A 71175-nucleotide genomic window follows, 5' to 3' on the forward strand; every position below is an offset into this window, starting at 1 on the left:
ACGCGGGGGTCCTGGGGGAGAGCGTCGCTACCGGGGAGATGCCCCTTTCGTGGCGCAGGGCCGTCATTGCCCTGCTGCCCAAGAAGGGGGATCTCCACCTGCTCAAGAACTGGCGCCCGGTCTCCCTCCTCAGCACGGATTATAAAATCTTTGCCAGGGCTATGGCTTCACGCCTTGGATCCGTGCTGGACCACTTGATCCACCCTGACCAGTCCTACACGGTCCCGGGCCGTTGCATACATGACAATCTCCACCTGGTCCGGGACCTAATCCATCACACCCAGAGGGCTGGTCTGTCGGGCGCCTTCTTGTCATTAGATCAGGAGAAGGCGTTCGACAGGGTGGAGCACGAGTATTTACTCGGGACTCTGCGGGCATTCGGGTTCGGGACGCATTTTGTCGCCCGGATCCGATTACTGTACTCTGCCGCAGAGTGTCTGATTAAGGTTAGCGGGTCCCTGACGGCGCCCCTTCGCTTCGGGAGAGGAGTACGGCAGGGCTGCCCCTTGTCCGGCCAACTGTATTCCGTATGCGTGGAGCCATTCCTGCGCCTCTTGCGGAGGAGGTTGTCAGGTTTGGTCCTGCGCGGACCGGACGTAGGGGTGGTCCTGTCAGCTTACGCCGACGACGTGCTCCTCATGTTCACGGACCCGGCTGACCTGCGGAGGATGCGAGAATGCCAGGCGGTGTACTCCGCCGCGTCCTCCGCCAGGATCAACTGGGCCAAGTGCTCCGGACTCCTTGTCGGTCCTTGGGAGACGGACCCCCTTCCGGAGGAGCTCAGGCCTTTCACCTGGAGCAGGACCGACCTCCTCTACTTGGGGGCCCATCTCTGCCCAGCCGAGGAATCCTGGCCGGCGAACTGGCGGGAGCTGGAGGCCAAAGTCTCCGCCCGCCTGGGTCGCTGGACAGGACTGCTCCGAGTGCTGTCCTACGGGGCGCGAGCTCGCGTCATAAACCAGCTGGTCGCCTCCATGCTGTGGTACCGGCTGGTCCCTTTGACCCCTCCCCCTGGCTTTGTCACCGATATCCAGAGAACCCTCGTGCGGTTCTTCTGGGGCAATCGACTGCACTGGGTCCCTGCTGCGGTCCTGTATCTCCCGCTTGAGGAGGGCGGACAAGGTCTGGTGTGCCTCCGCACTCAGATAGCGACCTTCCGCCTCCAGGCCCTGCAGAGGTACCTTTACGTTGAGCCCCCTCCACAGTGGTGTGCCATGGCGACGTATTTCTTCCGCCAGTGGCACGGCCTGAATTATGACGTGCAGCTCCTGCATATCGAACTGGGGCGTGCTTCGACCGCCCTGCAGGAGTTGCCCGTCTTTTACCAGGACCTCCTCACTGTCTGGAACAAGGTCGCCTCGCGACGCAGCTCTCCCCCGTCAGGAGTAGCGGCTCTCGTGCGAGAGCCGCTGCTCAGGAATCCGTTCCTCCAGCCGTATAACTTCAGGTGGCTGGTGGAGAGGGGGGCTGTGGACGCCGGGGTGACCAGAATCGGGGACGTGCTCGATGGCGGAGGAGCGGGCTGGATGAGTCCCCGCGTGCTGGCTGAGCGCGCGGGGACGTCCGTCCGGCGCGCGGCCAAAGCCATCCTAGACCTTAGGACGGTCGTGCTCGGCCCCGAAACTGCACGCAAACTTGAGACGGCGCAGGCGTGCGGTGGGATCCCGCCCGAGCGTTCCCCTGTACGGGCGGAATTCCACATTGGCCCAAAGCCTCAGCCCCCTCCCCTGGGTGAGGTGCCCCACAGCCTGAGCCGCCTCGCGGAAATGCCCTCCGTGCCTTTTTCTACCGCGCGGAGGCGTTTCCTGTGCGGGCTGCTGCTGCACACCTTCCACTACCGCCTCCTCGCCTGTCGCCCGGATACACCTTGGCAGGCCTTGTTGCCGCCGGGCGGCGGAGGTCCCCACTGGAGGTCCCTCTACGGAGGGATCTCCCCCAATTACGTCGGGGACCTGGGGTGGAGGGTGATGCATGCAGCAGTTCCGCACAACCGTAGGATTCACTGGTTCACGGGCTCCGAAGACTGCCCTTTCTGTGGCCTTGTGGAGTCCGTGGACCATGTCTATGTTGAGTGTCTTAGGCTGCACTCCCTTTATGTTTTCCTGAAGAACCTTTTATTGATGTTTTGTTTGCACTTCAGTCCCACGCTCCTGATCTACGGACACCCGGTGCGGAGAGGGGAGGGTCGGGATGGCGACCTCCTCGTGAACCTGCTCCTGGGCCTGGCGAAACGCGCCATTTACCGGTCCAGGCAGCGGGCGATCGAGGGGGCCGTCCATTCTGACTGTCTTCCCCTCTACCGCGGCTACGTTCGCAGCCAGGTGTCCCTGGAGAGGGAGCATGCGGTGTCCACGGGCGAGGTTGACGCTTTCCGCGCCCGCTGGGCACCGCAGGGGTTGGGGTGCATTATTGACCCTAATAATCACATTTTAATTTGATGTTTTTAAGTTTCCTTTGCATTTTGATTTCTGTTCGGGCTGTTCCCCCTCCTTTTTGGGGAGCTGCCCCTTTTACTTTGTCCTGATTTAATTTGAGTTTGTTTACTTGGTTTGACCTAAAAAGAGGTCTGCAGTGAAGTGGTTTTCACATTCCCCTGGGCACGCGGAAGTCCCCGGATCGGAACCGGGCAGAAACGTTGCTTCATTCATTCGTTCTGTCTTTAGCAACTGTGAGTAACACTTTTTGTTTACAGAGTTTGCTCACTGGAGACGCCCGTTTTGTTTTGTTATTGGCTTCCTGCAGGAGGGGAGGAGGGAGGCGAGGTGAGTTGTTTCCTGCCTGCCTGCCCAACGTCTGGCCTGCCTGCCTGCCCGCCCAACGTCTGGCCTGCCTGCCTGCCCGCCCAACGTCTGGCCTGCCTGCCTGTCTGCCCAACGTCTGGCCTGCCTGCCTGCCCAACGCCTGGCCTGCCCGCCTGCCCAACGCCTGGCCTGCCCGCCTGCCCAACGTCTGGCCTGCCTGCCTGCCCAACGTCTGGCCTGCCTGCTGTCTGGCTTGCCTGCCATCCGGCCTGCCTGCCTGCCGTCCGGCCTCTGGAGGGTGCGCTCTCCCTGGAGGGAGAGAGGAAGAGAGGACGAGGAGTGACTGGAGGGGAGGCGGGGGAGAGAGAGGTCGATTCAGACTGCTAGTTCCATCTGCAGTGGGTGGGTGTGGGTGGGTGGGTGGGGGTGTGGGTGGGTGGGTGGGGGTGTGGGTGGGGGTGTGGGTGGGTGGGTGGGGGTGTGGGTGGGTGGGTGGGGGTGTGGGTGGGTGGGTGGGGGTGTGGGTGGGTGGGTGGGTGGGGGTGTGGGTGGGTGGGGGTGTGGGTGGGTGGGGGTGTGGGTGGGTGGGGGTGTGGGGAGGTGGGGGGTGGGGGGTGGGGGGGGGCCAGGGTGAAGACATCGTGGACTTTTTGAATTGTTTGCGCATGAACGGGCTGGAGGAGTAAAGTCCCCCATCCACTGCTGCTGCCCCCAACACTGGCACCCCCTCCCCTCTTTCCTCCTGACTGGGGCACCGGCCCCCCCTCCGTGCCTTGTCCCTCGTCCTCCCTCCTGCTCCTCCGACCTCCTCTCTCCCTCTCTCACTCTGGGGAGAGAGCACCTAGACCCACCATCCACCTACCCCACCCTCCCTTATTTTTCCCTCCTCATATACGCCCTACTGTACATTTGGGCAGTCTCGGGGTGGGCGTAGCACTCCCTTGATTACTATGGTGACCTCGCCAGCGTCGCCGGTGGAAGGGCCTTCTCGGCCCACCTATGCGGGCGTGGCGGCTGCCAGAGCCCCTGCCGCTCCCAAGGCCCTGCCGTCATTTTCATTGATCACGCGGCAGCTCGGGGTGAAGTGCTACGCCCACCCCGACATGTCCATCGAGGCCTGCGTCAAGGAAATGGCTGGGGTTGTCGGCCCCTCAGCCATTGTCGCGGCCTCGAAGATGTACGGCCGGGCCGTATTCTTTTTGAAGGCCAAGCGGGCAGTCCACCTCGCCCTGGAGAGGGGGCTCACGGTGGGCGGGATGTTCCTGGCGGTGGACCCTTTGGAGGCCACCGCCCATAAGATCGTAATATCAAACGTCCCGCCCTTCCTACCGAGTGAGCTCCTCCTCCCCCACCTCCATCTACTGGGGCAGGTTCGGTCCAGGGTGCAGCCGATCCCGCTCGGCCTTCGGGACCCCTCCCTCCGCCACATTTACTCCTTCCGGCGCCAGGTTTTTGTCCGCCTGGCCCGGGAGGAGGAACTGGAGGGAGGGTTCAATGTCCCCCACGAGGGGACCACGTACCGGGTCTTTTGGTCCGCGGACGGTGTGCGGTGCCATGCCTGTAAGGAGGCGGGGCACGTGAGGAAAAACTGCCCGTCTCCAAGGCCGCCGACCGCCAACCCAAGGCGGCCGCAGCTGGCACCGCAGCCCCCTCTCCCCCCAAGCGAGTACCATCTGCCCCCCCGCGAGGGGAGGCCACGCCGGCAGCAGCTGCCACCTCAGCTGCCGGCGGGGGGAGAGCGGAGCCTCCGCGTGGCCAGAAGGCCCAGCCTGGCACGACAAAAAAGAAGGGGGGTACCGGGACCCCGGCCCCCAAGAAGGACACCCCAACCACCCCGGCAGCCGGCTCGGGGACCACCTCAGTCTCCACCTGCGCCCCCCCACCACCACCACCATCTGCTGGGCCCGTGGGCTCTCCGGGGCCTAGTGCTGGGCCCGGCGCCGCGGATGCCCGGGATCCCGGGTCCGAGTTTGGGGGGGTTAGCGACCCCGAGCCGGCAAAACTGGCTAAACCAATGCCTCGGGGGGTCGTGACGGGGGGGCGGGGGGGGGTGCGGCAAGGCGAAGAGGGGCGGAGCGCGAGGGGCCTCGCCTGCCCGAGGGCAGGTTAACAAAAAGAGGCGGGGCCCCCCAGGCGCCATTGAGTTTGAGGTCTGCGTGCCCCTCCCCCCTTGTGAGTCATTTCCTGCCGTGCCCCCACCTGTCTTTGTGTGTTGTCCCCAGAAGAAAGGGGGCAAGGCACCCTGTAAATCCAAGCATGTGCTGCCTCAGTCCCCCGGCGAGGAGTCTCCGGGGCCGGGTGGCAGCGGGGCCCCCACGGTTCCGTTCCACCCGGCCGGTTACAACCCGGAGTTCTTCTTCAGTCTGTCGGGGGACTGGGGACACTCCAATGTTCATGTCCTCGTGCGACGGTGGCGAGGAGACGATCCACTCGTCCTCTCCGTCCCGGCCTTGGACGCTGGACATCCCCAACCTCAGTCCGAAGGATACACCGGACCTGGGGGGTGTCCAAGCGTCTGGGGCGGGGGGGGCGGCTGGGCCGCCGTCGCACGGGGGCCCGCAATCCGGGAAAGGTGAGCCCGGGGGGAACCCCTCCTCCACCGATCCTGGGGGTGGGATCGGGGAGGGGCTAGGGCTAGTTGGTGGCTCCGTGCCGCCCGCCGTACGTCCTGCGGCGGGGGACTCGGAGTCGAGGGGCGACCGCCCTGAGGAGGTCAGCGGCTCGGTGGAGGGCACGGGGACACTTTCGGAGTCTGCCCAGAGCGAGGCGGGGGACTCCCTCGTGCCCCCCACCGAGTCGTCCCTCATCCCCTCCAAGGACCTCAGGGTCTTTATCCGCAGTCATTCCGGTCGCCCTGACATCATCCGGCTAGCCCTCGGCCACTGGCTGGACCTGGCGCAGCTCATCCGGTCCGTGAGGGCATGCTCGCATGCCTCCGCGGGCCTGGGGAAAATAGAGCGGCGCTGGGTACTGCGGTTCCTCCAAGGGCTCGAAACGGGGGGGAGCGGACTGGTGAGAATTGCGCCAGCGCCCCCCCACACACCTAGTTAAGTGGTGACGGTGGCACAAAGCTGCTGACATGAAGGTGACCATAGCCAGCCTCAACATCAACGGCAGCAGTGGGCCACACCGCAGGTTCCAGAACTTCTCGGTCCTCCGTGACGGGAAGTATGCGGTGTGTTTCCTGCAGGAATCCCACACCGTTCCGGGAGACGAAGCCCAATGGCTCCTGGAGTGGCGAGGGGGGGTCTACATGAGCCACCTCACGCTCGCTTCCAGCGGGGTGGCTATCTTGTTGGCCCCACATTATCAGCCGGAGATCTTGGGGGTCAAGGAGCCGGTGCCAGGCCGGTTGCTGCACTTGACGGTCCGTGAGGGGGGCGTGGTCATTCACTTGAACGGCCTCAACCGGGATCTTGGGTTCATGTCACACTGTCTGTAACTCCCACAACTTGCCTGGGCTTGCAAAGTCTCACTGGCTGTCCTGTCTGGAGACAATACACATCTCTTTAACCTGGGCTCATGCTTCCTCCACTCAGTGTCTGTACCTTTAAGACTTGATGAGCTGTAAAGACTCGCATTCCAATCATTATTCATTGTTCTGTAAATTGAATTTGTGTCTTTATATGCCCTGTTTGCTGTGTATGAACAGATCTCCCACTCACCTGATGAAGGAGCAGCGCTCCGAAAGCTAGTTGCGTTTGCTACCAAATAAACCTGTTGGACTTTAACCTGGTGTTGTTAGACTCCTTACAATAAATGTTAGCCAGCCAGTGACACCATGTCCCACAAATGAATGAAAAAGATGTCTGTCTGATCTACAAACTATCGTCGACATATTCACTGAGGCAGATGAGAGAATGGGCCTCTGACTAAACATCCGGGAAACAAAGGTTCTCTAGCAGCTCACTACAGCTCCCCTCCTGACCATCAAGATCCACGGTGAGCCCTACACCTCGGGAGCCTCCTGTCGGCATAGGCAGACATCAACGATGAAATCCAGCATCGACTCCAATGGGCCAGTTCAGGCTTCGGACGCCTGAGGAACAGAGTTCAAAGCTCGAGACCCCAAATCCAGCACCAAGCATGGTTTGTAGAGCAGCCGTGGTCCCTGCCCTCCTGTATCCATCAGAAACATGGACAATGTACAGCACACACCTCAAATCCCTGGAGACATGTCACCAACGTTGCCTCCACAAAATCCTGCAAATCCACTGGCAGGATAGGCTTACCACCGTGAGTGTCCTCTCCCAGGCCAATATCCCCAGTATCGAGGCACTGGTCACACTTGACCAGCTGCGATGGGCGGGCCACATTGTACACAAGCCCCACACGAGACTCCTGAAACAAGTGCTGTACTCCGAGCTCCGCAATGACAAACTGTTGGAGAAAATTTCTAATAGATTCGAGAAATTTTAAACCATTCGGCATTTCGGACACTAACAGAACTACCAGCATTGAGTTAAATGACTAAATCAGACACAGAAGCTAACAAGGGACCAGTCTACACACATGAACGTAGTAAAAGATTTAAACAATTAATTCTGATTTAAACATGAATTTTCTGATTTTAAAATGTATGTGAGCTGTATTTTTAAAAGCAATTGTAAACTTTAGCCAAAGGCAGGCTGCTGCAAGGCATGATGGTACTGGGACACTTACAGACAGGCTACATTCTTCGGAACAATGAAGCCACAGAATGTGACAACCTTTATCAGCGAAGTTTATAATAGAAAGGTTCTCAAGGCAGCTTCATGAATAGGATTGATTCACACTGTTCAGATAAGACAGTGTCTTCTCAGACATGAGAACGTGCATTTGTCTGGTTTGGCCAGTGGCGGAGTAAGAGCCGGTGGGAACATTAACTTTGACCTTTGCAGCTAAGCGTCTGGGGTTGCTAAGCAATACGGGGACGAAGTGTCTGGATTCTACTGACCATTAAATCCCATTGTGTCAGAGGATAAAATGCAATTGGCTAAAGTATATGACATGTAATTAAGGATTTATTTGTATAGAAAATGATTTGTTCACACCTAATGAAAGGCAGGAGAATTTCTGTTGAAGAATGTATAATTGATCCAGCCGAAGCATTGTACGTCAGAGTTATTGGAGAGATAAGGATGCTTCTCTTCTAGAGAGGCATTACACTGTCCAATAATTTCTCCCTTTGATTGTTGGTCAGATAAAAGATGTGTCTTTAAACTGGGACACTGGCTTTCTTGAGTCTTTGTATTGTCTGAAGTTTTTGGCGATACCTGGTCTCCAGCGGTAATGTACCCAGTGTGTTTTGGGGAATGAACTCAGAAGAATCATTCAACACTCAAACCTGATTCTATCGACAAACAGTTTATTGAGCTAGGCCAGCGGGGAGAAGCCACAGGGACTGACCATGTGTAACTCCACCCAACAAAGAAAATCATCAATTCTTATCCAGTTACTCAACGCATCCCAGCTGGACACAATCCAATCAGAATGGTGATAGATTACATACATTATATATAGGTCCAATGAAATTAGTATCTGGGCATCATGGGGCTTTGTGATCAGCTCATGAACAGATTGGTGCCCCCATCATGATGTTTTCCAGACCCCCTTAGCTTGGGCTTTCTTTGTACATAGAATCCCTTAGTTTGAAAAGGGGTGGACTAAAAGTTCTCAAATGGACGTCAGCACCCTTCCTTTGTTCTAATCGAATGACCACACGGTCTGGGAAACATTTCTATTGAATAAGCTCTCCTTTTAAACTCTCTTGTTCAGTATCCAATTCCGGAATTTCCCTTTTCATTGCGTCAGGAATAAATCTTTCGACCTCACATAAGAACTAGGAGCAGGAGTGGGCCATCTGGCCCCTCACGTTCTCTGCGCCATTCAATAAGATCATGGCTGATCATTTTGTGGACTCAGCTTCATTTACCCGCCCGCTCACCATAACCCTTAATTCCTTTACTGTTGAAGAATTTATCTATCCTTGCCTTAAAAACATTCAACAAGCACTGGCAGGGAATGTCACAGAAGGCGCCGGAGTGTGGCAACTAGGGGAATTTCACAGTAACTTCACTGTAGTGTTAATGTAAGCCTTATTTTTGTGATTAGTAAATAATAAATAAACAAACTTTGGATGAAGAAGTTCCTCCTCAATTCAGTCCTAAATCTGCTCCCCCTTATTCTGAGGCAATGCCCCCCCAGTTTGAGTTTCACCTGCCAGTGGAAACAACCTCCCTGTTTCAAATCTATTCCCATAATTTCATATGTACTATATTTCATAATTTTATATGTTTCTACAAGAGCTCCTCTCATTCTTCTGAATTCTAGTGAGTATAGTCCCAGTCCACTCAGTCTCTCCTCATAAGCCAACCCTCTCAACTCTGACAGGAAGTTTAACCAAAGATCAATCCAGTACAGGATTGGTCAGAATCATTTCACATGTCTCAAATTGTAACTAAGCATGACAAATTAAAACTCTCATTCTTAAATGTGTGAATTGTATCCGGATTAAAATTCCTGCATGTTTAGCAAAATATCCTGGAATCAGGCCTCTGGCCAGTAAATATGGCTCCATGGTCATAGAGTTTGAAAAAAAATCTTTATTAATTACACTTCGTTTTTAAAATCTGTTTGATTTAAATCACAGACAGAAATCCTCAAGGCTTGAAGCATTCAACCCACAAATATCATCCACACACAAGCAGAGAAACATAGCATGTGCTTTACAACAATGACCAAATGAATTCCCAAAGCGTTCTTGTGGTTCTGTTTTTAAACTTCCAGAAATACCTTTAATTAAAGACTCAAAATAAGATTAAATCCCCAGAAAGATAAACCTTAACAAATGTAGCCCAAAACAATGATAAAACACATCTACAAACATCCACATAAAACAAACAAAACACACAGATTCTCACAACTTGTAAATTTCAAACAATGAATCCTCAGCATTCTCTCTCGCAGCGATAGCTTCTTAAAGCAACAGAGCACTACAAACTCACAACTCCTTGATTAAAATAAGATACAAGATGCTTAATTCTCCTCTATTATCACTCAAACTTTTTTTTGTTCCATTGAATGGTAGGATTAGAACCATTAGAATCTACTCTCAGAGATCCGCTTTTCAGTCCAGTGCTACTTAGAGTATACCGTCACTTCACCAACTATCAGGTTACAAGTCCCTCACAAATTTATGATAAAATAATTGATACGATGCCTGAGAACGCTTCTTAACTTCTGAACCAACTACCTACTGCCGTTTGATGATTGGTCAGACCCCCTTTTTACAGATTCAGGAATCTCAGCCACTGAACACCAGCCGGTCCTGGAATAAGTTTAATTCTAACTCATTCTGAGTAAATATTCTCGCCAGGTCCTCTGTTGGGGCCCTGCTGAGCAGCTTTAATGGTCCGTGATTGCAGAAACTGAGCAGTCACAGGAATGTGGTCAAGATAGTCCAGTCCCATAATGCCTCACATTCCATCTGCAGTCCTTCAATTATAACAGAATATGTGGCTGTGTGTAGCTGCCTCGGCCATGGTCAACCCCAACACTGCCTTCCTGAACTGTTACAATGCCTGAGGTGTAGGTACACCCACAGTGCTGTCAGAGAGGTATTTCCAGCTACACATTCCAGACTTCCTCTAGACTGTGGGTGGATACCAGATTGATAATTTCATTCAACTGCACCCAAGCTGAGTTATTCAAATCCCTTTTTTATACGGAACAATATATTCACAATATCTTTAAAACAGAATTTAAACATTCCTATTTAATTTCAGGTATTAACATATTCTGTTAGTTTGTTCTTTATTGTCAATGTCAGACTGGGGTTGTTCTCCTTGGAGCAAAGGAGGTTGAGGAGAGATTTGATAGAGGTGGACAAGATTCTGACAGGTTTAGATAAGGTGGACAAAGAAAAGCTGTTCCCATTAGCAAATGGGACAAGGACGAGGGGGGTCACAGATTTGACGTTTTGGATCAGAGATGCAGGGGGGGGGAATGTGAGGAAGAATATTTTGATGCAGCGAATGGTAATGACCTGGAACTCGCTGCCTAGGAGGGTTGAGGAAGTGGAGACAATAAATAATTTCAAAGGAAATTGGATGGGCATTTGAGGAGTTTCAAACAGAAATGCTGACTAAATATCTCTTAACTTCATATCACCTGTCACTCTGTGATCCGTGTGAAATCTGAAACCAGGTATTCACAACAAGGCTCAAAGAGCATCAGCCCACTGGACGCAAAGTTGTGAGACTGGTCAGTCCAGCAGAAAGAAACCCCCCGACCCTCCCCATTGACTAACTGTGAGAATGAACAAAATGTAGTCCTGGATGTAATTGAGAGCAGAAACAATAACAGCAGAATCCAACCTCTGGAATCACTCGTGAACTTGCTGGTGTCTGTGCAGGGTGGATAAAACACTGAATCCCTTCCCACACTGAGAGCAGGTGAACGGCCTCTCGCCAGTGTGAACTCGCTGGTGTGACTGCAGGGCAGATAACTGAGTGAATCCCTTCTCACATACAGAGCAGGTGAATGGTCTCTCCCAAGTGTGAACTCGTTGGTGTGACTGCAGGGTGGATAACTGAGTGAATCCCTTCCCACACACAGAGCAAGTGAACGGCCTCTCTCCAGTGTGAACTCGCTGGTGTGTCCGCAGGTTCGAAGACAGAGTGAATCCTTTCCCACAATGAAAGCAGATGAACGGTTTCTCCCCAGTGTGAACTTGCTTGTGTCTCTGCAGGTTGGATGACTGACTGAATCCCTTCCCACAAACAAAGCAGGTGAATGGCCTCTCCCTGGTGTGAACTCGCTGGTGGGTCTGTAGGGTGGATAACTGAGTAAATCCCTTGCCACACTGAGAGCAGGTGAATGGCCTCTCCCCAGTATGAATGTGCTGGTGTTTCAGCAGAGTAGATGAAACACGAAATCCCTTCCCACATACTGAGCAGGTAAATGGCCTCTCCCCAGTGTGAACTCGCTGGTGTCTCCGCAGAGTGCTGGAATCACTGAATCCTGTTCCACACACAGAGCAGGTGAACGGTCTCTCCCCAGTGTGAACTTGCTGGTGTGTCTGCAGGCTGGATAACTGAGTGAATCTCTGTCCACACACAGAGCAGGTGAATGGTCTCTCCCCAGTGTGAACTCGCTGGTGCCTCTGCAGACTGGATGAATGAGTGAATCCCTTCCCACACTGAGAGCAGGTGAATGGTCTTTCCCTGGTGTGAACTCGCTGGTGGGTCTGCAGGTTCGATAACTGAGTAAATCCCTTCCCACACTGAACGCAGGTGAACGGCCTCTCCCCCGTGTGGCTGCGCCGATGGGCTTCCAGCTCTGATGGTGACCTCCATCCCTTTCCACAGTCCCCACATTTCCATGGTTTTTCCATCTTTTGGGTCTCCTTGAATCTCTGCAGGTCAGACAACCAGTTGAAGCCTTTTCAACACACACAACACAGTCGCTCCTCACTGTGAATGCTGCAATGTATTTTCAGGCTGTGTAACTGGTTAAAGCTCTTTCCAGTCAGTGCACTGGAACACTCTCACTTGGGGGTCAGTGTGTCAGTGCTTTTCCAGTCGCACTGATGTTCAAAATCTTCAGAAGCTGATAAATATTTCTCCCCTTAGTTTCAAAGGCTGACGATATTCAGGTCCCAAGGAATCAAGTGATTCTGTCAGATCTAGACGTGACACAGTCGAGAGTTCTCTCTGATATCCTGTGAAACATTTTTGTAAAAACATCACAGTCAGTACAGGATAGAAATTCAGAAGTGACAATTCTAGTTTCTATGGAACATTCTTTCCTCTCTCATTCCTCAAAAGCTGTGAATCTCCATCCCATTCATTCTGCCCTTATTCTCACTCTGCTGTATCTAATATTTACCCTCCCATTTCTCCTGAAGGTGCTGATTCAGACTGATGGACAGATCCATGCTCACTGCTTCCTGTCCTGGACAGTAATAAGTCTCACAACACCAGGTTAAAGTCCAACAGGTTTATCTAGTAGCACAAGCCACAAGCTTCCAGAGCGCTGCCCCTTCATCAGTTGAGTGCACTGGAACACTCACCTGATGAAGGGGCAGCGCTCCGAAAGCTTGTGGCTCGTGCTACCAAATAAACCCGCTGGACTTTAACCTGGTGTTGTGAGACTTCTTACTGTGTTCACCCCAGTCCAACGCCGGCATCTCCACATCCTGTCCTGGACACAGAGAGCTGAAAATTTCCATGCAGGCTCCCAGACTAAAAATGCTGAAATAAACAGACTGGATTCAAGACCTTACCCTTCAGTTGCTGCGAGTCCCCAATTTCCCCCAGAATGAGAAAAGAAATGGAAAGGGGGAAACATTGATTTCCTCCCAGAGGAGGGAGTTTCACTGTGAAGCTCATTGGACCACTTCCGTGTTGTGACGTCACAACGGAGCGCTCCCTGAATCAGCCAATAGGAATCGCTGCGCTCCGCGGTGACGTCTCCGGGTTCCAGTGCGCAGGCCCGGGCGCGCGGACCCGGGAGCCCCGCCCCCACCCATTGTTCCCCTCCTCCGGCACCTCCTCCAGCCAAGATTTCCAGGCAACCGGCTGAGAGCGAGAAGCAGCTCGGTGATCTCCCCCTTCCCCCCGGCCTGGGACTGCGCATGTCCAAGGACGAAGGGAAGCTGCGCATGTGCGAAGGAGAGCCCACCCCCTGAACTGCATGCTGAAGTCTTGACCAATGGGGAGACTTGGAGGACCGGAAGGACTCTGGTCCTCCAGCCAATCAGAGCGCCGGCTTTGTGTGAATGAAGATTGAGCTTCAGACTCAAACTTCCTCCTGTCTCTGTGAGTAAAACACCTTTTGTCCCCTTTCCATTTCTTATTATTTCTAGTTTTGTAATATATTACTGTGGGTATATTATATATTTCCAGTCATAAAGTCATTGCAGCACAGAAGGAGTCTGTTGGGTAACTCGAGTCCAGTGCAGAAGGAGGCCTTTTGTTCCATCAAGTCTTTGATCAATTTCCAGAAGGCGTTCGATAAGATGCCTCACAAAAGGTTGCTGCAGAAGATTGGGGTACACGGAGTTAGGGGTAAGGTGTTGCCGTGGATTGGGGATTGGCTATCTAACAGGAAGCAGAGAGTTGGGATAAATGGGTGCTTTTCTGGTTGGCAGTTGGTGACCAGTGGCGTGCCGCAGGGATCGGTGCTGGGGCCTCAATTGTTGACCATTTACATAGATGATCTGGAGGAGGGGACTGAATGTAGGGTATTCAAGTTTGCTGATGACACCAAGGTGAGTGGGAAAGCGAATTGTGTGGAGGACGCAGAAAGTCTGCAGAGAGATTTGGATCGGCTGAGCGAGTGGGCAAGGATCTGGCAGATGGAATATAACGTCAGCAAATGTGAGGTTATCCACTGTGGAAGAAATAATAGTAAATTGGAATATTATTTAAATGGAGAAAAATTACATCATGCGACTGTGCAGAGGGACCTGGGGGTCCTTGTGCACGAATCGCAAAAACTCAGTCTGCAGGTGCAGCAGGTGATCAAGAAGGCGAATGGAATGTTGGCCTTTATCGCGAGGGGGATAGAATATAAGAACATAAGAAATAGGAGCAGGAGTAGGCCATCCAGCCCCTCGAGCCTGCCCCGCCATTCAATAAGATCATGGCTGATCTGACGTGGATCAGTACCACTTACCCGCCTGATCCCCATAACCCTTAATACCCTTACCGATCAGGAATCCATCCATCCGCACTTTAAACATATTCAGCGAGGTAGCCTCCACCACCTCAGTGGGCAGAGAATTCCAGAGATTCAACACCCTCTGGGAGAAGAAGTTCCTCCTCAACTCTGTCTTAAACCGACCCCCCTTTATTTTGAGGCTGTGTCCTCTAGTTTTAACTTCCTTACTAAGTGGAAAGAATCTCTCCGCCTCCACCCTATCCAGCCCCCGCATTATCTTATAAGTCTCCATAAGATCCCCCCTCATCCTTCTAAACTCCAACGAGTACAAACCCAATCTCCTCAGCCTCTCCTCATAATCCAAACCCCTCATCTCCGGTATCAACCTGGTGAACCTTCTCTGCACTCCCTCCAATGCCAATATATCCGTCCTCATATAAGGGGACCAATACTGCACATAGTATTCCAGCTGCGGCCTCACCAATGCCCTGTACAGGTGCATCAAGACATCCCTGCTTTTATACTCTATCCCCCTCGCAATATAGGCCAACATCCCATTTGCCTTCTTGATCACCTGTTGTACCTGCAGACTGGGCTTTTGCGTCTCATGCACAAGGACCCCCAGGTCCCTTTGCATGGTAGCATGTTTTAATTTGTTTCCATTGAGATAGTAATCCCATTTGTTATTATTTCCTCCAAAGTGTATAACCTCGCATTTATCAACGTTATACTCCATTTGCCATATCCTCGCCCACTCACTCAGCCTGTCCAAATCTCTCTGCAGATCTTCTCCGTCCTCCACACGATTCACTTTTCCACTTATCTTTGTGTCGTCTGCAAACTTCGTTACCCTATACTCCGTCCCCTCCTCCAGATCATCTATATAAATGGTAAACAGTTGCGGCCCGAGTACCGATCACTGCGGCACGCCACTAGTTACCTTCCTCCAACCGGAAAAACACCCATTTATTCCGACTCTTTGCTTCCTGTCGGATAGCCAGTCCCCAATCCACTTTAACACACTACCCCCAACTCCGTGTGCCCTAATCTTCTTCAGCAGCCTTTTATGGGGCACCTTATCAAACGCCTTTTGGAAATCCAAAAACACCGCATCCACCGGTTTTCCCCATCAACCGCCCTAGTCACATCTTCATAAAAATCCAACATGTTCGTCAAGCATGACTTTCCCCTCATGAATCCATGCTGCGTCTGATTGATCGAACCATTTCTATCCAGATGCCCTGCTATCTCCTCTTTAATAATGGATTCCAGCATTTTCCCTACTACAGACGTTAAGCTGACCGGCCTATAGTTACCCGCCTTTTGTCTCCTTCCTTTTTTAAACAGCGGCGTAACATTAGCCGTTTTCCAATCAACCGGCACTACCCCAGAATGCAACGAGTTTTGATAAATAATCACTAACGCATCCACTATTACCTCTGACATTTCTTTCAATACCCTGGGATGCATTCCATCCGGACCCGGGGACTTGTCCACCTTCAGTCCCATTAGTCTACCCAGCACTGCCTCTCTGGTAACATTAATTGTATTAAGTATTTCTCCTGCTGCCAACCCTCTATCGTTAATATTTGGCAAACTATTTGTGTCCTCCACCGTGAAGACCGACACAAAAAACTTATTTAAAGACTCAGCCATATCCTCATTTCCCACTATTAACTCCCCCCTCTCAGGGAGGGACGTGGATCAGTACCACTTACTTAAGCAGGGAGGTCTTGCTGCAACTGTACAAGGCACTGGTGAGGCCGCAACTGGAGTACTGTGTGCAGTTTTGGTCCCCTTATTTGCGAAAGGATATATTGGCCTTAGAGGGAGTGCAGAGAAGGTTCACCAGGTTGATACCGGAGATGAGGGGTGTAGCTTATGAGGAGAGATTAAACAGATTGGGTCTGTACTTGTTGGAGTTTAGAAGGATGAGGGGTGATCTTATAGAGATATATAAGATAATGAAGGGGCTGGATAGGGTAGAGGTGGAGAGATTCTTTCCACTTAGAAGGGAAACCAGAACTAGAGGGCACAGCCTCAAAATAAGGGGGGGGGGGCCGGTTCAGAACAGAGTTGAGGGGGAACTTCTTCTCTCAGAGAGTAGTGAATCTCTGGAATTCTCTGCCCATTGAAGTGGTGGAGGCTACCTCGTTGAATATGTTTAAATCACGGGTAGATAGATTTCTGATCGATAAGGGAATTAAGGGATATGGGGAGCAGGCGGGTAAGTGGAACTGATTCGCTTCAGATCAGCCATGATCTTGTTGAATGGCGGGGCAGGCTCGAAGGGCCAGATGGCCTACTCCTGCTCCTATTTCTTATGTTCTTATGTTCTTAAGTCTGCACCGACTCTCCAACAGAGCATTCTTCCCAGGCCCTTATCCCTGTTACCCCACGGATTTACCCCACAACTCCCCCGCAACCCACACATCCTGGGACACCAAGTGGCAATTTAGCATAGCTAATCAACCTAACCTGCACATCTTGTCGAACTATCCGATCAGTCCCATTCAATCTCTATATCAACATTTCCTGCAAGTTTTATTTCCTTCAAATGCCCGCCCAATTTCATTTTGGAATTATTGATCATCTGCTGTTCCACCATCCTCATAGGCACAAGTTCCAGATCATGCTCTCCCTGCCTAAGTATGAATCTTCCTCAAATCCTTGCTCTACCTACTCAAGTGATAATGTCCTGGACATAACACTTAGTGCAGGAATTCTGACATGGTATATGCCTGGCAACCTATGTGGAGATTTTCAGCTCTCTGTGTCCAGGGCTGAAAGCAGTGAGCATGGATCTGTCAATCAGCCTCAATCAGCACCTTCAGGAGAATTGGGAGGGTGAATATTAGACACAGCACAGTGAGAATGCAGGGAGTGTGTGTGGGATGGAGATTTACAGCTTTTGGGAATGAGAGAGGAAAGAATGTTGCATAGCAACTAGAATTGTCTGTTTTGAATTTCTATCCTGTACTGACAGTGATGGCTTTTGTAACTTGTTTGCACAGGATATTAGAAGAGGAGGAATCTCGGACAGAAATCTCAATCGTCACATTTAGATCTGACAGAGTTATTCGATTCCTTGGGACTTGAATATCATCAGCTTAGATTCCAGAAGGAGAAATGTTTCTCTGTTCTGTCAGCTTCAAAAGACTTTAAACATCAGTATGACTGGAAAAGCACCGAGACACACACACACACACACACACACACACCCTAATGAATGTTCCAGTGAACTGACTGCAGAAAAAAGTTGAATCAGTTGCACAGCCAGAAAAAAACATCACATTGTTCACAGCAGGGAGATTGTACATGTGTTTTGGTTGTGAACAAATGATTAACTGATTGTCTGACCTGGAGAGATAGAAGGAGACCTAAAACATGAAGAAACCATGGAACTGTGAGGATTGTGGGAAGAGATACAGATCCCCATCAGACCTGGAAGCTCATCGGCGCAGCCACACTGGGGAGAGGCCATTCACCTGCTCTGTGTGTGGGAAGGGATTCGGTCGTTCATCTACCTTAAAGACACACCAGCGAGTTCACACTGGGGAGAAACAGTTCATATGTTCTCAGTGTGGGAAGGGATTCATTCTGTCATCCCACCTTCAGACACACCAGCGAGTTCACACCGGGGAGAGACCATTCACCTGCTCTCAGTGTGGGAAGGGATTCACTCAGTTAGCCCACTTGCAGTCTCACCAGCGAATTCACACTGGGGAGAGGCCATTCACCTGCTCTTGGTGTGGGATGGGATTCAGTGATTCATCCACCCTGCAGAGACACCAGCGAGTTCACACTGGGGAGAAGCCATTCACCTGCTTGCAGTGTGGAAAGGGATTCACTCTTTTGTGCAACTTGTTGAGACACAGGCGAGTTCACACTGGAGAGAGGCCATTCATCTGCTCTCAGTGTGGAAAAGGATTCAATGATTCATCCACCCTGCAGACACACCAGCGAGTTCACACCGGGGAGAGACCATTCACCTGCTCTCAGTGTGGGAAGGGATTCACTTTGTCACACCAGCTGTTGAGACACCAGCAGTTTCACACTGGGGATAGGCCCTTCACCTGCTCAGAGTGCGGGAAGCGATTCACTTTGTTAACCCCCCTGTTGCGACACCAGCGAGTTCACACTGGGGAGAGACCATTCACCTGCTCTGAGTGTGGGAAGGGATTCACTCTTTCATGCAACCTGTTGAGACACCAGCGAGTTCACACTGGGGAAAAGCCATTCATCTGCTCTCAGTGTGGGAAGGGATTCAGTGATTCATCTAACCTACAGACTCACCAGCGAGTTCATGCTGGGGAGAGGCCATTCACTTGCTCTCAATGTAGGAAGGGATTCAGTGATGCCTCTCGTCTGCGAAGGCACCAAAAAATTCACAAGTGATTCCAGGGGTTAGATTCTGCTGTTATTGTTCATGCTCTGAGTTACATCTAGAGCTGCATTTTGTTCATTCTCACAGTTGGTCAATGGGGAGGGTCGGAGGGTTTTTTTCTGCTGGACTGGCCGGTCTCACGACTTTGCCTCCAGTGGGCTGATTCTCTTTGAGCCTTGTTGCGAACACCTGGTTTCCACTTTCACAAGGATCACAGAGTGACAGGATGTTCAGAACTTAGAAAATATTTAGTTCCCATTTCTGTTTGGAATCCCCCAAAACATGCCACATTGCCATGGAGATGGGCTGTGTTGGTTGCATGGTTCTTTTGTTTGATCCATCTGGGTGTTTCTCACAGAAGAAAACCATCAAGCTAGGAGGGGTACATTGGCTGTGACAGCTGGAAAATAACATTAAAATGTATTTATTTATTAGTGTCACAAGTCGGCTTAAATTCACACTGCAATGAAGTTACTGTGAAAATCCCCGAGTCAACGCATTCCAGCACCTGTTCAGGTACACTGAGGGAGAATTTAGCATGGCCAATGCACCTAACAGAACGTCCTATGGGAAGAAACCGGAGCACCCGGAGGAAACCCATGCAGACACGGGAAGAATGTGCAGAATCTGCACAGACAGTGACCCAAGCCGGGAATCGAACCCGGGTGCCTGGCGCTGTGAAGCAGCAGTGCTAATCACTGTGCCACTGTGATGGTAGACAGTTAATCTCTCAAATATAAATAATTATTACATATTGGCATCAAATATAGATTCCTTCATTGAACAAAAATCCAACAGAAAAGTGCAGCAACCGTGGCTAACAAGAAAAGATAAAGATTCAATTAGATCAAAGGAAGAGACTCATAAAGTGGCCAAAATAGTTGTCAGCCTGAGGATTGGGAACTTTTTTTAGAATTCAGCAAAGGAGAACCATGAAACTGACAAAGAGAAAATAGAATATGAGAGCAAACTGGTGAGAAAGATAAAAACCAACTGGAAATGCTCCTAACGGTATGTGAAAAGGAAAAGCTTAACAAAGACAAATGTGGGTCCATTCCAGGCGGAGACAGGAGAGTTTATAATGGGGAATGGGGAAATGGCAGAGAAACTAAACAATGTGTGTCTGTCTTCTCGGAAGAAGATACAGAAATCATCCCAAAACATGAGAGAACCAAGGGAGTGGTGAGCATGAGGAACTGGAAGAGATTATTATTAGTGAGAGAGTGGTACTGGAGAAATTAATGGGATTGAAATTGAATAAATCCCCAAAAGTTGATGATCTACATCCCAGAGTGTTGAAAGAGGTGGCTGTAGAGATAGTGGATACATTGGTGGTCATCTTTCCAAATTCTATAGATTCTGGAATGGTTGCTGCAGATTGGTAAATGTAACCCCACTATTTAAGGAGGGAGATAGCCATGATGTGGAGATGCCGGCGTTGGACAGGGGTAAGCACAGTAAGAAGTCTCACAACACCATGTTAAAGTCCAACAGGTTTATTTGGTAGCACGAGCTGTCGGAGCGCTACTCCTTCATCAGGTAATTCCTAAAAGCTCGTACAACCAAATAAACCTTTTGGACTTTAACCTGGTGTTCTGAGACTTCTTACTGTAAGGAGGGAGAGAGAAAATGGGGAACCACAGACCCATCAGCCTGACGTCAGTAGGATGGAAAATGCTACGATCTATTATAAAGGATGTGATCACATATGAATTAGGAGCAGGAGTAGCTACTCGGCCTCTCGAGCCTGCTCTACCATTCAGTACAATCGTGTCTGATCTGATTGTAACCTCAACTCCACATTTCCATTATCTCTCTCATCTCCAGATGTCTGATTTCATGAATTCTCTCAGGCTAAGAGGCTTTGTTAGATAAACCTATATTCTGGGGTTGTCTCTCTTGTAACCAGGCCTTGCCGCTTATCTGGGTTCTGCTTCAATAAAGATCTGTGGTTTGTCCCATTGCCGCTTATGTGATTTTGAAACTTGTGTGATTATTAACCCTTTCAGACCCCCCTTTACCTATTAGGTGACCACTCAAAAAAGCCAATATAATGTTGAGAACACCTCTCCAAATCCTTCAGCTGGCCAGTCTTCCAGATGTCAGGAGACAGCCTAAACTATCCTGCTGTAAAGTTCAGCTTCTAGCTTCCCCCTTCTTTGAACAGGGTGATGCTGGTGCATGGTGAGGGACTGCCAGAACTGGCAATTTAATAGATCCTCCATGATAACAGCACCTCATGGTGTCCCATAATAACATCCCCCCCGTCCCGATGGTCATCCCTATCCTGATTATTTCCCACCACTTAGTTTCCTGCTGTTCCTGGAACAAATCCGTCCCACCCATGGTGTCTGCTGATAGTTTCAGTCTGGTGGCAGTCTGGGTAGTGAGGTTCACCTGTGTTCCTCCCTTATGGGTCTTGTTCTTCGGAGTGCCTGACCTACTCATGGGCAATTTCCATAGGCTCCTGCATGGCCTGTCAGACCACTTTCCCCAGTGTTTCGTCAACGTACGCTTCATCCCACCAGGCACCAAACAAATATTCCAATGTTTTTCCAGATGTGTGGAACTCTCCCACAGTCAGTGAGTCTGTCACTTACAGACAAAACACTGTGATAGCTTTCACAGAGTAAAGCTGCTGAGATTATCTCTGTCTCTGGGGTGATTATGTATCGTAAGAAGTCTCACAACACCATGTTAAAGTCCAACAGGTTTATTTGGTAGCAAATACCATAAGCTTTCGGAGCTTGCTGCTCCTTCGTCAGATGGAGTGGTCTCTGTTCTCCAACAGTGCACAGACACAGAAATCAAGTTACAGAATACTAATTAGAATGCAAATCTCTACAGCCAGCCAGGTCTTAAAAGGTACAGATAATGTGGTTGGACGGAACATTAAACACAGGTTAAAGGGATGTGTATTGTCTCCAGACAGAACAGCAGTGTATAATTGCAAGTACTTCCAAACCCATGAATGGGTCTATTTTGGACTGGTTTCCTTTCTGTTAATTACTTCAGACGTAACTCATCTGCATACTTATGCAGTATGTATAGGGCGGCACCGTGGTTGGCACTGCTGCCTTACAGTGCCAGGGACCCGGATTCAATCCCCAGCTTGGGTCACTGTCTGTGCGGAGTCTGCATGTTTTCCCTGCGTGGATTTCCTTTGGGTGCTCTGGTTTCCTCCCACAGTCTGGAAGATGTGTTGGTTAGATGCATGGGCCATGCTAAATACTCCCTCAGTGTACCCGAACAGGCACTGGAGTGTGGCGGCTAGGGGATTTCCATAGTAACTCCATTGCAGTGTTAATGTAAGCCTATTTGTGACACTAATAAATAAACTTTAAAACTAAAAACTTTCAATATCATGCCAATACCATTTTGATTCTCAGGCGATCTTATCCAAAGATCTTGAAGTCTTTGCTTATCTCTCCATAGATGGCCCCCCAATGCCTAGAGCGGCAGTTAGAGTACTAAATTTTGTTCTCTTAAAAAACAGAACAAATAATACAGCACAGGAACAGGCCCTTCGGCCCTCCAAGCCTGCACCAATCATGCTGCCGACTGAACTAAAACTCCCGACCCTTCCGAGGACCATACCCCTCTATTCCCATCCTATTCACGTTTTTGTCAAGATGCCCCTTAAAGTCACTATCATATCTGCTTCCTCTACCTCCCCCGGCAGCGAGTTCCAGGCACACACCACCCTCTGTGTAAAAAACTTGCCTTGTACTTTTCCTTTAAACCTTGTCCCTCGCACCTTAAACCTGTGTCCCCCAGTAATTGACTCTTCCATCCTGGAAAAAAGCTTCTGATTATCCACTCTGTCCATGTGCCTCACGATCTTGTAGACTTCTATCACGTCACCCCTCAATCTTCGTCGTCCCAGTGAGAACAACCAAGTTTCTCCAACCTCTCCTCATAGCTAATGCCTTCCATACCAGGTAAATTTTCCTGGTAAATCTTCTCTGTACGCTCTCCAAAGCCTCCACATCCTTCTGGTAGTGTTGTGACCAGAATTGAACACTATATCCCAAGTGTGGCCTAATTAAGGGTCTATAAAGCTGCAATTTGACTTGCCAAAACATAGAAAAGGACACAAATATCACCAATTTACTAGACCCGTCGATACTATACATCAATGCCAGATTGAAATATTCCATTGAATTAAATTGTGTCCAATATCCCAGTTCCTATTTGCTGTTTAATTTCAGGTCTCTATCTTCTACCCTCAATTACATAATCCTATCTAGTTGGCTTTAGAAAATCTTTAAAACAGGAATCAATCATTTCTATTTGATTCCAGACAGGAACATATTTTGATTGCTTGTTCCTTATCTGAAATAGCATCATTTTTTTCAAGGTAACTTGCTCACAGCACCTTTTCCTATGTCAGAATTGTCCCATATTTGAACAACAGATTTGTTGGCTTTCAAATGTCCATTAATGCCTGTTAGGGGGAATGAACTCAGAAGAATCGTTCCACACGCAAGCCTCATTCAATCAACAAATATTGAGTTATTGAGTTACGCCAGCGGGGAGAAGCCACAGTGCCTGACCGTGTGCCAGTCATCTCAACAAAGAAAATCATTGAGAGAGAAATTTCAAATAATCAGCGATTTAAGACGAATAATAAAAATATAATAATAATAAAACTATGAGCACTGAGAGAATTAACTTAAGATCAGACTTCCAGACTAACAGAGATACTGTCTGCATAAAGACGCACATACCCACAGTAAGAGATTTAAACAAGAGAGAGATTTGAACAAGTATTCCTGATTGAAACATGTATTTTGGATTTTGAAATGTATTTCAGATGTATTTTTAAAATGATCTGTACACTTTAGCCAAAAGCAGGCTGCTGCAGAGCATGATGGGATGAAGGCTGAGTGAGATGAACCACATTCTTTGGAACAATGAAACCACAGAATGTGTATATTTTTATCAGCAGAAGTTACGGATAGTGTGGGTTCCCAAAGCCACAGTATGAACAGAGCTGTTCAATTTGTACTGATAGGAAACTGCTTCTCAAACATGGGAATATCAACTGTCTAACTCGACCATTGATGTCATTGGGAGTTGGTGGGAACAGCACCTTTGAACCCTGTAGCTTAGCGTCAGAGGGAAGAAGCATCCAGATTCTATGGACCAATGAAATCCCATGACGTCAGAGGGGAGAATGCAATTGGCTAAGGTATATGACAGCTGTTAACAGTTATTGATTTGTAACAATAATGACTGGTTTGTAACTAATGGAAGGCGGGAAAAGCAAACTCAGAAATGTATAATTGTCCTGAAGGATGTATTGCAACTTCAGAGAGGTATTGGAATGCTCAGGGCCTTCTCATCAGAGAGACTGCCCAATGCCATCTCTCCCAGCATGCATTGGTCAAATAAACATACGTCTTTAGCCAGGATACTGACTTTGCGAGTCTTTGCATTAGCTGAAGTTTTGGCAATACTTAGTCTCTGAAAAAACCCCGCAGCAATCATCAGTATTGAATGGTGGAATAGGCTCAAGGGCCGAGTGGCTACTCCCGTTCCTAATTCGGGTGTGTTCACATCCTTTATCATAAATTGTAGCATTTTCCCTCCTACTGATGTCAGGCTAATGGGTCTGCGGTTCCCCGTTTTCTCTCTCTCTGCTTACAGTAAGTCTCAGAAAACCAGGTTACAGTTCAACAGCTTTATTTGGTAGCACGAGCTTTTGGAGCGCTGCCCCTTCATCAGCTGAGGGGCGCTGCCCCTTCATCGGGACTCACCTGATGAAGGGGCAGCGCTCCAAAAGCTCGTGCTACCAAATGAACCTTTTGGACTTTAACCTGGTGTTCTGAGACTTCTTACTGTGTCTACCCCAGTCCAACGCCGGCATCTCCACATCATGGCTATCCTCCTCCTTAAACAGTGGGGTTACATTTACCACCTTTCAATCTGCAGCAACCATTCCAGAATCTATAGAATTTGGAAAGATGATCACCAATGTATCCACTATCTCTACAGCCACCTTTTGCAATACTCTAGGATGTAGATCATCAACTTTTGGGGATTTATTCACTTTCAACCTCCATTAATTTCTCCAGTACCACTTTCTCACTAATACTAATCTCTTCCAGTTCCTCATGCTCACTACTCCCTTGGTTCTCCAGTGTTTTTGGATGATTTCTGTATCTTCCTCCATGAAGACAGACACACATTGTTTAGTTTCTCTGCCATTTCCTCATTCCCCATTATAAACTCTCCTGTCTCTGCCTGGAATGGACCCACATTTATCTTTGCTCATCTTTTCTTTTTCACAGACCGATAGGAGCTTTTCCAGTCGGTTTTTATGTTTCTTTCCAGTTTGTTCTCATATTCTATTTTCTCTTTCTCAGTTTCTTGGTCCTCCTTTGCTGAATTCTAAAACAAGTTCCCAATCCTCAGGCTTGCTATTGTTTTGGCCACTTTATGAATTTCTTCTTTTGATCTAATGGGATCTTTAACTTTACTTGTTAGCCACAGTTACATCAATTTTCCTGTTGGATTTTTGTTCCTTAAAGGAATCTCGATTGTAAATATGTAACGATTCCTTAAATTCTCGTGATTGCCTGTCTCCCACCATACCTTTTGATGTAGTTTCCCAATCTAACACGGCCAACTTACCCCTTATACCTCGATAGTTTCCCTCTGTGTGAAACACCCAGATAAATTATACAAAAGAACCATGTAACCACCACAACCCATCTCCATGGCAATGTGGCATGCTTCAGAGGGTTGGAAACAGAAATGCAAACTAAATATTTATAAACTTACAAACACACTTCCATTCAGTAATCCTCGAGTAATATGACACTAAATATTCACAAAAAGTCTCCAAGAACATCAGCCCTTTGGAAGCAAAGTCATGAGTCCGGCAAGTCCAATAGAAACTTTCTGATCTTCCCACTTCACCAAATGAACAAGATTCAGTCCTGGATGTGGTTAGGAGCAATAACAGCAAAATCCAACCCCTATAATTACTTGTGAACTCGTTGGTGTCTCTGCAGGTCAGATAATTGAGTGAATCCCTTCCCACACAGAGAGCAAGTGAACGACCTCTCCCCGGTGTGAATTCGCTGGTGTCTCAGCAGGCTGGATTTCTCAGTAAATGCTTTCCCACATCCTGAGCAGGTGAATGGCCTCTCCCCGGTGTGAATTCGCTGGTGACTCAGCAAGTTGGCTAACTGAGTGAATCCCTTCCCACACTGAGAGCAGGTGAATGGTCTCTGCCCAGTGTGAACTCGCTGGTGACTCAGCAGGATAGATGATGTAGTGAACCCCTTCCCACACTCAGAGCAGGCGAATGACCTCTCCCCTGTGTGCACTTGCTGGTGTATTTGCAATTTTGATAACTGAGCGAATCCCTTCCCACACTCAGAGCAGAGGAACGGCCTCTCTCCGGTGTGTATTCGCTTGTGCTTTTGCAGGTGGGGTAACTGAGTGAATCCCTTCCCACAGACCGAGCAGGTGAAGGGTCTCTCCCCAGTGTGAACTCGTTGATGTGTCTGCAGATGGGATAACTGAGTGAATCCCTTCCCACATTCACAGCAGGAGATCAACCTTTCCCCAGTGTGAAGCCGCTGGTGTGTCTGCGGATGAGGAAACTGAGTGAATCCCTTCCCACATTCAGGGCAGGTGAATGGCCTCTCCCCAGTGTGAAGTCGCTGGTGTGACTGCAGTCTGCAAAACCGACTGAATCCTTTCCCACACACAGGGCAGGTGAATGGTTTCTGCCCGGTATGAACTCGCTGGTGTGTCAGCAAAGTGGAGGAGTTCCTGTATCCCTTCCCACACTCAGAGCAGGTGAATGGCTTCTCCCCAGTGTGAAGTTGCTGGTGCTTGTGCAGGTTCGATGAATCCCTTCCCACACTGGGAGCAGGCGAATGGTCTCTCCCCGGTGTGAACTCGCTCGTGTGTCTCCAGATGGTATAACCGAGCGAATCCCTTCCCACACACATAGCAGGTGAACGGTCTCTCCCCAGTGTGACTGTGGCGATGAGTTTCCAGCTCAGACGGGGCTTTGAATCCCTTCCCACAGTCCCCACATTTCCATGGTTTCTCCATGGTGCGGGTGCCCTTCTGACTCTCCATGTTGGGTAAAAAGTTGAAGCTGTGTCTAAGAAGAGAACACGTGTAATGTTTCCATTCACTGGGAATTGTGCAATGTTTCTTCAAGCTGTTTAACTGTTTAAAGCTCTGTCCACAGGCAGTGCACTGGAACACTCTCACTCAGGTGTGTGTATGTCACACAGATATTTAAAATCTTTAAGAGTAGACAGAACTGAAAAACATTTCTCCTTCTGGATTCAAAGGCTGATGATATTCAGGTCCTGATGATTTGAGTGACTCTTTGGGTCTGAAGTTCTGTCTGCAATTTTTCCCCTTCTAATATCCTGCAAATCAAACTCACAACAGACATCACAGTCAGTACAGGATAGAAATTCAGAACAGACAATTCTAGTTTCTATGGAACATTCTTTCCTCTCTCATTCCCCAAAAGCTGTAAATCTCCATCCCACACACTCTCCCTCCATTCTCACTCTGCTGTATCTAATATTCACCCTCCCAATTCTCCTGAAGGTGCTGAATGAGGCTGATTGACCTTTCCTAACTGACGATTTCCCATCCAGGACACCGAGATCAGAAGAAATCCAAAGATTAAACAATTCTCTGAGGAAGTGATGACTGGAAAAATATAACCTTGCTACAGTACCACATTACAAGTCTATTTAAAAATCAAACTGGATGGGCACTTGAAGGAAATAAACTTTCAGGGAAAGGGAGACTGAAGGAGGGAATGGGACTGGATTGTTTGACAGAGAGTCAGCATGGATTTGAGTTACCGAATGGAACACTTGTGCGCTATAATGACTCTATGACTGGAAATGTATAACATAGTTACAGCATTATATTACATGAAGAGAAATAATATGTTTTATTACAGAACCATAAATAATATATCTAATCTGTACCATATAACAACATTAGACATGTCTCTGTCCGATATTATTTTACTGTCCCCTTAAATGTCTGCCATCTCTGGGGAAAACCAGCTCTTTAATTGTGAACAAGAGGAAAGAGACCATCCTTTTAGCCAGACAAATAAATATCAATCTGAGGGAACAAAGGATTTCAATGTCTTTGAGAGAGAGACCTGGGCCAACCTTTCCAGAGTCTGCACCCTCCCTGGATTCCTTGCCCTTCAGTTGCTGCAAATTCCCAATTTCCCCCCAGAATGAAAAGAAATGGAAAGGGTGAGAAAAGAAAGTGTTTTACTCACAGAGACTGGAGGAAGTTTGAGTCTGTCTGAAGCTCAATCTTCATTCACACAGAGCCCGCGCTCTGATTGGCTGGAGGACCAGAGTCCTTCCGGTCATCCAACTTCTCTCATTGGTGAACACCTCAGCTGAAAGTCAGGGGATGGGCTCCCCCGCACATGCGCAACTTCCCCTCTCCCTTGGACATGCGCAGTCCCGGGCCGGGGGGAGGGGGAGATCACCGAGCGGCTTCTAACTCTGGCTGGAGCCGTCAGCCGGTTACCTGGAAACCTTGGCTCGAGGAGGTGCAGGGGGAAGGGAGCAATGGGTGGGGGCGGGGCTCCCAGGTCCGCGCGCCTGAACCCGGAGACGTCACCGTGGAGCAGAGTGATTGCTCTTGGGTGATTCAGGCAGGGCTCCATTGTGCCGTCACAATGACTCAGAGGGGCGTTCCCAGCACACAGTGTCCCATTGGCAGCAATATCACTGGTTACAGAAGCCGCACACTGCGGATTGGACACCAGCTCAGCGCAGCTGGCGGTCAAAGCCCCGCCCACCACCCCCCACGTGGGCTCGGGTTCCGCCCCCTCATTGTCTACATGCGGGAGATTGACCAATGGCAACGCTTGGAGGACCGGATGGGCGCTGGTCCAGTGGTCTTCCAGTGTTGTGTGAATGAAAATTGAACCTTCTTTGAGTCAGTGGCTGCCCTGAAGCAGCGGAGTAAATATTTCAAATACAGACTCCAACTTCCTCCAGTCTCTGTGAGTAAAACACTTTCTTTTCTCCCCCTTTCTTTTCTCATTCTGGGGGGAAATTGGGGACTTGCAGCAACTGAAGGGAAAGGAAGTGAATCCAGTCTGTACATTCCACACATTGTTAGTCCAGTCAGATAGACATGTATCTGTCTGGCAGCCTGTATGGAGATTTCCAGCTCTCTGTGTCCAGGGCAGGATAAACACAGTAAGAGTTTTAAAAACACCAGCTAAAAGTCCAACAGGTTTATTTGGTAGCAAATGCAATTTGCTGCTCCTTCATCAGATGGAGTGGAAATCTGCTCTCAAACAGGGCACACAGAGACACAAAATCAAGTGACAGAATACTGATTAGAATGCGAATCCCCACAGCCAACCAGGTCTTAAAGATACAGATAATGTGAGTGGAGGGAGCATTAAGCACAGGTTAAAGAGATGTGTATTGTCTCCAGACAGGACTGCCAGTGAGATTCTGCAAGTCCAGGAGGCAAGCTGTCGGGGTTACTGATAGAACATAGAACATAGAACATTACAGCGCAGAACAGGCCCTTCGGCCCACGATGTTGCACCGACCAGTTAAAAAAAAACTGTGACATAAGTGTGACATAAACCCAAGATCCCGGTTTAGCCCGTCCTCATGTGTGCGGAACTTGGCTATCAGTTTCTGCTCAGCGACTCTGCGCTGTCGTGTGTCGTGAAGGCCGCCTTGGAGAACGCTTACCCAAAGATCAGAGGCTGAATGCCCGTGACTGCTGAAGTGCTCCCCACAGGAAGAGAACAGTCTTGCCTGGTGATTGTCGAGCGGTGTTCATTCATTCATTGTCATAGCGTCTGCATGGTTTCCCCAATGTACCATGCCTCGGGACATCCTTTCCTGCAGTGTATCAGGTAGACAACATTGGCCGAGTTGCAAGAGTAGGTACATGTACCCGGTAGATGGTGTTCTCACGTGAGATGATGGCATCCGTGTCGATGATCCGGCACGTCTTGCAGAGGTTGTTGTGGCAGGGTTGTCTAGTATCGTGGTCACTGCTCTCCTAAAGGCTGGGTAGTTTGCTGCGGACAATGGTCTGTTTGAGGTTGTGCGGTTGTTTGAAGGCAAGAAGTGGGGGTGTGGGGATGGCCTTGGTGAGATGTTCGTCTTCATCAATGACATGTTGAAGGCTCTGGAGGAGATGCCGTAGCTTCTCTGCTCCGGGGAAGTACTGGACGACGAAGGGTACTCTGTCAACCGTGTCCCGTGTTTGTCTTCTGAGGAGGTCGGTGCAGTTTTTCGCTGCGGTATTTGCTACCAAATAAATCTGTTGAACTTTAACCTGGTGTTGTTAAAACTCTGACTGTGTTTACCCCAGTCCAAAGCCGGCCTCTCCACTCCAGGACAGGATACAGGACAAGGCGGCCTTCACGACACATGACAACGCAGAGTCGCTGAGCAGAGACTGATAGCCAAGTTCCACACACATGAGGTCGGCCTCAACCGGGATCTTGGGTTCATGTCACACTATCTGTAACCCCCACGACTTGCCTGGGCTTGCAAAATCTCACTAACTGTCCTGTCTGGAGACAATACACTTCTCTTTAACCTGTGCTTAACCCTCTCTCCACTCACCTTGTCAGTACCTTTAAGACTTGATTACCTGTAAAGACTCACATTCCAATCATTATTCTGTAAACTGAGTTTGTGTCTTTATATGCCCTGTTTGTGAACAGAACTCCCACTCACCTGATGAAGGGGCAGCTCTCCGAAAGCTAGTGGCTTTTGCTACCAAATAGACCTGTTGGACTTTAACCTGGTGTTGTGAGACTTCTCACTGTGTTTACCCCAGTCCAACGCCTGCATTTCCACTCCAGGACAGGAAGCAGTGAGCATGGATCTGTTAATCAGCCTCAATCAGCACCTTCAGGAGAATTGGGAGGGTGAATATTAGATACAGCAGAGTGAGAATGGAGGGAGAGTGTGTGGGATGGAGATTCACAGCTTCTAGGGACTGAAATAGGAAAGAATGTTCCATAGAAACTAGAATTGTCTGTTCTGAATTTCTATCCTGTACTGACTGATCAATTTTTACAATTTTTACAATAATTACTTCTGTAAATTCCTTTTACAGGATATCAGAAGGTGAGGATTTACAGATAAAAACTCAAAACAAACATCTCATAAACATCTGACAGAGTCATTCAATTTATCGGGACCTGAATATTATCGACATTTGATTCGAGAAGGAGAAATGTTTCTCTGTTCTTTCTGCTTCAGAAGATTCTCAACATCAATGCAACTGGAAAAGCACTGAGACACACACACACACCCGAGAGAGAGTGTTCCAGTGCACTGAGTGTGGAAAGAGCTTTAACCAGTTACACAGCCTGAAAATACATCGCAGCATTCACAGCGGGAGAGACTGTAACCGTGTTCTGTGTGAGATTTAACTGATTATTTAACCTGGAGAGTCACAAGGACACCCGCACCATGGAGAAACCGTGGAAATGTGGAGACTGTGGGAAGGGATTCAGGCACCCATCTGCAGTGGAAACTCATCGACGCAGCCACACTGGGGAGCGACCATTCAGCTGCTCTCAATGTGGGAAGGGATTCACTCAGTCATCCAGCCTGCAGAGACACCAGCGAGTTCACACTGGGGCGAGTACGTTTACCTGCTCTCAGTGTGGGAAGGGATTCACTCAGTTCTCCAGCCTGCAGAGACACCAGCAAGTTCACACTGGGGCGAGGCCGTTCACCTGTTCTGACTGTGGGAAGGGATTCACTCGCTTATCCCACCTGCTGAGCCACTATCTCACTCACACCAATGAGAGACCCTTTAAATGCTCTGACTGTGGGAGCAGATTCAAAAGCTCTCGAGAACTGATTTCCCACCAGCGAGTTCACACTGGGGAGAGACCGTTCACCTGCTGTATGTGTGGGAAAGGATTTACTCAGTTATCCAACCTACTGACACACCAGCGAGTTCATACCGGGGAGAGGCCATTCACATGCTCTGTGTGTGGGAACAGTTATATTCACTTATCCAGCTTGCTAAGCCACAAAGTCACTCACACCAATGAGAGACCCTTTAAATGTTCTGACTGTGGGAGCGGCTTCAAAAGCTCTGGAGAGCTGATGTCCCACCAGCGCATTCACACTGAGGAGAGACCGTTCAGCTGCTCTCACTGCACAAAGAGATTTAGAACATCATCCAACCTGTGTGCACACCAGCGAGTTCACACTGGGGAGAGACCATTCACCTGCTCAGTGTGTGGGAAGGGATTCACTCATTCATCCCATCTGCACAGACACAAAGGCTCTCACACCAATGAGAGACCCTTTAAATGCTCTGACTGTGGGAGTGGCTTCAAAAGTGCTGCGGATCTGTTGGACCACGAGCGCATTCACACTGAGGAGAGACCGTTCAGCTGCTCTCACTGCACAAAGAGGTTTAGAAGGTCATCCGCACTGCGGAGACACCAGCGAGTTCACACCGGGGAAAAACCATTTACATGCTCGGAGTGTGGAAAGGGATTCACTGAGTTCCGCAATCTACAGACACACCAGCTACTTCACACTGGGGAGAGGCCATTCACCTGCTCTGTGTGTGGAAAGGGATTCACTCGGTCATCCCACCTACAGAGACACCAACAAATTCACAAATGATGACAGGGATTGGATTCTGCTGTTATTGCTGCTGTTAATCACACCCAGGACTGAATCATGTTCATTCTGATAGTTGGTGAAGTGGGAGGATAGGAGGGTTTCTTTCTGCTGGACTGGCCATCTCATGACTTTCCCACCAGTGGGCTGATGCTCTTCGAACCCGGGAGAGCACATTTCCACTGAAATGATCCACAAAAGCGGGTGGCATGGTGGCACAGTGGTTAGCACTGCTGCCTCACAGTGCCAGGGACTGAGGTTCAATTCCTGACTTGGGTCACTGTGCAAATCCAGCATAACATTCTCCCGTGTCTGCATGAGTTTCCTCCGGATGCTCCGGTTTCCTCCCACAGTACAAAGATGTGCAGGTTAGGTTGATTGGCCGTGCTAAATTGACCCTTAGTGTCAGGGGGAAATGCATGGGGTTGTGGAGATGGGGCCTGGGTGGGATTCTGGTTATTGCAGACTCGGTGGGCCGAATGGCCTCCTTCTGCACTGTAGGATTCTATGATTCTATGAAAAGCTGATGAAGGATATTTATTCTATCCTGGATAGTAAATAGTGTTTTTCCTACCACTACAGGTCAATCTAAAATAAATACATTTGTCTCTGTTCCATTGAGTCTACAGCACAGGGCCAGGCCAGTCGGCTCAATTGGTCGGTGTCAGTATTTATGCTCCACATGAGCCTCCACCCACCCCTCTTCACCTCCCCCCATCAGCATATCCTTCTATTCCTCGCTCCCTCATGTATGTATCTAGCTTCCCCTTCAATGTATTCATGCCATTCACCTCCACCACTCGCTGTGGTGGTGAGTTCCACATTCTCACCACTCGCTGGGTAAAGAGGTTTCTCACTGAACTCCCTGTTGGATTATTGAACCCCTTCATAACCTTAAAGACTTCCATCAGGTCACCCTTCAGTCTTCTCTTTTCTGGAGAAAAGCAGCCCCAGCCTTTCCTGAGGGTTAAATGTTCTCAGTTCTGGGATTATTCTTGTGAATCTTTGTTGCTCCTTCTCCAGTGCCTCCATTTCCTTTTTCTAAATGGAGATCACAAATGTTGACAGTGGTCCCAGTGCAGTCTAACCCTGGTTCGAAACCTGTTCAAGAGAACCTCCCTGCTTTTCAATTCTATCCCTCTAGAATGGAACCTTATACATGGGCCCCACACTTTAGGAAAGATGTGAAGTTCTTAGAGAGGGTGCAGAGGAGATTTACGAGAATGGCTCCAGGGATGAGGGACTTCAGTGAATTCGAGAGACTGGAGCAGCTGAAATTTCTCTCTTTAGATTAGGCATTAAGATTGGGAATGGGGCCATTCAGCCCATTGAGTCCATGCTGGCTCTCTCTAATCAACCCGTTGCACTGTTTTCTCTCCGTGTCCCTGTAGATTTTGTTCCCTCAATTGCCCATCCAATTTCCTTTTGGAAACATTCCATTATCTCTGCTTCACCCCCCCTCGTCAAAAGTAGGTTCCAGATATTTACCACTTTCTTCAACTGCAATCAAGGCTCAGTGAGCACCGAGAGCTGGAACACATCCTTTGCTGCCTGATTTGAAACCACGTGTGTCAAGAAAGCTTGAGTGGACTGTCCAATGTGGGTGTCTATTGTGGGGAACCTGAGTGATCATTCCTCCTAGTCTGCATGGGAGAATTCTTGAACAAATACATGAAGGACATCCTGGTATAGTCTGGATGAAGGAAGGAGCACATTGTTACTTTTGGTGGCCGGGTCTGGATGCTCAGATTGAAGAAAAAGTGGCATCTTATAGAAACACTGCTCTTGCGACTACCCAAAGTTCACCTGCATTACTCCTCTTAAAGAGAAAGTTGAGAACTATGTTTGATTTATCATCTCCAGAAACTTCAGAGTTAGTAGATCATCAACAGCAATCTCATGTTACTGGATGAGACAGGAGGGCAAAACAACACTCATTTCAACAAGGAGATTGTGTGTGAGCATGTAATTATGCTGCAATTAAGAAATGGGTACCAGCCATTGTTTTAGCAAAAACAGTTCCAATTTCCTGCATGGTTCAAACAGGAGAAAGCACAATGTGAGATATTTGATACACAGCAGTAGAGTTATTATGTGGGTCATCAAACGCCCAGGAAATCTTCGCCTCAAGGTAGAGAAACCAACATTAAATGATGAATTCTAATTTAGTTTACACACAGTCTACTTATGTCACCTCTATGATTTCTTTCTGAATTCTGGGACAAAAGCTCATCACATGACTTGATTTTAGCATCAAACTCAGAATGGACAAGGGAGAAAGAACATTTGGCCTTAAAGCTGCAATGCGAGATGTCAAGGTTAAACAACAGCTCTGACGAAGAGTCATCCGGACTCGAAACGTTGGCTCTATTCTCTCTCCACAGATGCTGCCAGACCTGCTGAGATTTTCCACTGTTTTCTGTTTTGGTTTCAGATTCCAGCATTCACACTATTTTGCCTTTATCATAAGGTTGAACAATTACTGGTCCAAACTATCGACCTCCCTCGCAATTAAAATGATCTGTTTGGTTCTCGAAATCCAAAGTCCATCATACTCAGAAAAACAACTGTTAAAATATCCAGACTTGTGCATTAAATTAGTGCTGTTTAACCTGTGATGTTCCAGAGAAGTCACTTTATTTCACACTGTGTAACCATCTTTAATTTAATAAGTTTAGAATGGAGTTCTGTAATAAGCTTTTGTAACTCTTTGGTTCCTTTATGTTTTATTAAAAAGTATAAAGTCAAATCTCCGTAGTCCCAGATGACCATAGGCTGCTCTCCACTTTGAAGGGGGAGAGGTGACTGGTGATTTGACCTGAGGATCACCACACCCCAAGCCAGGGGCAAGGTTGAGAAGGTGGGGTCTTCACGATTAACCTCAGCCGTTACAGGAATGGAACCCGCACTGTTGGTGTCACTCCGCATCACTCACCAGCCAACTGAGCTAAACCGAGCCACACAATATCCATTAGCTGAGTGTACTGTTATATCAAGCAGACCAATCACTTTCAAGCACTGAGATGTGTTTTAAAGTTATGAGGAAAGTAAAGTAACTCATTCCAAATAACAAGAGAGGAGTAATTGTAATCTTCAAATAACCTCATAGAGTCAGAGGTTTACAGCATGGAAACAGGCCCTTCAGCCCAACTTATGCATGCCACCCTTTTTTTAACCACTAAGCGAATCCTATTTGCCCACATTTGGCCCATATCCCTCTATACCCACCTTACCCACATAACTGTCGAAATGCTTTTTAAAAGACAATTGTACCCGCCTCTATTACGACCTCTGGCAGCTTGTTCCAGACACTCACCACCCTCTGTGTGAACAAATTGTCCCTCTGGACGCTTTTGTATCTCTCCCCCTCACTTTAAACCTATGCCCTCCAGTTTTAGACTCCCCTACTTTTGGGAAAAGATGTTGCTTATCTTGCTGATCTATGCCCCTCATTATTTTATAGATCTCTATAAGATCACTCCCAAGTCTCCTATGCTCCAGAAAAAAAGTCCCAGTCTACCCAGCCTCTCCTTATAACTCAAACCATCAAGTCCCGGGAGCGTCCTAGTAAATCTTTTCTGCACGCTTTCTAGTTTAATAATATTTTTTCTAATATTCGGGTGACCAGAACTGTACACAGTATTCCAAGTGTGGCCGTACCAATGTTTTGTATAACTTCAACAAGACGTCCCAACTCGTATTCAATGTTCTGACCAACCTGTCCAAAACATCGACATCATATTTCCCCCATCTTGGACAAATGGGCAATGGAGATATCAAAGTGTTCTTTAATCTTAGCAATAGGATGGAGGGTTATAGGTAGGCCTAAAAGGTAGGGATATGTTCGGCACAACTTGTGGGGCCGAAGGGCCTGTTTTGTGCTGTAGTTTTTCTATGTTTCTATGTTTCTCAGAAGTAGCAGGAACAAACGTTCATGACGGGGAGAGTCCCACAAGTAATTGATACCTCAGAAGGCCAGTCAGGGGGACTATGGGACCCCTGAGTTTAGTTTACCTGGTTTTGCACAAAATTGGAGACAATGGGAAATGATATCAATCGATGATTAGCACCCTCAAGAAACAAATTAGAAATCAATGATGCCCACTTAGACCAATAACACGGTTTACTGTACTGTGGGGTGTGGCTGCAATTAGTTAATAAGCAGCAGCTTTCATTGACCAAGCTGCACATTGAGTGTGGAACTGAAGTCCATTTGTAGTGCCTGCTGTTCAGAAGAAAGGGAGAGATGCTTGTAACATCATGTTGGCCTGTTTGGGTGATCATCAAAGGCCAAAAGGGGAACTGAAAGGGTTAATAATCACATAAGCTGCTAAGTTCTCAAAGACAGAAGCTCTGAGAAACCAGATGCCTCAGAACTAGGCGGCCTCCAGATAATAGTCAAGGACCACAAAACTTTGAATTGCAAGGGAGGCTCCAATCATGCAGTGTGCGCACAAGAATTCAATTGAACCATTTGCAGCTGCAGCTTATGGGTGCCCATTAGAACAAGGGACAATGAGCAAGGGAGTTTGATACACCACTGGTCAGACATCTATCTATCGTACTCGTGCCTGAAAGTTCATAGATAAGTACAGAAAATACCTGCTCGATGACATAATTAAGTAGATGCTGTGGGGTCTGTTCATTCCTGAGAACAGACGTAGACAGCACTGGTCCAAAGTTGAACTCCTTTTATTGAGCATCATTTAAAAATTAACACGTTACAGAAAGCAAAAAAATGTTTACTTGAGAGAGAGGGACCAGCAGAAGCTCGTCCTGATACAGATTCGATCCAAACCTTGCACAGCATCAGCTTCTGTCGGGGTCCATTCATTCCTCAGAATAGACATGGGTAGCACTTGGTACGAATTTAAGATGATTTTCTTTCTTGAATAAAACTTAAAATTAATACGACAGAAGTGGAGAGAGAGAGAAATGTTGGAGACTGACTTCACAGCCAGGCCCTGTACAGACTCTGAACTCAAACCTCACACTGGGCTGAACAAACTAAACAGATAACTGTTCCTGCAATATATGAATTCTTACCTGTTATTGAAATTGCTGGTACAAACTGTGTCCCTAAATTCCATAAACAATTGGCAGCTGTGGCCGTGAAAAATTTTGTTGATGAAAAGCATTGTTTCTGCTGACATTGTATTTTCAAAGAATGCAGTCAATTTCTAAACTCATCCCAGAATTCCCAGCTGAGTTTTAAAATGTGACCAAGTTCGCTTTAAAGCTCAGCCTAAGTAGTTACAGAGACAGGAATATCTTCAAATTAAGTCTTTTAACTGAAGCAAACCATACAAAGGATCCCAGAAATGTGCACAAATGGTAATTGGACAGCTATACTCACACATGATGTAATCCTAACTATTAGTTGAGTGGAGATGGATAATTTCTGAACAAATATACAGATTTGATTGGTATTTGCTAATTCCTTGTGACTGGATCTGAAAGTATAAGAGTGGATAGAGCTGTGAAGAAGGCCTATAGTGTGTTAGCTTTTATTAACAGGGGGTTGGAGTTTAAGAGCCGTGGGATTATGCTGCAACTGTACAGGACCTTGGTGAGACCACATTTCAAATATTGTGTGCAGTTCTGGTCACCTCACTATAAGAAGGATGTGGAAGCGCTGGAAAGAGTGCAGAGGAGATTTACCAGGATGCTGCCTGGTTTGGAGGGTAGATCTTATGAGGAAAGGTTGAGGGAGCTAGGAATGTTCTCTCTGGAGCGAAGGAGGCTGAGGGGAGACTTATTAGAGGTTTATAAAATGATGAAGGGGATAGATAGAGTGAACGTTCAAAGACTATTTCCTCGGGTGGATGGAGCTATTACAAGGGGGCATAACTATAGGGTTCGTGGTGGGAGATATAGGAAGGATATCAGAGGTAGGTTCTTTACACAGAGAGTGGTTGGGGTGTGGAATGGACTGCCTGCAGTGATAGTGGAGTCAGACACTTTAGGAACATTTAAGCGGTTATTGGATAGGCACATGGAGCACACCAGGAGGATAGGGAGTGGGATAGCTTGATCTTGGTTTCAGATAAAGCTCGGCACAACATCGTGGGCCGAAGGGCCTGTTCTGTGCTGTACTGTTCTATGTTCTATAACTGTCTGTGTAATGTATTATTCAGGCCCCTCTGGTGGCCCACCAGCTGGACTACCAGATTATTAGCTGTAGCTTGAAATAAGGATGTTTGGAAAACTCCAAAATTCTTTGTCTGGGCACTCAAAGGGGACAGCCCTGAAAATAGTTCAGTCCTGAATGTGATTAACAGCAACAATAACAGCAGAATCCAACCCCTGGAATCACTTGTGAACTCGCTGGTGTGTCCGCGGGTGGGATGCATCACAAAATCCCTTCCCACACTGAGAGCAGGAGAATGGCCTCTCCTCAGTGTGGACTTGAAGGTGTCTCTGCAGGTAGGTTGAATCATTGAATCCCTTCTCACACTGAGAGCAGGTGAACGGCCTCTCGCCGGTGTGAACTCGCTGGTATATCCGTAGCTTGGATGATGATCTAAACCTCTTTGTGCAGTGAGGGCAGCTGAATGGTCTCTCCTCAGTGTGAATGCGCTGGTGGGACATCAACACCGAAGAAGTTTTGAAGCCACTCCCAAAGTCAGAGCATTTAGTGGGCCTCTCATTGCTGTGAGTGATTTTGTCTCAGCAGATTAGATAACTCAGCGAATCCCTTCCCACACTGAGAGCAGCAGAATGGTCTCTCCTCAGAATGAATACGCTGGTGAACCAACAGTGACAGAGCTTTCAAAATCCCTCCCACAGTCAGCATTGAAAGGGCCTCTCACTAGCGTGAGTGACATTATGTCTCCGAAGCCTGGTTAACCGAGTGAATCCCTTCCCACACTCAGAGCAGGTGAATGGCTTCTCCCCAATGTGAATTCGCTGGTGCTTCTGCCGGCTGGAGAAATGACTGAATCCCATTTCACACTGAGAACAGATGAATGGCTTCTCCCCAGTGTGACTGCGTCGATGGACTTCAAGCGCAGATGGGAACTGGAATCCTTTCCTACAGTCCCCACATTTCCACAGTTTTTCCATGTTGTGGTGTCCTTCTGAATGAGTGATGATGAGTTGAAAATTTGTCCATGCGCAGAATGCAAAAGGTATCACCCCACTGTGAATGGTCTGATGTTTTTTCAGGCTGTATAACTAGTTAAAGCTTTTTCCACAGTCAGTGCATTGGAACACTCACTACTGTGTGGGTATCTCAGTGCTTTTCCAGTCACACTGATGTTTAAAGCCTTCTGAAGCAGACAGAACAGATACAAGATTTATCCTTTTAGATTGAAAGCAAATAATATTCAGTTCCCGATTAATCCTGTGACTCTGTCAGATCTTAACATGACATTAGGTTTGAGGTTTCTGGCTGTAAATCGTCCTCGTTTGATATCTTGCAAAGGAGTTTGCAAAAATCATCACTGTCAATTCTTTCCTCTCTCATTCCCCAAAAGCTGTAAATCTCCATCTCACACACTCTCCCTCCATTCTCATTCTACTGTATCTAATATTCACTCTCCCAGTTCTCCTGAAGGTGCTGATTGAGGCTGATTGACAGATCCATGCTCACTGCTTCCTGTCCTGGAGTCTTCAGGTAAGCATTCTCCAAGGCGGCCTTCACAACACACGACAGCGCAGAGTCGCTGAGCAGAAACTGATAGCCAAGTTCCGCACACATGAGGACGGCCTAAACCGGGATGTTGGATTTATGTCACATTATCAGTAACCCGCACAGCTTGCCTCCTGGACTTGCAGAATTTCACTAGCTGTTCTGTCTGGAGACAATACACATCTCTTTAACCTGTGTTTAATGTTCCCCTGATGTGGAGATGCCGGCGTTGGACTGGGGTAAGCACAGTAAGAAGTCTCACAACACCAGGTTAAAGTCCAACAGGTTTATTTGGTAGCAAATACCATAAGCTTTCGGAGCGCTGCCCCTTCGTCAGATGGAGTGAAAATCTGTTCTCCAACAGTGCACAGAGACACAACATCAAGTTACAGAATACTAATTAGAATGCAAATCTCTACAGCCAGCCAGGTCTTAAAGGTACAGATAATGTGGGTGGAGGGAACATTCAACACAAATATTGATTGGAACCTTTATAGGTCGAATAGTTCGGATGGGGCAGTTTTTGTACAGTGTGTGCAGGAGGGTTTCCTGACACAATATGTGGATAAGCCGACAAGAGGTGGGGCCACATTGGACTTGGTACTGGGTAGTGAACCGGGCCAAGTGTTAGATTTGTTTGTGGGAGAGCACTTTGGAGATAGTGACCACAATTCGATGTCTTTCATTATTGCAATGGAGAGGGATAGGGCCATGCAGCAGGGCAAGGTTTATAATTGGGGGAGAGGTAATTAGGCAGGAATTAGGGAGCATAAGATGGGAACAGAAACTGTCAGGGAAAGGCACAAATGAAAAGTGGAGCTTGTTCAAGGAACAAACACTGAGTGTCCTTGATAGGTATGTCCCTATCAGGCAGGGAGGAAATGGCCGAGTGAGGGAACCATGGTTCACAAAAGAGATTGAATGTCTTGTCAAGAGGAAAAAGAAAGTGTATGTAAGGATGAGGAAACAAAGTTCAGTTGGGTCACTTGAGGGGTACAAGCGAGTTGTTCTGATCTGCTTGAAAGATTCAATGGAATCTTTCCAAAGGGTAAAGACTTGAAAGGGAAGAATTTGCAGGGCTGTGGGGAAAGAACAGAGCAGTTGGATAAATCAGAGAGTCCTTTCAAAGGGATTGCAGGGACATGATGGGCTGAATGGACTCCTGCAGCCTGTCAATCTCAGCCTCCTGCTTTTGTGCAGGTTTGAAGGGCAGATTTCAGTGCAGCCTCTTCCCTGTATCTGTATTTAAAGAGACGGGTTTCTCTTTAGCTTTGAGTGACTGATATAACAATTGGTTGGAGGCCCATTTCCCACTCAGTCCTCCAGCACCTTCCTGTCTCTCTATTAGTGCGACGCCCATGGCAGTTTCCCAACTGGGGCGCAGGCCCCATTATTCTCAGCTAAATTCAGCCCTCAGCTCCGTCGCCTGGCTGTCATTAACACGAGCAACAGAGAGACAGAAAGGTGCCCCAGGCTCAAATGGGAAGTCGAAACGTGTGGCTTTAAATGAAATGTTAGGATCTCTGATGATCAACAATTTTTAAAAAATGAATTCTAAACCCAGTAAACAAATTAAAGAATCACACGACAAAACTTCAAGTTTTCTGATGTTTACTCCAACAAACTGGAAGCAACAATGATTAAACACTTTTTTATAGGGAACATAGCCCTTAAACTGTAAAATTAAACTTTGCCCTTTTACTCTTAACACCATTAAATATCCACTCAATGGATATATTTTACTCTGCCTTGGAATGTTGACACACTTTCTCCAAAAACCAGCCCAAAGTGATTCTTTCCTCCCCAAGGGTTTATTTCCATTGTTTTCCTTTTCCAGTCTGACAACCTTTAATCCCAGAACTGTCCTTCACAGTGATGGTTCTCCTGGACATTTTCCGAACACAAGCAAGGCGAATCTTCCAGCCTTGTTTCATAATTCTCAGGAATTTGTGACCAACATTCGACATCGGAGCAGAAGTCGGCCATTTGGCCCTTTGAGTCGGCTCCACCATTTATTTAGATCATGGCTGATCTTTTTGTGTTGCGTTCTCGTGCTATACCCGATACTTTTGATGCCCTTATCCAACAAGAATTAGTATAAAGGCAAAATTCTGCTGTTTTTGGAATCTGAAACAAAAACAGAAAATGCTGGACAATCTCAGCAAGTCTGACAGCATCTGTCGAGAGAGAATAGAGACAACATCTCGAGTCAGGATTACTCTTTGTCAGAGGTGAAGACAAGGAAAATCGGACAAAATTTATCCTGTGAGGGTCAAGAACTGGGAAGCAATCTATTAAACCTCCTCTGAACCACTTTCAATGCATTTGTATCATTTCTTAAAAAGGAGACAAAGCTGCACCCAGTGTTCAAGATGCAGTCTCAGCAGCGCCCTGTATAACTGAAGCATAGTAAGAAGTTTAACAACACGAGGTTAAAGTCCAACAGATTTATTTGGTAGTAAACATATTTGCTACCAAATAAACCTGTTGGACTTTAACCTAGTGTTATTAAACTTCTTACTGTGTTTACCCCAGTCCAACGCCGGCATCTCCACATCATAACTGAAGCATAACATCTTTACTCCTGTGTTCAATTTCTCTCGTAATAATAGATTGCATTCCATTTGTAAGAACTTTGATTTATTTGAACTAAGATTTATGGGGGTTCTCTTGTTTACAATAATCTCCCTCATCGTAAATCACACCAGGTTCCAGTGTCTTAACCATGTGGCAAGAAAGAACACTTTAAATGGTGAATTCAGAAAGTTTATAAATCATTAAAAATGTAACAAGTCAGAAAGATAAAAACTGAGTGTCGATTAACAGTTAACAGAGAAAGTTTAACTTTAACAATTGAACAGACTTCCCTCCATCCCTCTCAGACCAGGACATGAAGTGACTGCTCCAAAAACGTGGATAACTTGTAAAACCAACAGCTCTCAACACCTCTCTGTAAACATCTCTCCCTCCACCTCTCTCTACCAAATTGCCTTCTCAAGACCACTTTTTTATACTTTAAAAGTGCCGAAAGCCCATCTTAGCCAATTCCCATAAATCTTCCATTATAAACTAAAATAGACACGAGTTTCAGATGATTTGAAAACAAATGAACTGTCTGCTGAAAGGGTTCACTTTTCTACAGAACCTGAAGGGATGGGGAGTGAGCAGAAAAAATTGGTCCACAATAATACCACTTTACACAAGTATAAAAATCAAAACAAACGAGATTGTAAACTTCATCTCTGAATTTTTTTGTTATATTCCATAACTTAATTATTTTTATTTGATCAGTTTTTTTAGAGATGGATAACTTCTGTTCTTTATAAACTGATTCACTCATTTTGTTTATTCTACATGGGCTTCGAGAATCAGAACCCAGACTTTATCATCCTTATCCTTTTTCCCCTTTTGCCACCACTCCCTCTGTTTTGCGGGAGGGTCGTGGGGATTCCAATCAGAACGAATCATTTTATCATAAAAGTAAAATACTGCGGATGCTGGAATCTGAAACAACAACAGAAAATGCTGGAAAAGCTCAGCAGGTCTGACAGTATCTGTGGAGAGAGAATAGAGCCAATGTTTCAGGTATGGATGACCCTTTATAAGAGCTGTTATGAAGTGTCTTCCAGACTCGAAACATTGGCTGTTTTCTCTAATAATTTTATCGATAAGTTTCTTGTTCTTAGTTTCCAAACAGCAGGTAAGAGACCTGTCCAGTCCTCACTCGAGCTCTGATTTTTTCACTGGCCATGCTTGGGTCAGTTTATAACCATTAGAATCTACTCTGAGGTCTGCTTTTCAGTCCAGTGCTATTTGGAGTATACTGTTACTGCACCGACTAACGGGTCACAAGTCCCTCACAGGTCTTATCACAAATTTGGGATAAAATAATTTAAACAATGCCTGAGAACGCTTTTTAACTTCTTAACCAACTATCTGCCACTGTTTGTTGATTGGTCAGACCTCCTCTTCACAGATTCGGGAATCTCAGCCGCTGAACACCAGCCGGTCCTGGAATAAGATTAATTCTAACTCATTCTGAATAAATATTCTCACCAGGTCCTCTGTTGGGGCCCTGCTAAGCAGCTTTAATGGTCCTTGATTGCAGAAACTGAGCAGTCACAGGAATGTGGTCAAGATAGTCCAGTCCCATAATGCCTCACATTCAATCTGCTGTCCTTCAATTATAACAGAATATGTGGCTGTATGTAGCTGCCTCGGCCACGATCAGCGCCAAAACTGCCTTCCTGAACTGCTACAATGCCTGAGGTGTACGTACACCCACAGTGCTGTTAGGGAGGGATTTCCAGCTACACATTCCAGACTTTCACTGGACTGTAGGTGGATACCAGATTGATATATTCCATTCAACCACACCCAAGGTGAGTTATTCCAATTTCTTTATTGTCCAGGACAATATATTCACAATATCTTCAAAACAGAAATTAAACATTCCCATTTGATTTCAGGTATTAACATATTCTGTTAGTTTGTCCTTTATTGTCGATGTCAGGCTGGGGTTGTTCCCCTTGGAGCAAAGGAGGCTGAGGGGAGATTTGATAGAGGTGGACAAGATTCTGACAGGTTTAGATAAGGTGGACAAAGAAAAGCTGTTCTCATTAGCTGATGAGACAAGGACGAGGGGGGTCACAGATTTATGGTTTTGGGTCAGAGATGCGGGGCGGGGGGAATGGGAGGAAGAATATTTTGATGGAATGAATGGTAATGACCTGGAACTCGCTGCCTACGAGGGTGAAGTGGAGACAATAAACAATTACAAAGGAAATTGGATGGGCTTCTGGGGGAGTTTCAAACAGAAATGCTGACTAAATATCTCTGAACTTCCTCACACCCTGTCACTCTGTGATCCTTGCGAAATTTAAAACCAGGTATTCGCAACAAGACTCAAAGAGCATCAGCCCACTGGAGGCAAAGGTGTGAGACCGGCCAGTCCAGCAGAAAGAAACCCTCCGACCCTCCGCATTGACTAACTGTGAGAATGAACAAAATGCAGTCCTGGATGTAATTGAGAGCAGAAACAATAACAGCAGAATCCAACCCCTGTGAACTTGTTGGTGTCTCAGCAGCTGTGATGAAATTCTGAACCCTTTTTATACACTGAGCAGGTGGACGGTGTGGTGAACCATCGTTGGTTCACCACTGGGGGTTGTTATTATGTTACTGTTGGGCTAGGGTGTTGTTACTGTGGGGGTTGTACAATGTTGTTGGGTTAGGGTGTTTACCTGTTATAAGAGTTATCATGGCACATTCCAGTGGGGTCTCGCCTCCGGTGGCGAGGTATAAGACCCCCTGCTCCGGCAGGACCCCTTCAGTCTGAACTGGTGTATTCGTGTTAGTAGTTCCATTGTTACACAATAAAAGCCTTCAATATCGAAGCCTTGGTTCCACGTGCTTAATTGTCGCGCATCAATTTTATTGTGTAACAGAAAACTCACAGCTGTACAAAAAAAAAAGAGTATGGAACAGATCTTAAAACCGGATCGTCTGACACTGGACCCACGTGCGGTCGGTGCCGCTAACACATTCGACCATTGGTGGAAGTGCTTCGAGGACTACCTGGCAGCCTCGGTAGCTATCACTACAGACAGTGATAAACTCCAGGTCCTCCACGCAAGGGTAAGCGACACGATTTATCTCGCCATTCGTGCAGCTCCCACTTACCCGGGTGCCGTCGAGCTCCTAAAAAAAAGATACACGAAGCCACCCAATGAGACACATGCTCGTTACCTCCTCGCTACACGACGTCAGCAGTCGGGCGAAACCATGGAGGACTACGCCAATGAGCTCCTGCAGCTTGCCAGGGGCTGCGATTGTAAAGACGTATCAGCCGAACAATATATGTACGACCTCGCCCGAGACGCGTTCGTAGCAGGGGTAGGGTCCTCGTACATCAGGCTTAAATTGCTGGAAAAGAGGAAACTCGACTTGACCCAAGCAATGGAGATGGCCGTGATGCTGGAAGCGGCGTCGAAGAGCTTGGCGCTGTACCCCGAGGACCACGTGCAGTCAACGTGGCTGGAGCAAGCTCAGCTCCCTCCTCGCCCCGCTAACCCGCGCTCCCAGATCGATCCGACGACGGCGGCAGCTCCAGGTGGCCAGCGATGCTATTTTTGTGGTGGGGCCAAGCATCCACGGCAACAGTGTCCGGCAAGAACGGCAATCTGCAGCCAGTGCGGTAAAAAAGGCCACTACGGCAAAGTCTGCAGGTCCAAGCCTAAAAACGGCAGTGCAGCTTGTAACCCTCCAGAACGGAGACAATCTCATTCGGCGTCGCAGTACCCACGAGGTCCGACCACGTGCGATCCCAGGACGGCGCCATCGTGGCTGACGGAGGAGGAGGAAGACCACCAGGAGTCGCTGCGCTTGGCGCCCTCGCCCACGTGCGATTCATGGGGGCGGCCATCATGGTCCACGACGACTAGGAGCGACCAGCAGGGGTCCTCAGCATCCACATCGGCAGCATGCAGTGACGCCCAGGGGCCAACGGTGGCGTCGATCTCCCTGGACCAGACCAGGCACTACAGACTTGAAAATTCCATGATGGATATAAAGGTTAGTGGTCGAACTGTGAATTGTCTGTTTGACAGTGGGAGCACCGAAAGTTTCATACACCCTGAAACTGCTAAAAGATGTGGACTCCGGGTTCTCCCTGCCAAGCAGACAATTTCCATGGCATCACGGTCCCGGTCTGTACCGATCCAAGGACGATGTATGGTAACTCTTGAGGTACAGGGCACAATTTACGAGCAATACAGGCTCCTTGTGTTACCTCACCTTTGCGCGCCAATTCTCCTCGGACTAAACTTTATGGTCCACATGAAGAGTGTGATCCTACAGTACGGTGGGCCACTCCCTTCACTGGCAGTAGGGAATCAGCCGCAGCCTCCAAATTGCCCAAAGCGCCCCGCATGCAATCTATCCACCCTGAAAATCACTACACCATCCCTTTTTAAAAAGCTGGTACCTGGCTGCAAGCCCATCACTACTAAAAGTAGGCGTTACAGCGCTGAGGACCGGATCTTTATTAGATCTGAGGTTCAGCGGCTCCTCAGGGAAGGGATCATACAGGCCAGTGCTAGTCCGTGGAGAGCGCAGGTCGTGGTAGTCAAAAGCGGGAACAAACCTCGGATGGTCATCGACTATAGTCAGACCATTAATCATTATACGCAGCTGGATGCGTATCCTCTCCCGCGCATTTCTGATATGGTCAATCAGATTGCGCAGTACCGAGTGTTTTCTACCATAGACCTTAAGTCCGCCTACCATCAACTCCCCATCCGCCCAGAGGACCGACAATATACGGCTTTTGAGGCGGATGGTCGTCTATACCAATTCCTCAGGGTTCCATTTGGTGTCACCAATGGGGTCTCGGTCTTCCAGCGTGCTATGGACCGAATGGTGGACCAGAACGGGTTGCGGGCTACCTTCCCGTACCTGGATAACGTCACCATCTGCGGCCATGACCAGCAGGACCACGACACGAATCTCCAACACTTTCTGCGCACTGCATCTCGCCTGAATCTGACCTATAACAGGGAGAAGTGCGTATTCCGTACGCGTAGGTTAGCCATCCTCGGATACGTGGTGGAAAACGGGGTCATTGGCCCTGATCCAGACCGTATGCGCCCACTTACTGAACTTCCCTTGCCCGCTAGCACGAAAGCACTGAGGAGATGCCTCGGGTTCTTTTCGTATTATGCACAGTGGGTCCCCAACTACGCGGACAAAGCTCGTCCGCTCATTAAGTCCACGACCTTCCCACTTACGCCGGAGGCCCAATTGGCCTTCAAGGCTTTGAAAAGCGACATCTCGAAAGCCACGATGCACGCGGTGGATGAATCCATCCCTTTCCAGGTGGAGAGTGATGCATCTGATTTCGCCCTAGCCGCCACACTAAACCAGGCAGGCAGGCCCGTCGCGTTCTTTTCCCGCACCCTTCAAGGCCCCGAAATTCGGCACTCAGCGGTGGAGAAGGAGGCTCAGGCCATTGTGGAAGCAGTCAGACACTGGCGCCATTACCTGGCAGGGAAGCGATTCACCCTGATCACGGATCAACGATCCGTGGCGTTTATGTTCAGCAACACGCAGAGGGGCAAGATCAAGAACGATAAGATCTTGCGGTGGAGAATTGAGCTCTCCACCTATAATTACGATATTATGTATCGTCCAGGGAAGCTCAATGAGCCCTCGGATGCCCTCTCGCGCGGAACATGCGCCATCATGCAGGAGGACCGCTTGAAGGCTCTCCACAATGATCTGTGTCATCCTGGAGTCACCAGACTCTACCACTTCGTCAAAGCCCGCAACCTGCCCTACTCGGTGGAGGATGTCAGGTCAGTGACGAGAAGCTGTCGGATTTGCGCAGAATGCAAACCACACTTTTATCGACCAGACCGGGCACAATTGGTCAAGGCCACTCGCCCTTTTGAGAGGCTGAGTGTGGATTTTAAGGGCCCCCTTCCCTCAACGGACCGGAATGTCTATTTCCTCAACATAATAGACGAGTATTCCCGGTTTCCGTTTGTTGTCCCCTGTGCGGACACGTCGACTGCCACCGTCATCAAGGCATTCAGTGAGCTTTTTACCCTGTTCAGGTACCCCTGCTACATGCATAGCGACAGGGGCTCGTCGTTCATGAGCAACGACTTGAGGCAATTCCTGCTCTCATTCGGGATTGCCTCTAGTAGAACCACGAGCTACAACCCTAGGGGTAACGGACAGGTGGAAAGGGAGAATGCTACAGTCTGGAAGGCTGTCCTACTGGCACTGAAATCCAGGGGCCTTCCAGTCTCCCGTTGGCAGGAGGTTCTTCCAAATGCACTCCATTCTATCCGCTCCCTCCTGTGTACGGCAACCAATGCTACTCCCCACGAGAGGATGTTCTCATTCCCTCGGAAGTCGTCCTCAGGAACCTCATTGCCAGCCTGGTTGACGTACCCAGGACCCGTCCTTCTGCGGCGACATGTGAGGGCTCGCAGGTCCGACCCCTTGGTCGAACCGGTCCAACTCCTCCACGCCAACCCTCAGTATGCCTATGTGGCATATCCTGACGGGCGAGAGGACACTGTCTCCATTAGAGACCTGGCGCCCGCAGGGGACGTAGCAACTCCTGTCGCTCCTATTCCCCCAGTCACGAATCCACTACTCCTCATTGCTTCCCCAGACGTGGCGCGGTCAGCACCGGGACCAGTGCATAACACTTTTACTCCCATGTACAGCTTGCCTGAGACTCAGAGATCGGCGCCACCATCATCACCACCACCACCACCACCAAAGGTTCCAGGATCCCCTGCACCATCGCCTCACCAGGGCCAGCCGGCCCGGGAGTCCTTGAGGGGACAGCCAGACGTTGTTTTGGAAAGAGCGCCACCACAAGCACCTGCTCCGGTTTCGCAACCGGTGTTGAGGAGATCACAGCGTCGGTGCGGTCCTCCAGACCGTCTGGACTTGTGAATTCTGTTTATATGACCTGTTTTTTCTTGCACCCCACCACCTTTTGTTCTTAAAGGAGGGGTGAATGTGGTGAACCATCGTTGGTTCACCACTGGGGGTTGTTATTATGTTACTGTTGGGCTAGGGTGTTGTTACTGTGGGGGTTGTACAATGTTGTTGGGTTAGGGTGTTTACCTGTTATAAGAGTTATCATGGCACATTCCAGTGGGGTCCCGCCTCCGGTGGCGAGGTATAAGACCCCCTGCTCCGGCAGGACCCCTTCAGTCTGAACTGGTGTATTCGTGTTAGTAGTTCCATTGTTACACAATAAAAGCCTTCAATATCGAAGCCTTGGTTCCACGTGCTTAATTGTCGCGCATCAGACGGTTTCTCCCCAGTGTAACCTCACTGATGTCTCAACAGGTGGGATAACTGAGTGAATTCCTTCCCACACTGAGAGCAGGTGAATGGCCTCTCCCCATGTGAACTCGCTGGTGTCTCCGCAGGTTGGATGAACGAGCGAAACCCTTCCCACACTGAGAGCAGGTAAACGGCCTCTCCCCGCTGTGAATGCGCTGATGTGTCCGCAGGACGGATGACCGAGTGAATCCCTTCCCACACTGAGAGCAGGTGAACGGCCTCTCCCCGCTGTGAATGCGCTGATGTGTCCGCAGGTCGGATGACTGAGCAAATCTCTTCCCACACTGAGAGCAGATGAATGGTCTCTCCCCAGTGTGAATCCGCTGGTGTCTCTGCAAAGTGGATGACACGGTGAATCCCTTTCCACACTGAGAGCAGGTGTACGGCCTCTCCCCAGTATGAACGCGTTGATGTGTCTGCAGGTCGGATAACCGAGTGAATCCCTTTCCACACTGAGAGCAGGTGAATGGCCTCTCCCCAGTGTGAATTTGCTGGTGTGTCCATAGATTGGATAACTGGTTGAATCCCTTCCCACACTGAGGGCAGGTGAACGGCCTCTCCCCAGTGTGAATTCGCTGGTGTCTCTGCAAAGTGGATGACACAGTGAATCCCTTTCCACACTGAGAGCAGGTGAACGGTCTCTCTCCAGTGTGAACTCGCTTGTGTGTCTGCAGGTGGGGGAACCGAATGAATCCCTCCCCACACTCAGAGCAGATGAATGGCCTCTCCCCAGTGTGGTTGCGCCGATGAGCATCCAGCAGAGAGGGGTATCTGTATCTCTTCCCACAGTCTGCACATTTCCATGGTTTCTCCATGGTGCAGGTGTCCTTGCCTCTCCCTTGGGTGGACAATCAGTTGAAGCCTTGTCCACACACAGAACACGGGTACAGTCTCTCCCCGCTGTGAATGGTGTGATATTTATTCAGGCTGTGTAACTGGTTAAAGCTCTTCAGTCAGTGCACTGGAACACTCTCACTTGAATGTGGCAGTGTGTTGGTGCTTTTCCAGTCACACTAATGTTTGAAATCTTTTCAAATCTTCCAGATTCAATGGCCGATGATATTCAGGTCCCAAGGAATATGACTCTGCCAGATCTCGACGTGACGTTTGAGATTTTAGCCTGTGATTCCTCTTTCAATATCCTGTAAAACAAGTTGACACAAGTCATCAGTGTCAGTACAGGATCGAAATTCAGAACAGACAATTCCAGTTTCTATGGAACATTCTTTCTCTCTCAATCCCCAAAAGCTGTAAATCTCCATCCCACACACTCTCCCTCCATTCTCACTCTGCTGTATCTAATATTCACCCTCCCAATTCTCCTGAAGGTGCTGATTGACGCTGATTGACAGATCCATGCTCACTGCTTCCTGTCCTGGACACAGAGAGCTGGACATCTCCATGCAGGCTGCCAGACAGATATATGCCCATATGACTGGACTAAAAATGTGTGGAATATACAGACCGAATTCACTTCCTTACCCTTCAGTTGCTGCAAGTCCCCAATTTCCCCCAGAATGAGAAAAGAAATGGAAAGGGGGAAACATTGATTTCCTCCCAGATGTTGCCCAGAGGAGGAAGTTTCAATCATTGGCCAACTTCCGCATTGTGACGGCACAATGGAACATCGCCTGAATTAGCCAACAGGAATAAGTCTGTTCCCATGTGACGTCCTGTGGTTCCAGTGCGCAGGCCCGGGCGAACGTCCACGGGAGCCCCGCCCACACCCATTGTTCCCTTCCCCCTGCACCAGATCCAGCCACGGTTTCCAGGCAACCGGCTGACGGCTCCGGCCAGAGCGAGAAGCCGCTCGGTGATCTCCCCCTCCCCCCTCTCTCTACGGCGGCTGCTCCAAAAAGAGATCGAGAGCGACCGCTGGCGGCAGCCGCACTGCGCCTGCTCCGGACAGCTCGGCTCAGCAGCGCTCTCTGCGCCTGCTCCGGACAGGTCGGCTCAGCAGCGCTCTCTGCGCCTGCTCCGGACAGCTCGGCTCAGCAGCGCTCTCTGCGCCTGCTCCGGGCAGCTCGGCTCAGCAGCGCTCTCTGCGCCTGCGTGCTGGGCTGCCAGCTGAGGGAGTGGGGGAGGGGACTTTGCAAAATCTCTTCCCATCATTTTCTTCCAAGTCCCGCAGTTTGATTTGAAACAGAACAGCTTCTGTTTGTAGCTTCACCACAGACTCAAACTTCATACACAGACTCAAACTTCACACACAGACTCAAACTTCACCACAGACTCAAACTTCACACACAGACTCAAACTTCACACACAGACTCAAACTTCACCACAGACTCAAACTTCACACACAGACTCAAACTTCACACACAGACTCAAACTTCACACACAGACTCAAACTTCACCACAGACTCAAACTTCACACACAGACTCAAACTTCACACACAGACTCAAACTTCACACACAGACTCAAACTTCACACACAGACTCAAACTTCACACACAGACTCAAACTTCACACACACTCAAACTTCACACACAGACTCAAACTTCACCACAGACTCAAACTTCACCACAGACTCAAACTTCACCACAGACTCAAACTTCACCACAGACTCAAACTTCACACACAGACTCAAACTTCACACACAGACTCAAACTTCACACACAGACTCAAACTTCACCACAGACTCAAACTTCACCACAGACTCAAACTTCACACACAGATTCAAACCTCACCACAGACTCAAACTTCACCACAGACTCAAACTTCACCACAGACTCAAACTTCACACACAGACTCAAACTTCACACACAGACTCAAACTTCACACACAGATTCAAACTTCCTCCTCTGGACAACATCTGTGAGGAAAACACTTTCTTTCCCCCCCTGGGAAATACAGAGACAGAGAAATTCTCTGGAACTGGAATTCGAGCTAAATATACTGAGGGGGAAATGTTTGTGATTTTGTGGAACCTGTTTTTATTGTCTGAGCTTTTTAAAGTGTAATTTATCTTGTCTATTCAAATACTGTTTCTTAATGCATGATTCAGTGATAATTTTAGATTAATTTTTCAAGTAAAAATGTTTAAAAATGAAACATTGTCTTTCAGTTTATTCCATTGGGATTTGTGGGAATTTGTTTATTATAAGGTGACCATGAGGATCGTAACAACATTGATATGTCTGGTGTTGTTATATGGTGCATATGATGTGGAGATGCCGGTGTTGGACTGGGGTGGGCACAGTAAGAAGTCTCACAACACCTGGTTAAAGTCCAACGGGTTTATTTGGAATCACGAGCTTTCAGAGCACTGCTCCTTCTCACCTGATGAAGGGGCAGCGCTCTGAAAGCTTGTGATTCCAAATAAACCTGTTGGACTTTAACCTGGTGTTGTGAGACTTCTTACTATATGGTACATATTAGGTATATTATTTATGGATTTGTATTACAGTTGATGTTGTTTAATTCCAGAATAGTATTGTAACTACACTGTATATTTTCCAGTCAAAGAGTCAGCAGAGCACAAGATAAATCAATTCAGCAGCTTGAGTCCGTGCCAAGTCTCTGTTGGGGAATCCACTCAGTGCCATTTTTCCTCGATATCCCTGTTCCCCAGTACGTTTAATTCCTTCAAGAGCCCGACCAATTTTATTTTGAAATCACTGGTCGTCTCCACTTCCACCACTCTCATCATCAGTGAGTTCCAGAACATGATTGCTTGCTCCCCAAGTCAAGTTCTTCCGCACCCATCTGTTCTCTAATCATGTAATAGAGTGCTGAATATTGCATACATTTTTAGTCCACTAAATATGCAAATTTTTTATATGCTTAGACACAAGCCTGTTAAGATTTCAGGAATATGTGTCCTGTACATGAAACAGTCAGCACGGATCTGTCGATTAGGATGAATCAGCACCCTCAGGACAATGTCTATTTCAGGTCGAGCAAAGTGAGAATGGAGGGAGAGTGTTTGAGATGGAGATTTACAAATTTTCAAGAATGAGAGGAAAGAATGTTCCACAGAAACTAGAATTGTCTGTTCTGAGTTTTTATCCCGTACTGACAGCAATGATTTTTGTGAATTTCTTTCACAGGCTATTAGAAGGGGAGAATTTACAGACACAAATCTCAACAAACATGACGTTAGGATCTGACAGAGTCACCCAATTATTCAGGATCTGAATACCATCGGCATTTGAAACTAGAATGGAAAATGTTTGTCTGTTCCTTCAAACTGTTTAAACATCAGTGTGACTGGAAAATCACCGAGACACACACACTCGAGTGAGAGTATTCCAGTGAACTGACTGTGGAAAGAGCTTTAACCAGTTACACAGCCTGGAAAAGATTGAAGGATTCACAGTGAGGAGAGAGACCATGTATGTGTTAACTGTGGGGTCAAACCTTCATCTGATCCTGGAGATGTACAAAGACACTCAGACCATGGAAATGTAGGGACTGTGGGAAGGGATTCAATTGTCCCTCAAAGCTGGAAACCCTTTGATGCAGCCACACTGTGGAGACACCGTTCACCTGCTCTGAGTTTGGAAGGGGATTTCGTGATTCATCCACCCTGAGGAATCACCAGCGACTTCACATCAGGGAGAGGCCATTCACCTGCTCTGAGTGTGGGAAGAAATTCAGCGATTCGTCTGCCCTGCTGACACACCAGCGGGTTCACAATGGGGAGAGACCATTCACCTGTTGTGTGTGTGGAAAGGGATTCACTCAGTCATCTACCCTGCAGAATCACCAGCGATTTCACACGGGTGAGGGACTGTCCCCCTGCTCAGAGCGTGGGAAGGGATTCACTCACTCATCCCTCCCACTGACAAACCAACGCATTCACACTGGGCCGAGTCCATTCATCTGCTCCGAGTGTGGGAAGGGATTCACTCAATTATCTAGTCTGCTGAGACACAAACGATTACACACTGGGGAAAGGCCATTCATCTGATGTGTGTGTGGGAAGTGACTCAGTCAATCATCCAGTCTGCTGGAATACTGAGGCTCCTCCCCCAATAAGAAACCTGTTCAATGCTCTGACTGTGGGAGCTGCTTTAAAACCTTAGCCGACCTCAGGGTCGACCAGCGCATTCACACTGAGGAGACCCCGTTCAGGCGCTCTCACTGTGCAAAGAGGTTTAGAACATCATCTGACCTCCTGAAACATCAGGGAATTCACACTGGGGAGAGACCCTGATAATTCCCACTCACTTTCAGCGATTTATCATAAAACCTACCAGATTGGAAGCTTCCGCCTGAAATTTTATTTTCCCTCAGTTTCCAAACTGAGACCATTCACCTGCTCAGTGGGTGGGAAAGGATTCACTTGTTCACCCAAGCTGCTGAGACACCATGGCAGTCACACCCATTCGTGATCTTTTGGATGCTCTGACTGTGGCTGTTAATTATACCAATAGAGGTTAAGTTTATTCAGATGGAGGGCACTGATTAGATAGTTATAATGAGCGGGTAAAAAGTGGGACTCACTAATATAGCTTGGAGTCAGAGTTGAACCTGTAATGTTTGATTCTGTGAACAAATCTAGACCAAATAAAGATTGACTCCACCCCAAGGCTGTCAGGATTATAACATGGTAACAGAAAATGCTTGTCTCATGGTGAAGGTTGGAAACTAAAAGAAAGTATATTTCAGACGGAAGCTTCCAATCCCAGCAGCTTTTGTGAGAAATGACTGAAAGGCAGTGGGAATTGTCAGGGTCTGATTACCTGCTGATGCTCTCGGAGTCTGAACCATACAACCAGTGGAAGAATGAAGTGGCGATGTGGACACGGGTTACATCCCGATCAAGGAGGAAACAAGATCTGGCCTTGGCATTGTCACTTCCTAACACAAGGAAAATCAGCAACAAAGCATTTTCTGATCAGCCAAACTGCAAATTGATACCTGCACTGACACGGATGATTCATGTAAAGAATTCACTTCAGGTGGTTGGAGGGTAGAATCCCTGTCAATTGGTCTATGGGAGAAATCCCTAATTCCCCTCTGTGCCGGACGATCGCCCTCCTGCTTTAAAGGGATACAATTAGTTCAATTTTCAGTCATCAATTATCTGATTGTTCCATGAAAAGAATTGCTCAAAGCAACAAATTATTGGAGATACCAGAAGAGGGTTTCTTCATGTGTATCGTTTGTACTGAAGAAGAAAAAACATATTTTCCTTCGATTTGTTTTGAAACACTGTTTGTGTGAATTCTTGCGATCCCGGTCAGGACTGTTCATGTTTGCAGAGAAATTCGAACACCCAGTGATTAACTGAAAGAATTACATCACAAGATTCCACATTGTTAAACTAAAACAAACTTTACTGTATGTTTAAATAAAATTTTAAAAGACAGCACTACAAATTGAATACTACAGTCAATAAAGACTTGTTACATAAACCTAGTTCTATTTTTTTTAACCTCACTCCAAGAGTTTCTTTATACTTAATGATATCTTGAAGTTTCATTCATTTCTGTTGCTGGGACCATCACAAAGGTATGTCAAAGCTCTCCACAATTCACTTTAATTCTTCCCAGTGTTCCAGATACTCTCCAAGCTTTTATGGGGTCCTTCCATTATCTTTTCACTGAACAAGCCTCCAATTCTCCTTTAAGCTCCTTAGTCCAAACATGGGCTTCACTGTCTTCTTGCTGAGGGATTTAAAAATTGGGAACACACCTGGTTCCTAAAGGTCCTCTCGGCTTCTAGTCCCACAGCTGGTGGCTTCCAAGCTAACTGCAGACTGTCCGCTGTCTATTTGTGGAAGCCAGGTCACTGAGCAGATTTCAGACAGAGATATATAGGTTCTTGATTGGAAAAGATTCAAAGGTTATGGGGGAAAGGTGGGAGAATGGTCTTGAGAAACTTGTCAGCCATGATTGAATGGCAGAGCAGACTCGATGGGCTGAATAGCCTAATTCTGCTTCTGTATCTTATGGTCTAATTCTAACCAAAGCTCTACCCTGAATCACATATCCCCATGGTAACAGTTGGAATATCTGATACATATTCAAAACTAAACCTTTTTTCCTGAGGTTTGCATGAAAAATTCACCTAACAAAAACAGTACAATAATTGTCAGACCCAATGCCTCCAGGTAAAAGATCCAGCTGACCTTTTACAGTTCTTACCTCTTGAGGTTTGACTTCTTAAACCAACATGGGCCATGCCTTTTGACTCCGAATTCTCTCAGGATGTTTGTCAGATTCTCAACCCGGGTTTTCCATTTTTTAAAAGCAATTCTTGCAACTAATTCATATTTCTAAAACACAAGAATTACGAAATTAGATCTTTGCAACATGTACAGTAAGAAATGAAAATGTATCACCTTCATAATATCCCATTTAGAATATTACAATGTACAACATGCTGTATATCTTAACAACAGTCATGATCTTATTGAATGGCGGAGCAGGCTCGAAGGGCCAAATGGCCTCCTCCTGTTCCTAAATCCACTGTTTTCCTATGTTGATCTATCTTATAACCTGCAATAGACATAATAATCCCTCCATTGTCCACTTCACATTCACAAGTCCAGCTTGGTAACAGCACACTGCTGGGTTCCATGTCCAGGAATCTCAGTCCACTGAAGATGGAAATTACTGCTTGCAGTCTTTTCTGAAAGTTTTCTTCTTTCAATAATTATAATCCAAAGTTCCTCCTGCAAAAGGAGAGTCTTCATTGCTGTTCATTTGTGAATTTTCAAGTTCTATTTTGAAAACAGTCTGTTCAGAGTTCACATTTTGAAATTTATTTTCTTCCATGTTTGCAGTTCCTCCATTGTTTAAATCCAGAGAGAATATTCCACTTAATTCCACATTGAAATGTCTTCTTCTTGCTCTGTTGTAGCTGGAGCTTCATTTTTAATTTCATTTCCCAGACTCAAACATTCTGGATTCTCTTTTGGAGAGAGCAAGTTCAAAATGGTTTCTGTTTGTGTCAACAACTCGTTCCTTCATTGGTCAAAATTTTCTTTAGCCATTTTAAGAATGTTGTTAAAACGCATTTTACGTTCTAGCAAAACAGTCTGATGTTCCTGTTTCCATCATCTGGGATCTTGGGTTTCAGAAATCGAGGAATTGAGAACAAAAGCAAGGAAGTTACACTGATAGTTTCTAAAGCTGTGGGTGAGGCCACAACAGGATCCAGAGCCCAGTTCTGATCATTACACTTTAGGAAGGATGTGAGGGTCCTTGTGAAGGTGGAGAAGAGATTTATCAGAATGGTTCCAGGAATAAGGAAGGTGACAAGAATGTGGAACTCACGACCACAGCGATTGGTTGAGGTGAACAGCATGAATACATTGAAGGGGAAGCTAGATACATACATGAGGGAGAAAGGAATAGAAGGATATGCTGATGGGGGAGATGAAGAGGTGGAACATCAATACTGACACAGACCTATTGAGCCGATCGGCCTGGCCCTGTGCTGTAGACTCAATGGAACGTCAACCAAATGTATTTTAGATCTACCTAGAGATGTGGATCATTTAGAATCATAAAAGAACTCCGACAGTGCAGAAGGAGGCCATTTGGTCCATCGGGTTTGCACCGACTCTCTAAAAAGAGTATCCTACCCAAGCCCTCTCACCCATTTCTCCCAGTAACCCACACAACCTCAATATCTTTGGTGACTAAGGGATAATTTAGCATGGTTAATCCACCCAACCATCTTCGGACTGTGGGAGAAAATCTAGGCACCCAGAGGAAACCCACACAGATACGGGGAGAATGTGCAACTCCATACAGACAGTGACCCAAGGCCAGAATGGAACCCGGGTTTCCTGCCTCTGTGAGGTAGCAGCGCTAACCACTCTGCCATCACGCCACCCTCGTGGAAATGTGCTCTCCCTGGCTCAAATAACATCAGCCCACTTGAAGGAAAGCCGTGAGACCAGACAGTCAGCAGACAGAAGCCCTCTGAAGCTCCCACTTTACCAACTGTCAGAGTGAACATGGTTCAGTCCTGGATGTGATTAACAGCAGAATCTAATTCCTGTAATCACTTGTGAACTCGCTGGTGTCTCAGCAAGTGGGACGACCGTTTAAATCTACTCCTACACTCAGAGCAGCTGAACGGTCTCTCCCCAGTGTGAACTCGCTGGTGTGTGAGCAGATTGGAGATCTGAGTGAATCCCTTCCCACACTCAGAGCAAGTGAATGGCCTCTCCCCAGTGTGAACTCGCTGGTGTGCCAACAGGGTGGATGAATGACTGAAACCCTTCCCGCACACAGAGCAGGTGAGGGGTGTCTCCCCAGTGTGAACTCGCTGGTGTATTAGCAGTTGGGATGATATTCTAAATCTCTTCACGCAGTAAGAGCAGCTGAACGGTCTGTCCTCAGTGTGAATGCACTGGTGGCCCATCAGGGTCTGAGAGCTTTTGAAGCTGCGCCCACAGTCTGAGCATTTAAACGGTCTCTCATTCGTGTGGGTGACACGGTGTGTCTGCAGGGTGGATGAATGACTGAATCCCTTCCTACACACACAGCAGGTGAACGGCCTCTCTCCAGAGTGAACTCGCCGGTGCCTCCACAGGGTGGAACGATCACTGAATCCTTTCCCACAGTCTGAGCAGGCGAAAGGCCTCTCCCCGGTGTGAACTCGCTGGTGTGTCAGCAGGCTGGATAACTGAATGAATCCTTTCTCACACACAGAACAGGTGAACGGCCTCTCCCCAGAGTGAACTCACTGGTGTCTCAGCAGGGTGGTTGATATACTGAATCCCTTCCCACACACGGAGCAGGTGAACGGCCTCTCCCCAGTATGAACTCGTCGATGTGTGTCCAGTGAAGATGGGCACTGGAATCCCTTCCCACAGTCCCCACACTTCCATGGTCTCTCCATGCTGCCAGTGTCCTTTTGATAATCAGTTGATTCCACATCCAAGTACAGAACACATGTACAGTTTCTCCTCGCTGTGAATGGGGTGATGTTTTTCAGGCTGTGTTACTGGTTAAAGCTCTTTCCACAGTCAGTTCACTGCAACACTCTCACTCAGGTGTGTGGGGTCTCCATTCTTGTCCAGTCACACTGATGTTTGAAATCTTTTCCCACAGACAGAACAAACAAACATTTCTTCTCATACGTTCAAACGGCAATTAAATTCGGGTCCTGATGAATCCAGTGACTTTGTAACATCTTGTTGTGACGTCTGGTGTGAGATTTCAGTCTGTAAATTCTCTCCTTCTAATATCCTGTTTATAGAAGTTATCAGTGTAAGTTCAGGACTGAAATTCAAAACAGACCATTCTAGTTTCCGTGGAATATTCTTTGCTTTCTCATTCCCGAAAGTTGTAAATCTCCATCCCACACACTCTCCCCCCATTGTCATACTGCTGTACCTAATACACACCCTCCCAATTCTCCTGAAGGTGCTGATTCAGGCTGATTGACAGATCCATGCTCCTGTCCAGTACAAAGAGACCTGAAAATCTTCATGCAGGCTGCTAGCCAATTCCACATTACTAAACATATCATTGATCAGCAATAGAAAGGGGATGTGAGGAACAATTTCATTCACGAGTGGTCACGACCTGACCCCACTGCTTCTGTGCATGGTGGAATCAGAAATGATCAATGATTTGAAAAATAAATCAGATAGGTGTGAAGGAATTAAAAAGGGAACAGAGTTATGGAGGGGAAATGGGACTGAGTGGATTGATGTACAGAGAGTCAGCATGGACTTCTTCCAACTATCACTGGAATATATACAAAATTTCAGGCAATGCAGTGGAAGACATGCCCTGTCTACATCAATGGTGACAAAGTGGAAATGATGGAGAGCTTCAGGTTTCCAGGTGTTCAGATCACAACAACCTGTCCTGGTCCCTCGAAACTGCTGCTTTAGTTAAGAAAGCCCACCAACGCCTCTACTTTCTCAGGAGGCTCAGGAAATTCAACATGTCAACTACGACTCTCATCAATTTTTACAGGGACACCACAGCTTGGTATTGCTGCTGTTCTGACCAAGAGCGCAAGAAACTACAAGGGGTGCGAATGTGGCCCAGTGCATCACGCAAATCAGCCTCTTATCCATTGACACTGTCCACATTTCCTATTGCTTCAGAAAAGCAGCCAGCACAATCAAGGACCCCACTTATCCTGGACATTCTCTTTTCTATCTTCTTCCACCGGGAAAAAGATACAAAAGTCTGAGGCCACATACCAACCGACTCAAAAACAGCTTCTTCCCTGCTGCAATCAGACTTTTACAAACACAGAACAAAGAAAATTACAGCACAGGAACAGGCCCTTCAACCTTTCAAGCCTGCACCGACCATGCTGCCCGACCGAACTAAAACCCCCTACCCTTCCGGGGACCATATCCCTCTATTCCCATCCTATTCATGTACTTGTCAAGATGCCCCTTAAAAGTCACTATCATATCTGCTTCCACTACCTTCCCTGGCAGCGAGTTCCAGGCACCCACTACTCTCTGTGTAAAAAATGTGCCTCGTACATCTCCTTTAAACCTTGCCCCTCACACCTTAAACCTGTGCCCCCTAGTAATTGGCTCTTCCATTCTGGGAAAAAGCTTCTGACTATCCACTCTGTCCATGCCTCTCATAATCTTGTAGACTTCTATCAGGTCGTCCCTCAACCTCCATCGTTCCAGTGAGGACAAACCAAGTTTCTCCAACCTCTCCTCATAACTAATGCCCTCCATACCAGGCAACATCCTGGTAAATCTTTTCTGTACCCTCTCCAAAGCCTCCTCCTTTTGAATGGACCTACCTCATATTAAGCTGATCTTTATCTTCACCCTTTCTGTAACTGTAACACTATATTCTGCACTCTCTCCTACTCCCCTATGTACTCTATGAACGGTATGATTTGTCTGTATACCGCGCAAGAAACAATACTTTTCACTGTATCCCAATACATGTGACAATAAATCAAATCAAACCCATTGCTGCATTTCCTTCCTGAAGCCACATTTGTCCACTGGGGCCTGGCCCCGGGAGGAAGCGCTGCAGCTGCCGTTGTGTTGGGTGTTGAGGCGGTGCCGCTAGTTCCTTATTGGGGGTGTTGAAGCCTCCACTGGGTGTGTGGAGCCTCCCCTCCCACCCACTGCCCCTAACGCTGCCTCCGCTTATCCGCCTCCTTCCCGCCTGAAGATCACACAAACAAGTGCCTGTCCCTTGGACATGAGCCGCACTGCGCATGCCCAACGTCATAATGCCCGGGGACTGATTGACGGCAGCTCCGGACCAATAGAAAAAGGGGGCGGGGCTGGAGGACCGAGCGGGAGCGGCTGGTCCTCCAACCAGCGTGAATAGGAGAGGGGTCTGAAGCATGCGCAGTGCGGGTAATGGCGGCGGACGGACGGTTTTAACTCGAATCCGAGATCAGTTCAAGGTAAAGGGCGGCGCGCAGAGAGAGGTGAATGTGGCGGGTGGGTGGAGAGGTTTCGTAAACATGTTGTTCAAACTCAAACCCCGATAAATAACTTTCCGGGCGCCCTGTTGGTGCCATATTGGAGGCGCAACTTGTCGTGTTGGGCCTGGGCTGACGGCCGCAATCTGTCGGTGGCAATGTCTATCAGTGCGCATGTGCGGCCGGCATCTTTGTAAGGGGCAATGTGCAACAGGGTGCAGGTGCGATCGCCATGTTTGTAGGGGGCGCAGGAGTGTCCACCTTTGTGATGTATGGGACCTGAACCCACTGCAGTCCATGTGGTGCAAGTACATCCACCCTGCTGGTAGGGAGGAAATTCCAGCATTTTGACCCAGCGACTGCGAAGGAACAGCGATATATTTCCAAGATGTGGAGATGCCGGTGTTGGACTGGGGTAAACACAGTAAGAAGTCTCACAACACCAGGTTAAAGTCCAACAGGCTTATTTGGTAGCACAAGCCACTAGGTTTCGGAGCACTGCTCCTTCATCATATAAGTGGGAGTTCTGTTCACAAACAGGGCATATAAAGACACAAACTCAATTTACAAAATAATGGTTGGAATACGAGTCTTTACAGGTAATCAAGTCTTTAAAGGTACAGACAATGTGAGTGGAGAAAGGGTTAAGCACAGGTTAAAGAGATGTGTATTGTCTCCAGCCAGGACAGTTAGTGAGATTTTGCAAGCCCAGGCAAGTCGTGGGGGTTACAGATAGTGTGACATAAACCCAAGATCCCGGTTGAGGCCATCCTCGTGTGTGCGGAACTTGGCTATCAGTCTCTGCTCAGCGACTCTGCGTTGTCGTGTGTCGTGAAGGCCGCCTTGGAGAACGCAGAGACTGATAGCCAAGTTCCGCACACATGAGGACAGCCTCACTAACTGTCCTGGCTGGAGACAATACACATCTCTTTAACCTGCGCTTAACGCTCTCTCCACTCGCATTGTCTGTACCTTTAAGACTTGATTACCTGTAAAGACTCGCATTCCAACCATTATTTTGTAAATTGAGTTTGTGTCTTTATATGCCCTGTTTGTGAACTGAAATCCCATTCACCTGACGAAGGAGCAGCTCTCCGAAAGCTAGTGGCTTTTGCTACCAAATAAACCTGTTAGACTTTAACCTGGTGTTGTGAGACTTCTTATTGTGTTTACCCCAGTCCAACACCGGCATTTCCACATCATTCTCGGTGTAAACAGGAGGGGATGTGTTTGGAGACAGAATGTTCCAGTTTTCACCCTGACATTCCCAGTATGAATAAGATGCTAGACCAAATGGGGATGTTTTAAGACATAATTTCATTGCCTGGTCACTAACCTCCTTGAGCTCAGCTCATTCTGGGCTAGGAGTGTTTGATGGGGCGGTGTAGAGGGAGTTTATGAAAACTGTGCCTACTCTCTGGCGCTGTTTGGGGACAGGATGTCCCAATTCGCCATCTTTAAAAGGTCAAAGAGAGGACCAACTGGATTATGCTTTATGACATAATTTAATCGCCTGGTAACTAACCTGGAACCCAGCTCATTATGGGCTGGGAGTGTTTGGTGGGGCAATGCAGATGGAGTTTTTCTTATCTAAAGTGTTCCTCCTCTCTGGCACTGTTTGATGTGGCACATAATGGGAGTTTTCCTTTGTACCTAGCTTGGGTAGTGCTTCCCCTGGGAGTTTTTCACAGGATGATTTGGAGAGAACTTTCCTCTGTACCTTAGATGGGTTGTACATACCTTAGGAGTGTTTGATGGGAAAGTGTAGAGGGAGCCTTGCACTGTCCCTCAAGTGTTGCAATTGCCCTGCATGATTTCTACTTCACAACATGTGCATTAAATTTTGATTTGATTTATTGTCAAATGTATTGGGATCCACTGAAAAGTATTGTTTCTTGCACGCTATACAGACAAAGCATACCTTTCATGGAGTACATGGGGAGAAGGAAAGGATAGGGTGCAGGTACAGGTAGGGTGAAGAGAAAGATCAGCTTAATATATGATATGACCATTCAAACATGACAGTCGGAAGAAGTTGTTCTTGAGTCGTTTGGTACATGTTTTCAGACCATAGAACATTAAAGCACAGAAACAGGCCTTTTGGCCCTTCTTGGCTGTGCTGAACCATTTTTTTGCCTCGTCCCACTGACCTGCACTTGGACCACACCCCTCTCATCCATGAACCCGTCCAAGTTTTTCTTAAATGTTAAAAGCATTTACCACTTTATCCGGAAACTCATTCCAGACTCCCATCACTCTCTGCGTGAAGAAGCCCCCCCTAATATTCCCTTTAAACTTTTCTCCTTTCACCCTTAACCCATGCCCTCTGGTTTTTTTCTCCCCTGGCCTCAGTGGAAAAAGCCTGCTTGCATTCACTCTATCTATACCCATCAAAATCTTATACACCTCTATCAAATCTCCCCTCATTCTTCTACGCTCCAGGGAATAAAGTCCTAACCTATTCAACTTTTCTCTGTAACTCAGTTTCTCAAGTCCCGGCAACATCCTTGTGAACCTTCTCTGCACTCTTTCAACCTTATTAATATCCTTCCTGTAATTAGGTGACCAAAACTGCACACAATACTCTAAATTCGGCCTCACCAATGTCTTATACAACCTCACCATGACACTCCAACTCTCATACTCGATACTTTGATTTATAAAGGCCAATGTACCAAAAGCACTCTTTATGACCCTATCTACCTGTGGCGCCACTTTTAGGAAATTATGTATCTGTATTCCCAGATCCCTCCGTTCTACTGCACTCTTCAGTGCCGACCATTTACCTTGTATGTTCTACCTTGGTTTGTCCTTCCAAAGTGCAATACCTCACACTTGGTCTGGCCAACATGTGACTCCAAAGCCACAACAATGTGGTTGACTCTCAACTGCCCTCCAATGGCAACTAGGGATGGGTAATAAATGCTGGCCAGCCAGCGACATCCATGTCCCATAAATGAATAAGAAGAATTCAATTGAACAGCTTGGTGGGCTGAATTTCTAACTATTTCTTACGATCTGTCAGGAACATGAAATGGTGAGTGTCGATCAGCATTAATTAGCACCTTCAGGGGAATTGGGTAGTGTATATTAAAGTTTAAAGTTTATTTAATAGTCACAAGTAAGGCTTATATTAACACTGCAATGAAGTTAGTGTGAAATTCCCCTAGTTGTCACACTCCGGCACCTGTTCGGGTCAATGCACCGAACCAGCACGTCTTTCAGAATGAGGGAGGAAACTCATGCAGACACGGGGAGAACGTGCAAACACAGACAGTGACCCAAGCCGGAAGTCGAACCCGGGTCCCTGGCACTGTGAGGCAGCAGTGCTAACCACTGTGCCACCGTGCTGCAGAATGCTAAATGGAATGAGAGAGAGAGAGTGTATGTGTGAGGGGCGTGGGTGGAGATTTAAAGAATGTTCCATAGAAACTACAATTGTCTGTTTTGAATTTCTATCATGTGCTGACAGTGATGATTTTTGTAAACTCCTTTCAGTGGATATTGGAAGGAGAGGTTTGGAAAATGGAAATCTCAAAAGAGTCACTTGATTCATAAGGACATGAAAATCATCAGCCTTTTTAACACCAGTGTGAGTGGAAAAGCACTGAGATTCTCACACCCGTATCAGAGTGTTCCAGTGCACTGATTGTGGAGAGACACAAGGACTCAGACACTATGGAGAAACCATGGAAATGTGGAGACTGTGGGAAGGGATTCAGAGCCCCGTCTGAGGTGGAATCTCATCGACACAGTCACACCGGGGAGAGACCGTTCATATGCTGCACTTGTGGGAAGGGATTCAATCATTCATCGAATCTGCTGAGACACCAGTGAATTCACACTGAGGAGAGGCTAGTCACCTGCTCACAGTGTGGGAAGGGATTCAGAGATTCATTCACCCTGCGGGGGGGGGGGGGGGGGGGGGAAGGGGGGGGGGGGGAAGGGGGGGGGGGGGAAGGGGGGGGGGGGAAGGGGGGGGGAAGGGGGGGGGGGGAAGGGGGGGGGGAAGGGGGGGGGGGAAAAGGGAGGGGAAAGAGAAAGATTGGAGAAAGAATCCAACCCCTGTAATCACTTGTGAACTTGCTGGTGTCTCTGCAGGTTGGATGACCGATTGAATCCCTTCCCACACACAAAGCAGGTGAACGGTCTCTCCCCGGTGTGAACTCGCTGGTGTCTCCGCCGTGTGGATGACCTCCTAAACCTCTTTGAGCAGTGAGAGCAGCTAAACGGTCTCTCGTCAGTGTGAATGGGTTGGTGGACCATCAGTTCCCAAGAGCTTTTGAAGCCACTCCCACAGTCAGAGCATTGAAAGGGTCTGTCTTGGGTGTGAGTGACCTTGTGGCTCAACAGGTTGGGCAACTGAGTGGATCCCTTCCCACACACAGAGCAGGTGAATGGCCTCTCCCCACTGTGAACTGCCTGGTGTAATTGTAAATGGGATAACTGAGTGAATCCCTTCCCACACACACAGCAGGTGAATGTTCTCTCCCCAGTGTGACTGCGCCGATGAGTTTCCAGTGCAGATGGGAACCTGAATCCTTTCCCACAGTCCCCACATTTACACAATTTCTCCATGGTGCGGGTTTGACAATCAGTTCAGTTACAACATAACATGGGTGCGGTCTCTCTGCTGCAATGTATTTTCAGGCTGTTTAACTGGTTAAAGTTCTTTCCACAGTCACTCAGGTGTGTTCATGTTTCAGTGTGTGTGTGTCTCGGTGCTTTTCCAGTCACACTGATGTTTAAAATCTCCTGAAGCAGACAGAGCAGAGAAACATTTCCATTCTAGACTCAAAGGTCGATGATATTCAGGCCCCAATGAACTGAGTGACTATGTTAGATTTTGATGTGAAGTTTGGTTTGATATTCGTCTTTAAATCTTCACCTTCTGATATCTTGCAAAAGGAATTTACAAAAGTCATCAGTGTCAGTACAGGATAGAAATTCAGAACAGACAGGTTCTAGTTTCTATGGAACATTCTTTTCTCTCTCATTCCCCAAAGTCTTCCCCTGGAGGGCAGCCTAAGACACAAAACATCAATGGTGGAGAACACCCGATATTGCGCAATTTGATTAACCATGTCAGATATGCGGGGAAGGGGGTACGCGTCCAGCTGCCTGTATCGGTTAATGGTCTGACTGTAGTCAATGACCATTCGATGTTTCTCCCCAGTTTTAACAACTACTACTTGGGCTCTCCAGGGGCTGGTACTGGCCTCAATGATCCCCTCCCCTAGGAGCCGTTGCACTTCGGACCTGATAAAAGCTCTGTCTCCAGCACTGTACCGTCTGTTCTTGGTGGCGATGGGCTTGCAATCGGGGGTGAGATTTTCAAACAGTGAGGGAGGGGCGACTTTAAGGGTCGAGAGGCTGCAGGTGGTGCACGGTGGGCGATCTAAGAACTGGGGATTGCAAACGGAGAGCGGGGGGAAAGGCCCATTCTACTCCATGGTGATGCTCTTAAGGTGACTCAGGAAATCTAACCCCAGGAGTACGGCAGCGCAGAGTTGTGGCAGCACGAGGAGCCTGAAATTTTTGTGCACTGTGCCCCGTAGTCAGGGTCGCCACGCAGTACCCGAGGCCATCCACCGAGTGGGACTTTGAAGTCATGGAGATCGTTTGCTTCACTGGTAGTACTGAAAGGGTGTAGTGACTCACTGTGTTAGGGTGAATAAAGCTCTCCGTACTCCCACAGTCAAACAAACAGTTTGTAGTGCGACCGTTTACCTCGATGTCCATCATGGACCTGGCGAGTTGGTGAGGCCAGGATTGGTCCAGCGTAATCGAAGCCACCGTTGGATTTTGCGAGTAGCCGCACGCGGCTGACGGTGTCCAAGATGGCGGCCTGCACGGCCCACACACGACTGATGGCGTCCAAGATAGCGGCCCACACGCGGCTGATGGCGTCCAAGATGGCGGCCCGCATGGCTCACACGCGGCTACCGGCGGCTCCCACGGGTCACACACGGCGCTACTGGGCTTGGAGGTCGATTTTGCTCTGCATACCATCACGCAATGGCCCTTCTTTCCACACCCGGAGCAGATCGCATCCTTCGCCGAGCTGCATTGTCGGGGGTGCTTCCCCAGGCCGCAGAAGTCGCACTTCGGGCCTCCGGAGACTGCCGCAGCGGTCGGGTCATTGGTGGGACGTGGTGTGGTGTAGGCCTGCGGCCCTCCTGAGTACAGAGGTGGCGGCGGCCGCAGTGTCCACGATGCGCCCCCGTGGTCGGGGGTGTAGGCCTCAAGATTACAGAAGGCCACCTCTAATGAGTCGGCAAGTGCCACAATCTTTTGTAGGTCCAGCCCATCCTGTTCCAGCAGTCGTTGTCGGATATAGTTTGACCTGATACCTGTGACATAGGCATCTCTGATTAAGTCCTCAGTGTTTTGGGTGGCTGTTACGGCCTTGCAGTTGCAGGCCCTGCCAAGTGCTCGCAACGCACGCAGGAATTGATCACCCGATTCTCCTGGCTGTTGTCTGCGAGTAGCCAGAAGATGTCTGGCGTAGATTTCATTAGACTGTTTGTTGTACTGGCCTTTTAAAAGTTCAATCGCATCCTTGTAAGTTTCAGCGTCTCTAATCATCGCGAATACTTGATCACTTACCCAGGCGTGGAGCACATGTAGCTTGTCGGTTTCGGTCCGGACGACGGAGGAGGAGGTGAGGAAAGATTTGAAACAGCGCAGCCAGTGATCGAAGCTGAGGGTCCAGTTCGAGTCTGTCAGGTTTTAGTATCTGCTCCATCCCAAAACATTTGCTCATAAAATTGATGCACCTTCAATCAAGCAAAGACTAGTTTGTATGCAAGAACAAATATGCTTTTATTGGCAAAAGACTTGGAGCACACTCAGGCCGATGAACTGGTACAGACTGAGGCAGGGGGGTGGAGAGCAGTCACCTTTATACCTGGACCCGGGGGCGGGGGGGGCGGGGGGAGGAGTCTCAGGTAGGGCCGGCAGGGATGTGTCCAGGCATGTCACATGTACAGGTAATAAGCTAACGGTGGTTTACCACAGCAAGTCAGAACAGTTAAGGCTATGGGCCAGGTGCTGGTAAATGGGATTAGGTGGGAAGTCAGACGTTTCTTGCGTGTCGGTGCAGACTCGATGGGCTGAAGGGCCTTTTCTGCATTGTACGATTCTATGATGAGGCAATTCAGTTAGTTGGAGAAACTGGAGCAGCTGAAATTTCTCTCTTTAGATCAGTCAGACATCAGGGCTTGGAATGGGGCCATTCGGGCCACTGATTCAATGCAGGCTCTCTGCAGAGCAAACCCTTACCCCGTTCTCCAGACAGATCCATGCTCACTGCTTCCTGTCCTGGATGAGCAGAAACTGATCGCCAAGTTCCGCACACATGAGGACGGTCTCAACCGGGATCTTGGGTTCATGTCACACTATCTGTAACCTCCACAGCTTGTCTGGACTTGCAGAATCTCACTGGCTGTCCTATCTGGAGACAATACACATCTCTTTACAAAGAACAAGAACAAAGAACAATACAGCACAGGAACAGGCCCTTCGGCCCCCCAAGCCCGCGCCGCTCCCCGGTCCAGGATTGAATCCTGAATCCAGGATCCCCGCCCAATTTTCCAGCCTATCTACATACCAATATCCTATCCACCGAGCTGTCCCTCACAGCTACGATGCTTTGTTCATTACAACCTATTAACTTACCCCCACCCCCCCATTCCAGACCATGTGATCTCCAGTGCTTAATGCTCCCTCCATTCACATTGTTTGTACCTTTAAGACTTGATTATCTGTAAAGACTGCATTCCAATCATTGTTCTGTAAATTGAGTTTGTGTCTCTGTATGCCCTGTTTGTGAGTATTTCTCCACTCCACCTGATGATGGGGCAGCACTCCGAAAGCTAGTGGTATTTGCTACCAAATAAACCTGTTGGACTTTAACCTGGTGTTGTGAGACGTCTTACTCCTGTCCTGGACACAGAGAGCTGGAAATCTCCATGCAGGCTGCCAGACAGATATATGTCTATCTGACTGGACGAACAATGTGTGGAATGTACAGACTGGGGGAACAATGGGTGGGGGCGGGGCTCCCGGGTCCGCGCGCCAGAACACGGAGACGTCACCGTGGAGCAGAGTGATTGCTATTGGCTGATTCAGGCAGGGCTCCATTGTGCCATCACAATGACTCAGAGGGGCGTTCCCAGCACACAGTGTCCCATTGGCAGCAATATCACTGGTTACAGAAGCAGCACACTGCGGATTGGACACCAGCTCAGTGCGGCTGGCGGTCAAAGCCCCGCCCACCCCCACGTGGGCTCGGGTTCCGCCCCCTCATTGTCCACATGTGGCAGGTTGACCAATGGCAACGCGTGGAGGACCGGATGGGTGCTGGTCCTCCAGCCAATCAGAGTCCGGGCTTGTTTTTTTTTAATGAATTCAATTTTAATAAATCTCAATACACAAAACTGAATATAAAAAAGTTCAGTTGATTCACATTACAAAAGTTCACAAATATGTATGGAAAAAGTCAATCACTCCCAGCTGCTCAACCTTATGAATTGATACATGGCCGCATGGAGCTTCCTCCATTGTTGCCCAGCAAAATTGCTCCTCTCTCTCTGAATGAAGATTGAGCTTCAGACAGATTAATATTGTACTGTAGCTACCTTAGATATTTCCAGTCATTCATCACTTGCCTATTAGAGTCATTAGTGTTTGGATTTCTTCTCCACAGGGATCAGTGGAGGGTGAGGACCATTGAATATATTCCAGGGTGAGTTAAACTGATTTTTGATTGATAAAGGTGTCAAGCGTTATGGGAAACAGGTAGGGAAATGGAGTGAAAGTTAAGATGAGGAGGGATTTCCTCACTCAAGTATGTGGTGTAGTTTTGGAATTATGCTACCC

General features: G+C 48.0%; 3 protein-coding genes across 3 annotated transcripts; 2 read left to right on the plus strand and 1 right to left on the minus strand.

Moving 5' to 3' along the window:
• Positions 1–3916: 3916 nt before the first annotated feature.
• On the plus strand, positions 3917–18785 carry LOC144487750 (uncharacterized). Its single transcript, XM_078205825.1, has 3 exons — positions 3917–3988; positions 10929–10973; positions 17781–18785. The coding sequence occupies exons 1-3, from the start codon at positions 3917–3919 to the stop codon at positions 18783–18785; spliced, it is 1122 nt and encodes a 373-aa protein (XP_078061951.1).
• A 6981-nt stretch (positions 18786–25766) lies between these two features.
• LOC144487757 (uncharacterized) lies at positions 25767–51011 on the minus strand. Its single transcript, XM_078205834.1, has 3 exons — positions 50048–51011; positions 39257–39276; positions 25767–26627 (listed from the first exon to the last, which is right to left on the minus strand). Exons 1-3 carry the CDS (start codon positions 50763–50765, stop codon positions 25767–25769), a joined length of 1599 nt encoding a protein of 532 aa, XP_078061960.1. The 5' UTR covers positions 50766–51011.
• On the plus strand, positions 28646–36382 carry LOC144487756 (uncharacterized). Its single transcript, XM_078205833.1, has 4 exons — positions 28646–28717; positions 31305–31699; positions 32231–32368; positions 36358–36382. Exons 1-4 carry the CDS (start codon positions 28646–28648, stop codon positions 36380–36382), a joined length of 630 nt encoding a protein of 209 aa, XP_078061959.1.
• Positions 51012–71175: the final 20164 nt, after the last annotated feature.

The sequence above is a fragment of the Mustelus asterias genome, unplaced genomic scaffold (assembly GCF_964213995.1).
Source record: "Mustelus asterias unplaced genomic scaffold, sMusAst1.hap1.1 HAP1_SCAFFOLD_1019, whole genome shotgun sequence".
Lineage (NCBI taxonomy): Eukaryota > Metazoa > Chordata > Chondrichthyes > Carcharhiniformes > Triakidae > Mustelus > Mustelus asterias.

What these genes read in the sequence shown, in the direction of transcription:
- LOC144487750 (XM_078205825.1), top strand. Translation starts at nt 3,917, where the DNA reads ATGTACGGCCGGGCCGTATTCTTTTTGAAGGCCAAGCGGGCAGTCCAC. An exon ending in CCCTGGAGAGGGGGCTCACG is followed by an intron (nt 3,989 to 10,928) that starts GTGGGCGGGATG and finishes ATCTGAAACCAG; the next exon opens with GTATTCACAACAAGGCTCAA. An exon ending in ATCAGCCCACTGGACGCAAA is followed by an intron (nt 10,974 to 17,780) that starts GTTGTGAGACTG and finishes TAAAACATGAAG; the next exon opens with AAACCATGGAACTGTGAGGA.
- LOC144487756 (XM_078205833.1), top strand. Translation starts at nt 28,646, where the DNA reads ATGCGGGAGATTGACCAATGGCAACGCTTGGAGGACCGGATGGGCGCT. An exon ending in CAGTGGTCTTCCAGTGTTGT is followed by an intron (nt 28,718 to 31,304) that starts GTGAATGAAAAT and finishes GACTGTGGGAAG; the next exon opens with GGATTCAGGCACCCATCTGC. An exon ending in CTACTTCACACTGGGGAGAG is followed by an intron (nt 32,369 to 36,357) that starts GCCATTCACCTG and finishes TATGTTTCTCAG; the next exon opens with AAGTAGCAGGAACAAACGTT.
- LOC144487757 (XM_078205834.1), bottom strand. Translation starts at nt 50,765, where the DNA reads ATGGAGAAACCATGGAAATGTGCAGACTGTGGGAAGAGATACAGATAC. An exon ending in GTGTGGGAAGGGTTTCGCTC is followed by an intron (nt 39,277 to 50,047) that starts GTTCATCCAACC and finishes CAGGCTTCGGAG; the next exon opens with ACATAATGTCACTCACGCTA. An exon ending in ACATAATGTCACTCACGCTA is followed by an intron (nt 26,628 to 39,256) that starts GTGAGAGGCCCT and finishes AACCTGCACAAG; the next exon opens with CACCAGCAACTTCACACTGG.